This window comes from Balaenoptera musculus, chromosome 11 (genome assembly GCF_009873245.2).
Source record: "Balaenoptera musculus isolate JJ_BM4_2016_0621 chromosome 11, mBalMus1.pri.v3, whole genome shotgun sequence".
NCBI classification, from domain to species: Eukaryota; Metazoa; Chordata; class Mammalia; order Artiodactyla; family Balaenopteridae; genus Balaenoptera; species Balaenoptera musculus.
Window position 1 is genome coordinate 60,798,154 of NC_045795.1, and position 66,027 is coordinate 60,864,180.

The 66,027-nt window shown below is 45.5% G+C and overlaps 1 protein-coding gene across 3 annotated transcripts; it reads left to right on the top strand.

Annotated features, from left to right (window-relative positions):
• The first annotated feature begins 51,296 nt into the window (after nt 1-51,296).
• On the top strand, nt 51,297-60,443 carry XIRP1 (xin actin binding repeat containing 1). 3 transcript variants are annotated; one of them, XM_036869203.1, is made up of 3 exons: nt 51,305-51,445; nt 54,264-57,621; nt 58,049-60,443. In XM_036869203.1, exons 2-3 carry the CDS (start codon nt 54,268-54,270, stop codon nt 58,055-58,057), a joined length of 3,363 nt encoding a protein of 1,120 aa, XP_036725098.1. In that variant the 5' UTR covers nt 51,305-51,445; nt 54,264-54,267; the 3' UTR covers nt 58,058-60,443. The 3 variants fall into 3 exon arrangements, with proteins under 3 accessions (XP_036725096.1, XP_036725098.1, XP_036725097.1); XM_036869201.1 differs by having other exon boundaries at nt 51,297-51,445; nt 54,264-60,443; XM_036869202.1 differs by having other exon boundaries at nt 51,364-51,445; nt 54,267-60,443.
• Nucleotides 60,444-66,027: the final 5,584 nt, after the last annotated feature.

Below are 66,027 nucleotides of genomic sequence, written 5' to 3' on the forward strand. Positions count from 1 at the left end.
AACACCTGCCTCACAGCCTCCCCCTCTTTCCAAGTATTACAGGTGTGTAGCCACAGGGCCTGGCATCTCCGACTTCACAGAGCCTCCAAGGAGGCCAAAAGGATGCCAAGGCCATCTTGCTACTCTCTTGTCCATGAAGATCTACCCTCCGAGTCCAGGCTCACTGGGGAGGCATCTTCTGTCCTGAGAGTGTTGGTCTTTGGAAATTACTTAACCGCCTTGGGCCTTAGTTTATTCATCAGAAAAATGGGGTGGTGATACCTATATTCAGAGAAGAAAATGTGAGACCGCAGTAAAAGCAGCTACGACAGTGCTTAGCACAAGGCAGGGGCTCAACCCAGGCTCACGTTCCTTGTCCTCTGTCTGCTGCGCCAAAGTTTAAAGACCCCTCCTCCCAAGCCCTACTGGCCTTCATTTCAGTATCTAGAAGACTGCCCATGGGCCCCTCAGTTCTCGTCCCTCTTCATGAGTGGAATGGGATAAAGATGCATTAGCTTGAGACCTCATATGCACAGGCATCCTGAGTAACCTATGGCGATTCCCAAAGTGCCTGAGCTGCATATGCAGGTTTAGACCCACCATGGGACCTATGTGGGACCTGAAGTTTTAATATGCATTTTCATGAACCCAGTTTTGTTTATCAGAATATTAAGGGTGGAGTGCGTGAGGATGCAAGAGGTGTTATTCTGCTCTGTAGTTAACATGAGAGAGCCCTTGGAAATATATGACTTGTGTGTTTAGTGACATATGCTGGGTAATGTCAGCAGCTGCTATTCAGAGCGGGCAAAATATTAATAAAGTAGGAAAGGTTTACTGGGGTAAAATGAATGGAGCAAGAAAAATAGTGATTAACTGATTAAAAAATGGGCAAAAGACCTGAATAGACATTGTTCTAAACATACAAGTGGCCAACAAGTACATGAAAAGGTTCTCAACATCACTAATCATCAGGGAAATGCAAATCAAAACCACAACGAGATATCACTTCACACATGTTAGAATGGTTACTGTCAAGAGACAAGAAGTAAGTGCTAGCAAGGATGTGGAGAAAAGGGAACGCTTGTGCACTGTTGGTGGTAAAGTAAACTGATACAATCGGTACAGAAAATAGTATGGAGGTTCCTCAAAAAATTAAACATAGAACTACCCTATGATCAGCAATTCCACTTCTGGGTATATACGTAAAAGAAAAGAAATCAGTATCTTGAAGAAATATCTGGACCTCCATGTTCACTGCAGCCGTATCTACATTAGCCAAGATGGGGAAACAACCTAGTGACCATCAGTGGGTGAATGCATAAAGAAGATGTGGTATATGCATTCAATGGAACATTATTCAACCATAAAAAAGAAGAAAATCTGACATTTGCAACAATATGGATGAACCTTGAGGGCATTATGCTAAGTGAAATAAGTCAGACAGAGAAAGACAAATACTATATAATCTCATTCATATGTGGAATCTAAGAAAGCTGACCTCATAGGAACAGAGAGTGGAATGGTGGTTGCCAGGGCCTGTTGGGTGGGGGAAATGGGGAGATGTTGGTCAAAGTGCACAAGCTTCCGGTTATAAGATGAATAAGTTCTAAGGATCTAATGTACAGCACAGTGACTATAGTGAACAATACTGTATTTTATACTTGAAAGCTGCTGAGAGAATAGACCTTAAATGTTTTCACCACACACGCAAAAAGGTAATTATGTGAGGTGATGGATGTGTTAACTAACCTTATTGTGGTAATCATTTTGCAATACATACGGGTATCAAATCATCATGCTGTATACTGTAAACTTACATAATGTTATATGTAAATTACATCTCAATAAAGCTGGGGAAGAAAAGAAAAATAGTGACTAAGTTTCCTCTGACAAAATCTTGACATTTGGCTGAGTAGGAGGCACCTTGAAGTTGTAGAAGGAGCTATAGTTAGTGGTGTAGTGATATTTGTGAGCTATATTTAAACATATCTAAAGAAGAATGCACGTCTATATTTATGACTCATTTTTTGAGGATGGACCATTTGCATGAATTAAATTTATTTCTTAAATCAAAAATACAATTTGCTACCTTTTTCCCCCTAATCACAGGATGGTAAAGCAGGAAGGCATTAGGTATCTGGGAGCTGCCTCTGTGTAGAGGTTCCTGGACCCTGCGATGTGAAAGGCACAGAGAAGGAAAAGCAGGAGGCATCGGGCCCCAGCGCTTCCTGGGAATCTGCCAAACCCTCTGAGGAGCAAGAGCATTTCCCCAGATCCAGAAGCCAGCAAGGCTGCACCGTTTGGAGCCTCCGAGTGTACCCCTGACAGCTCTGCAGGAGATGTGATGCCTGGCAGGGGATGGATAATGTCTGCCATCAGAGAGCACAGTCTTGTCCCTGACACCTGTCAGCTGCCCCTGTGACTCCAGAAAGCCATAGGAAGATGTCATCCTCACCCAGGGGCACCGGGGGCCCCAGACAACTGAGGGTTGGTGTTCACTAGGTCTCGTATGTTCCTTAGGGTCTCTAGGCCACACTAGCCAAGTGACCGTGAGTTCATCTCTGAACTTGTCTCACATTCAGCTGCCCCATGAGTGAAATGGTAACAGAGCAGTTTGGCGGTTTAGCAGGTGGGTTCAAGTCTCAGCTCTGTCGCATACTGGCTGCAAAACTGGAAGTAATTCACTGTATCTCTCTGTACCTTGGTTTTCTCAGGTGTAATATAAACATAACACTAGTATTTAGCGTTAAGGTTTCTGCTAGTTCAGGGGGTCACAGAAGAGGATGCCAAGACAGGAAGGGAATCAGACACGAGAGTGATGTGTTAGGGAAAACACCTGTGAGGGAGGTGGGCGAGGCATGGGGAGCTGGGAGAGCCTTCAGACCACAATGCAGCTGTGTCCCCTGGGCTGGAGAGAGGGAAGGACTGTTTTGGCAAGGCCACTGGGGTGTCACAGAGCCAAAGTCACTGCCAGAGGAGTCTCACCTCCGCCAGGGGTGGACCCACCCAGGTGATGAGTGCCTGCCACACTCATCACCAGAGGGGGAACCGCCTCAGAGCACAGTGGTCAATTACTCCCGCACAGTCAGAGGTTTGAGGGCACCTTCTCATGCCACCACCGCTGTCATAAGAATTTAAGAATTTGCTTAATTCTGGTGGAAGTGTTTCAAATAGAGCTGGGTTGAGCCTCCACAAATGTCCCTAACTTCCCAACCTCTGGGACCACTTTCCTTCTCCCCTCTCTCCATCTTCAATGGACCTCCTGATTTTATTCTTTTTTTCCGTCTTCTTCCTTTTCCCTTTTCTCTTTCCACTTCTGCCCTCCAGCCACAATCCCCAGCCAGAAAGGCTGCAGAAGGACAGGGGGAGAGGAATGACAGGAAGGGTTTGGAGGGTCCTAATGTGAGGAGGGAAGCCTTGGACCATCTGCCCCCATGTCCCTTCCTCCCCAGGCTGGACCTTTGGCACAGTGTGGTCCATGAAGGAGGCTGCCCCCAGAACTTGTGGCCATGTCCTCACACACAGGACTTGTGCCTGGCTTACTTCCCACAGGGAGACTTTGCCAGTCAGCACCCGGCCTTCAACTGCCAGCCCATCAGCCAAGAAGGGTGGGAAGCTGGACACCCTCGGTACCCTCACTCCCCTCCCGGCATGATGGAGATCTATTTCAGTTCCCACTGCCTGTTAGTCACCAGTGTGGTGGAGTGACATTAATCTCCACTGTTAGGGGGAAGCTGAGGAAGCCAATACTTCTCCTTCGGGGTATGAGTTGCAAAACCCTTCCTCAATCCCCAGCATTATAAATCCTGTTTTTATTTTCATAGCTATGAGCAAAATCCAAATAGTGACCTTCTAAAACTAGACAAAAGAAGCCACAACGTACCCTGAAAAGAGTCCAAGGCCCTCGGAGGAGAGGCTAAGAGGGGCTATTCCAGCAGGGGTACCTCTATGCTTGATGGGTCAAGAGACGTGCCGTGAGGACAAGCTGACCTCCTCCTCCCTTGTGTTTCTGATTCAAGGACCCAGCTAAGGTGGAGCAGTCTGGGGAACATGCATACCCCAAAGACTGGCATCCTCCCAACTAGGGAAAATGCCAGCATCGTAGTACAAACTGACTCAAAGAAAGGAACTACCCCTGTGTGTTTGTCTGCTGCACAGAGGCACTGAGCTAGGTGACTGCAGCAAGGCTGTCCGCAGCCCTCCACGCCACTGGCCTGATCCGCACTCACCACAAGGCAGCCCCCAAAGTCTGAGAAATCATTCACAGTGTCCTTCCAAGTCAGAGTCACACCACTGTACCGGCTGTTACCTGCAAAAGGTGTTAGAGGGTTTGGGGTACAACTTCAGGCTGACAAAGTCAAGTACATGATCTTTCCCTGAGCTCACGTTCCTCCTTCCCTGAGCGTATCTGTGACTGGTTCCTGCCCCCAAGGAGCCTTTCTGGCTGAGCTGATATGAAATCCTGGTGCCTCTTCCGCTCTCATTGGAGGAGGGCGAGAGTGTGCAGTAGAGAGACAAGCAGGCCCCCAGGTTTTCACGAGGAAGAGGAAGTTCAGACACACAACCCCAGCTGGACAGCTGGCTCCCTGGAACTTGGTGGCTGACCCACCTGCCACCCAGAACTGACTGGGATGGAATTCTATCTCATTCCTTATACAGGAGCTTCCATTTTGTGGATTGAGGTTGGTTCCCTTGCAGACACCTTCCCTGGAACAGCCCAATCATAATGGTAACCCCGTGGTTAACCTACTGTTCGCTCTGCCTGCGGGCGTTAAAGGTCCACAGGCACGTGGACCAGTCCCTCCTCAAAACCAAACCACCAGCCAGTTGCCTTTTATCGTAACTCTTCTCCCTAAGGTCATGACTGAAAGACCATACTGTGTAGTAGTGACAAGGGGTAGCTCCAGAGGGTCACAGCCTGGTGCAAATCCCAACTCTTTTACCCACCAGCCGTGAGATTTGGGGAAGCTCTCAACACTTTTGGACTCAGTTTCTACCTCTATAAAGTGAGAGTGACAAGAATAGTTCACCTCATAATTAACTGAATTACATGAATTAATTGAATTAAAAGAATTAATATGAATTCATAGCTGTGAAGTTCTTAGACCTGGACCTGGCGCATAGCCAGGGCTCCATGAATATTCGTGGTGGTGGTGGTGGTCATTACTGGATATGTCTCACAAGCAGAAGTGGCCAGGCTGGGAAATGAATGCTGTACCAGGTTACTACCCAGTCACGCTCTTTCCAGGAAGCTGTTTCTAATTTGGGAACTTCCATTCTTTAAAGTAAAGAGAGGGTACCTCCTCTCTCATGTTATTAGCGTGTAACTGGATGTTTTAAAGTTATGGTAGCCTTCCCTTTCAGCCCACTGGTTAGTGTTGCCTGGGCCTTATCCAGGCTGAAAGCACTCAGCTGTCCCCTTGTCAGACAAGAATTATTGTTCTGACTACAGAAATAGGAAGAGAAATGTCAGAGGAACTCTGGGGAAATTCACTTCAAATTTTTTCATCTTCAGATTTTGAAAAAATCAAATGAACCATTTTAAGCAGCCTAAAAACTGACTGCTGAAATATTTAACTAGATTAAGAATTAAAATTAAGAAAGTTTCTTTCATTTCTTTCCCCAACTTTTTGTTTTTAAAAATTTCAAAGCTAAGGAGTTAAATGAGTACTACAATAAACATCATATAACCTTTATCTGGATTCACCAATTTTAACCATCTGCCACATTTGTTTGATCTGTATGGAGACAGAGAAGAGAGATTGAGAGAGGTGCCTTTGGGATGCCTAAGTGGTGCTGCCAATTGTCCATTTTTCTAAGTCATAGAGCCAATGTTTTCCTATCAATGTGTGTACTCTTTATATTTTAAGACCGTACTAAGCTTATTAACCATGAATTTGGCAAATACTTTTGTCCCATTTTCTGTTTTCGTTTTCCTTTTGTTTATCATGAATGTTGACATCCAAACTCTTAGTTTTCAGTTAGGTAAATCTATTAATTACTTCCTCTGTGAATTCTTTTATGTCAGAAAGTCAGGAAGGACTTTGATATACTCTAGGCTGTCCAGAGCTTGGATTGACCCCAGTGGGGAACACATCATATTCCACACCTCTGGCCCCAGAGATGGGTCCTGAGTGAGCACCTGTTCCAAGATGACCCAGTGAGAGTCAATTTCAGGATATGGTGGAACTGTTGGGAGGCAGGTGTTCCCTCTCTCTTTCTCTCTCTCTCCTCTCTCTCTCTCTGCTGGGGAGCCTCACTTGGAGGGATGGAAATGTGAACATGTTCATCACTGTCTTGCTACCATTAGGGAAAAATCTGCTAGACAATAAGGCCAACACAAAGAAAAGCAGAACCAAAAGACGATGAAACACAGACACTCCTGATGACATAGCTTAGGAACTTGGATCCCATCACACCCAAACTTTTGGCCTTTTCATCACATAAGCCAGTAAATTCCCTTTTATATTTACTTCAATTTGATTTGCATCTTCATCACTTGCAACCTAAAGAATTGGGTAATGAAGGACATGAGATGTAATCTCACCCTGAGAGTAGGACTTTCCCACCACCTCTGCCTCAAAGGCCTATGTCCAAGCTGCACACGCACATTCCCTAGAAGGTCTTTGCTTGCTTGGGACACTGTCATTGTCCAGCTCAGCTTGACTCCCTGATGGTCTCCAGATGACTGTTACTTGGAGGGGGACCAAAAAGGACATCATGACAGAGGATGACAGGACAGAAAGATCTGGAAGGGTAAAGAGGACCATTTCTCGTACCCACACCTTGCTCTTGTCTCAGCTATGACTCCATGCGGTGGCTCTGCATCCAGATATGTCTTCCTTCAAACATCTGTTCTTCCTATGACCTGGGTAGATTTCTTAATCTCTCGCTGTCCTTTCAGCGTTCTCAAAAGCAAATGCAAAATGGAGCCAACAATACCTACTTCTGAGAGAATGTTGTGAACATTAAATGAGATAAATTATGTTATGTGAAAGCATACTTTGGGGGACTTCTCTGGTGGTCCAGCAGTTAAGACTCCGCACTCCCAATGCCGGGGGCCCGGGTTTGATCCCTGGTTGGGGAACTAGATCCCATATGCCGCAACTAAGAACCTGCATGCTGCAACTAAAAAAGATTCTGCGTGCTGCACCTAAAGATCCCACATGCCACAACGAAGATCCTGTGTGCCGCAACTAAGACCCGGTACAGCTAAATAAATAAATAAATAAATATTTAAAAAAAAAAAAAAAAGCATGCTTTGGCTTTCATCTTAGAGTTATCCAGAGAGACAAAACCAAATAGGAGATATACATATATATCCTACTGGTTTTTTATATATATGAGAAAGAGATTTATTTTAAGGAATTGGTTCATATGATTGTAGGAACTGGCAAGTCTGAAATCTGCAGTGCAGTCTGGAGACAAAATTCCTTCTTCCTCGGGGGACATCAGTATTCTTACTTAAGGTCTTCAACTAATTGGATGAGGCCCACCCACATTATGGAGGGTAATCTGCTTTACTCAAAACCTACTGATTTAAATGTTTATAACATCTTAAAAAAATACCTTCACAGCAACATCTAAACTAGTGTTTGATCAAACAACTGGATACCATAGCCTAGCCAAGTTGACATATAAAAAATTAACCATCACAGGACCCAATGCAATGCTGACATTCTAATACAGGTTTGTTGATTTGAATTAAATTCAGTTTCTCCCAACAAACTCAGCAGCAGTCTTTGGGTTTGCTTTGAAGTTTAGCTTAATCATTATTTGGTAATTAATAACACAGCACTTTACAGTTGGTAGAGCCCTTTCTTATATGGGGTTCCTTTGCAGGAGACTGGGTGCCTGGGGTGTGGCAGGAAGGATGATTGGCCTCATTTTACAGACGAAAAACATGAGGTTTAGTGAGAGGCAAACCCATAAACAGCTCACTATAGTTTCCTGTGGCAAGTGCTCGGACAGGTGGGCACAGGGGAGGACAGAGTCCCCCTTGTTCTTAGTTTGGTTCCAGTAAAGAAGTTTGGATGTTTGGCGTCCATCCAACTCCCTTTATTACCTGTTTCTTGAACCATTTTAATAATTACCTTGCATCTAAAGATTACTTAATTAATTTTAGTTTTCCTGCTGGATAAGGAGTACCCTTTGTCCTTTACCCTGGGGGCCTTGACATGCCCCAGGTGGTCCCCAAAGCCCAGAAATTTAGACTCCTTCCTGCCCAGAGGCCCCTTATCTGACCTGTTAGCCACTAAAGCAGGGGTCACAGACCCAAATGCTGACAATGGCCAGGTAAGTACCTTATGGGAGTGAGGAAGCTGGGAGGGCAGAGGGGTCTTCAGCAAACTGGAGTAGGCATGTCCCATCATAAGATGGCAGCTGCAATGCACCTCCAGGGCACAGTGACTTTGGGGAGCTCAAGACTTTTAATATCTGGAAATTGGGTTTTTTTAAAAAAAGTGAAATATCCTGATTTGAACTGGCAGCCAGTTCAAATTGTTTTTTAAAAATACTGCAAGGGCCAAATAAAACACATCTTCAGATAATCATTCCTGCCCAGTTAGTTAAATGAGAATATAAAACATTCCTTCCCATGACTAGCTTGGCACGTATACCATCTGTCCACTCATAAATGAAGGAGGCAAGAATTACTACATTTGTCTATTTCTTAAGTGCAAGATAAGAGGAGGATCTTGCCTGGGAGATTCAGAAGCAAAGAAAATGGGGACCTGGCTCACCAACATTTCCACCAGCCTCTCCACGGCAGACACTGCTTAAGTGTTGTCTACTCCCCTGCATTGTCTATCAAGAACAACGTTAAATGTCGTTTCTCTAGTTTATCAGCCACTACTGATGCCTTTTCTCCTAGGTTGTGGAACCTCACCCAGGAAGGCACATCTGTAACCATCACTCTAGCAGGAGCTCAAGTCCTTCCAGCTAAGAGTCTCTGCATCTAGAAGCAAGCATGCTTTACCCGGTCAGCTGTACTAACCCAGGAGGGGAGGGGTGAGCACAACCCTGGAGTGTTCCCACCATGGGGTGTGTTCTTCTCACTTCTCAGCTGAAGACACCCACTTGCTGCTGGGGTCTCAGTGTGTACACAGCTCTGGGCAGGAAGTAGAGCCACTCCCTCCCTCAGCCCCTTTTCAGGGAAGTGCAAACCCAGACTCTTCAAGGTGGAGGACACTGCCCTGCAGTATCACTGAGTTCTCTCTCAGTACCTTCTAAGGTTAACAGTTTTCCCAACTTTTTTTTTTTTTTTTTTTTTTTGCTCATTTTTCTCCAGCACAAGTTCTGTGGTCCTCACACACCCATGAGTTACTTGCCTGACATGAGTTACATTCCTGCCTGGAGAGAGAAGAAAACTCTGAGAATGCAGGTGTCCACCTGCCACCCCTTAGCGCCCCTTCCTCTCAGGATGTGCTCTGCTCTTTCTCCAAATCCACGCCCAGAGTTCCCTGCCTCCTCAATCTGAGATTCCCCCCGGATGGGGAGGAATCAGCATGTATTTTATTTTATTTTATTTTTTTATTTTTAACATCTTTATTAGAGTATAATTACTTTACAATGGTGTGTCAGTTTCTGCTTTATAACAAAATGAATCAGTTATACATATACATATGTCCCCATATCTCTTCCCTCTTGCATCTCCCTCCCTTCCACCCTCCCTATCCAACCCCTCTAGGTGGTCACAAAGCACCGAGCTGATCTCCCTGTGCTATGCGGCTGCTTCCCACTAGCTATCTATTTTACGTTTGGTAGTGTATATATGTCCATGCCACTCTCTCACTTTGTCCCAGCTTACCCTTCCCCCTCCCCGTATCAAGTCCATTCTCTAGTAGGTCGGCATCTTTATTCCTGTCTTGCCCCTAGGTCCTTCTGACCATTTTCTTTCTTTTTTTTTTTAGATTCCATATATATGTGTTAGCATACAGTATTCGTTTTTCTCTTTCTGACTTACTTCACTCTGTATGACAGTCTCTAGGTCCATCCACCTCACTACAAATAACTCAGTTTTGTTCCTCTTTATGGCTGAGTAATATTCCATTGTATATATGTGCCACATCTTCTTTATCCATTCATCTGTCGATGGACACTTAGGTTGCTTCCATGTCCTGGTGATTGTAAATAGAGCTGCAATGAACATTTTGGTACATGACTCTTTGAATTATGGTTTTCTCAGGGTATATGCCCAATAGTGGGATTGCTGGGTCATATGGTAGTTCTATTTTTAGTTTTTAAGGAACCTCCATACTGTTCTCCATAGTGGCTGTATCAATTTACATTCCCACCAACAGTGCAGAGGGTTCCCTTTTCTCCACACCCTCTCCAGCATTTATTGTTTGTAGATTTTTGATGATGGCCATTCTGACCAGTGTGAGGTGATACCTCATTGTAGTTTTGATTTGAATTCTCTAATGATTAATGATGTTGAGCATTCTTTCATGTGTTTGTTGGCAATCTGTATATCTTCTTTGGAGAAATGTCTATTTAGGTGTTCTGCCCATTTTTGGATTGGGTTGTTTGTTTTTTTGATATTGAGCTGCATGCGTTGCTTGTATGTTTTGGAGATTAATCCTTTGTCAGTTGCTTCATTTGCAAATATTTTCTCCCATTCTGAGGGTTGTCTTTTCGTCTGTTTATGGTTTGCATTTGCTGTGCAAAGCTTTTAAGTTTCATTAGGTCCCATTTGTTTATTTTTGTTTTTATTTCCATTTCTCTAGGAGGTGGGTCAAAAAGGATCTTGCTGTGATTTATGTCATACAGTGTTCTGCCTATGTTTTCCTCTAAGAGTTTGATGGTGTCTAGCCTTACATTTAGGTCTTTAATCCATTTTGAGTTTATTTTTGTGTATGGTGTTAGGGAGTGTTCTAATTTCATTCTTTTATATGTAGCTGTCCAGTTTTCCCAGCACCACTTATTGAAGAGGCTGTCTTTTCTCCACTGTATATTCTTGCCTCCTTTATCAAAGATAAGGTGACCATATGTGTGTGGGTTTATCTCTGGGCTTTCTATCCTGTTCCATTGATCTATATTTTTGTTTTTGTGCCAGTTCCATACGGTCTTGATTACTGTAGCTTTGTAGTATAGTCTGAAGTCAGGGAGCCTGATTCCTCCAGCTCCATTTTTCTTTCTCAAGATTGCTTTGGCTATTCGGGGTCTTTTATGTTTCCATACAAACTGTGAAATTTTTTGTTCTAGTTCTGTGAAAAATGCCAGTGGTAGTTTGATAGGGATTGCATTGAATCTGTAGATTGCTTTGGGTAGTAGAGTCATTTTCACAATGTTGAGTCTTCCAAGGCATGTATTTTACAAAATCATTCCCATGGATCCCACACAGTTTGACTGAATCCTGCAGGCAGAGCTAGTGAAAGACCCTGCCTTCAATGAGTTCACCATCTACTGGGGGAAACTAACATGAAAAATGACCTTATCTCTAGATGCCCCTTGCCTCTCCCCTTGGTGGGGGTGGGTGAACCCAGAGTGGGGAAGGGGTTCCTGCCAGGCAACACCAAGGGATATTAACAGAAAGGATTTGTAAGATAAGCCAAAGTGGCTGCAGGAGACATAGCATAAAGTCTTTTAGCATAAACACATATATATGAAATCTAAGAAAAAATGGTTCTGAGACCTAAGGGGCAGGACAGGAATAAAGACGCATACGTAGAGAATGGACTTGAGGACACGGGGAGAGGGAAGGGTAAGCTGGGACGAAGTGAGAGAGTGGCATGGACATATATACACTACCAAATGTAAAATAGATAGCTATTGGGAGGCAGCTGCATGGCACAGGGAGATCAGCTCGGTGCTTTGTGACCACCTAGAGGGGTGGGATAGGGAGGGTGGGAGGGAGGGAGACATAAGAGGGAAGAGATATGGGGATATATGTATATGTATAGCTGATTCACTTTGTTATAAAGCAGAAACTAACACACCATTGTAAAGCAATTATACTCCAGTAAAGATGTTAAATAAAGAACAAAACCCTTAGAAAAATATTTAACAAAAGAAATACAAAACTTGTACCCTCAAAAACACAAAACATGTTGAAAGAAAGGGAAGATCTAAATAAATGGAAAGATATCCCATGTTCATAGATTGGAAGACAGTATCAAGATGGCCACTCCCCAAACTGATCTACAAATTCAATGCAATCCCTAGAAAAATCTGATCTGTCTTTCTTGCAGAAATTGACAAGTTTATGCTAAAATTCATATGAAAATACACAGGACCTAGAACAGTCAAAGCAATTTTGAAAAAGAATGAAGTTGGCAGACTCACGTTTCCCAATTTCAAAACCTGCTACGAAGTAATGGTATAAAGACAGACATATAGGTTAATGAAATAGACTTGAGAGTGTGAAATAAACTTTTACATTTATTATGGTCAACTGATTTCTGACAAGGAAGCCAAGACAACTCAATGGGAAAAGAATAGACTTTTCAATAAATGGTGCTGGAACAACTGGATATCCACATGCAGAAGAATGAAGTTGAACTACTTTCTTACACTGTACACAAAAATTAACTAAAAATGGATGATAACCCTACATATAGCAGTTGAAACTATGAAACACTTAGAAGAAAACATAGGAGTAAATCTTTGTGACCTTGGGTTAAACAAAAGCTTCTTAGATACAACATGAAAGGTACATGTGAAAGCACAAGTGAAGTGTACTTTTGTTTGTGATAAAGAACACTTGATATGAAACCTACTCTCTTAAACAAATTTTCAAGTGTACAATACAGTATTGTTTACTATGGGTATTATGTTGTACAGCAGACTTCCAGAACTTATTCATCGTATATAACTGTGTAATTGAACAACTCCCCATTTCCCCGTCCCTTCAACCCCTGGCAACCACCTTTCTATTCTCTGCTTCTATGAATTTGAATATTTTAGGTACCTTATATAAATGGAATTATGCAGTATTTATCTTTCTATGACTGGCATATTTCACCTAGCATAATGTCATCCAGGTTCTTCTGTGTTGTCACAAATGGCAAGATTTCCTTCCTTTTTAAGGCTGAATAATATTCCATTGTATGTATATACTATGTTTTCTTTATCAAGATCACATACTTTGAAAACATATTCCTCAGTATAATCATTCTTCCATGATATACTAGCTGTTTGACCTTGGGCAAGTGACTAACCTCTCTGAGGCTATCTCTCTGCATGTAAGATGGGAATAATGTACCTTGGACATAGTTCTTGCCCTAGTCCCTGACATGACGTATTGTACCTCCCACACCTCCCCAGCCGATAACAAGTATTCAATAGTTGTTACTTCTGATCCTCCTTTTTCCCTTTTTCATTCCCTCCTTACCTCTTCTGGTTCAATCTGGATGCAGACATAAAAAGATTCACACACACACACAAAAAGTCTTTTAGCATAAAGTCAAAAAACTATACTAGCCGAGGACATTATCAAGCATGTAGGAATCTTTTTCAAGAGTAGTAACAGAAGATCAAACCAAGTAGTGAGAGATGTCCAAATTTTAAACAAAAAAGGTAGAACTGCAGAAAAGGGAAGCCTTCCTCCCCTCTTCCCTCAATATGTAAAGCCTCTCCCTGCCTCCACTTTCCAATGGTCTAAGGAGGGGGAGGGGAGAAAGGAGACTAGTCAAAGTCTGTGCAATTTCCGAAGATGAAAAAGGAGTCTGAAGGCTTGCAATTTCTAGGAAAAGAGTCACGACCCAGGTAAAGAGGGAATCTGGGTACTTTGGGTAGCCCAGGCTTTGACCTTTCTAAGGTCGAAACAAGCCCTACCCTCCAACCCTCATACCCCGTGGTGTTGGTAGAGACCAATGGGAGCCTGGACTTTCACTCCCACCAGGAAGTAACAAGGCACCCCTCCCCCTCCCCACTGGGGTGGTATCTGTGGAGGCCTACCAGAGAGTCAGGACTTTTGCCACTGCTTAGTGATAACAAGGCTACCTGCTCTCTGTTGTGTCAGTGGAGGTCACATGAGGAGCAGTAATGAGGCCCTCCTACCTCTTCTACTCCTTCTGGACAAAGAGGTATCAGTGGAGGCTGGGTGGGAGCCAAAAACCTCACATACACCCATCAGTAACAAGGAGTTTCCCTCCTCAGGCGTCAACAAGTGGGGAACCTGAACGTCTACCTTCACCAGCAGTAAGGAGGCAACAGCACTCCTTCTCCTGCTTGAGTGGTGTCAAAGGAAGTCAGCCAAAAGAGAAGGTTTTAATAAGATCCAGAGTCTTATAGTACCAAAAACGTCCAGGTTTCAATTAAAAATCGTTCACCATATAAAGAACCAGGAAAATCTCAAACTGAATAAAAAGACTATCAATGGATGCCAACACCAAGATGTCAAAGATGTTAGAATTATCTGACAATGGTTTAAAGCAACCATCATAAAAATGCTGCAACAAGCAATTACAAACATGCTTGAAACAAATAGAAGGCCTCAGCAAGGAAATATAAAGTATCAGCAAATAAATTAAAATTATAAAGAAGAACCAAATGGAAATTTTAGAACTGAAAAATACAATAACCAAAACCAAAACCAAAACTCAGTAGATGAGCTAAACAGAAGAATGGAAGGGACAAAGGAAAGAATTAGTGAACGTGAACCTTAAACAACAGAGAGAAAATAAACTGAAAAAAAAAAAATAGAGTCCCAGGGACATTCAAGACTGTAATAGAGATCTAACACTCATGTCTTCTTCCCCAGAAGGAAAGAAGAAAGAGTGCAAGTCTGAAAAAGTACTTGAATGGCTGAAAGCTCCCCAAATTTGGCAAAAGATACAAACCTACAGATTCAGTAAGCTGAGGAAACCCCAAATGGGAGACACCAAAGAAAGTCACACCAACACATAATAGTCAAACTTCTGAAAACTAAAAGCAAAGAAAAAAAATCTCAAAAGCAGCAAAAAGAGAAATGACAACTTATAGATGAGAAAAACTTTTCAAATGACAGTGGATTTCTCATCAGATACTAAAGGCCAGAAGGAAAGTGCTGAAAGAAAAGAACTCGATCCAGAATCCTACAGCCACTTGAAATATCCTTCATAAATGAATAGGAGGGACTTCCCTGGTGGTCCAGTGGTAAAGAATCTGCCTTCCAATGCAGGGGACCTGGGTTCGATCCCTGGTCATGGAGCTAAGATCCCAGATGCCGCAGGGCAACTAAGCCCATGTGCCACAGCTATTGAGCTCTCGCGCCTCAACTAAAGAGGCTGTGAGCCACAAACTACAGAGCCCATGTGCTCCGGAACCCGCACGCCACAACTACAGAGCCCACCCGCCCTGGAGCCTGCACGCCACAACTAGAGAAGAGAAAACCGCACGCCACAGCTAGAGAGAAGCCCACACAAGACAACAAAGAGGCCATGGGCCACAACGAAAGATCCCGCATGCCTTAACGAAGATCCCACATGTTGCAACTAAGACCCAACACAGCCAAAAATAAATTTTAAAAAAATGAATAGGAAATCAAGACATTGTCAACTGAAGATAACCTAAGAGACCATGTTGCCTGCAGACCTACCCTAAAGAATGACTAAAGGAAGTTCTCTAAATGGAAAAGAAACAATAAAAGAAAAAACTTTGGAACTTCAAAATAGAAGAAAAAACATGGTAAGCAAAAATAGGGGTAAATATAATAATTTTCCTCATCCTCTTGAGTTTTCTTAATTATGTTTGATAACTGAAACAGAAATTATAACACTGTCTAATGTGGTTCTCAATGTATATAGAAGACATATTTAAGACAATTATATTGTAAATTGGGGAGGATAAAGGGATGTAAAGGGAAACAAAGTTTCTATACTTCACTCAAACTGTTAAATGTCAACATCAGTTGACTGTGATAAGTTAGATATATAAGGTTAACACCTAAAGAAACCACTAAAAAAGCTTTACCAGAAGATAAACTCAAAGACATTATAAATAAATCAAAATTGATTTCTAAAAAGTGTTCAAATAACCGATTTCCACAGGAAGATAGTAAACAGAAAACAGAAACCAAAAAAAAAAAAAAAAAAGGAGAGAGAGAGAAAAAGAAAACAAAAGATACAATAGCAGACCTAAGTCCCAATCTATCAATAATTACATTAAATGAAAATGGTCTAAAAACATTAACTAAAATATGAAGATTGGCAGAGGGGATTTTAAAACATGACTAAACTCTATGCCATCAACAAGAAATTCACTTCAAATATAACCTAAGTCTTACACCTTATGCAAAAATTAACTCAAAATGGATCATAAACTTAAATGTAAAACATGAAACCATAAAACTTTTAGGAAAAAAAGCCTAGGGAAGTATATTCAGGATCTAGTGTTAAGCAAGTTCTCAGATTTGACACCAAAATCCATAAAATCCATAAAATGAAAAATCAATCCTACACATTGGACATCATCAAAATTTAAAAGTTTGCTGTGTAAAAAGCTCTGTGAGGATAAGAAGACAAGCTACACAGTGGGAGAAAATATTTGCAAACAGCATATCCAACAAAGGACTAATATCAATAATATATTTTTTAAGCTCTAAAAACTTAACCGTAAAAAAGCAAATACTCCAATTAGAAAATGGGCAGAACACATGAAAAGACATTTCACCAAAGACATATAGAAGGCAAATAAGCACATGAAAATATGTTCTACATTGTCAGCCAGTAGAAAAATGAAAAAAAATTAAAATCACAATGAGATACTACTATGCATCTATCAGAATGGCTAAAATAAGAAACACTCCCAGATGCTGGCAAGGATGTGGAGAAACTGGACCACCCATAGATTTATGGTGGTACAGACATTCTGGAAAACAGTTTGTAATTTCTTCAAAAATAAATATGGGGGGCTTCCCTGGTGGCGCAGTGGTTGACAATCCGCCTGCTGATGTGGGGGACACGGGTTCAAGCCCTGGTCCAGGAAGATCCCATATGCCGCGGAGCAACTAGGCCCGTGTGCCACAACTGCTCAGCCTATGCTCTGGAGCCCGCGAGCCACAACTACTGAAACCCACACGCCTGGAGCCCGTGCTGCGCGGCGACAGAGACCACCGCAATGAGAGGCCTGCGCGCTGCGGTGAAGAGTGGCCCCTACTCGCTACAACTAGGGAAGGCGGCACGCAGCAATGAAGAACCAACGCAGCCAAAAATAAATAATAAAATAAATAAATAAATTTATTAAAAAAAAACAAAAAAACTAAATATGGGGACTTCCCTGGTGGCGCAGTGGTTAAGAATCCACCTGCCAATGCAGGGGACACAGGGTCGAGCCCTGGTCCGGGAAGATCCCACATGCCGCGGAGCAACCAAGCCTGTGCGCCACAACTACTGAGCCTGCACTCTAGAGCCCGCAAGCCGCAACTAGTGAGCCCATGTGCCACAACAACTGAAGGCCATGTGCCTAGAGCCCATGCTCCGCAACAAGAGAAGCCACTGCAATGAGAAGCCCGCACACCACAACCAAGAGTAGCCCCCACTCGCCACAACTAGAGAAAGCCCGTGCGCAGCAACGAAGACCCAACGCAGCCAAAAATAAATAAATAAAATAAATAAATTTATTAAAAAAAAAAAAACTAAATATGCAACTACCATATGGCTCAGTAATTGTACTCCTGGGAATTTATCCCAGAGAAATGAAAACTTATGTTACAAAATATCTGTATACGAATGTTCATTAGCAGCTGTATTTGTGATAGCCCCAAAACTGAAAACAATCCAGGTGTTTTTCAACAGATGAACGATTAAACCAACTGTGGCACCTCAATACCATGGAATACTACTCAGCAATAGAAACAAATGAACTACTGATACATGCAACAACCTGGATGAATCCCCAGAGAATTATGCTGAGAGGAAAAAAAAAAAAAAGAAAACCAACAAAACAATACCAAAAGTCCACATACTCTATGATTCCATCATTTAATACCATTTGGAAATGACAAAAATATAGAAATGAGAGGGGGATAAATTAGGAGTCTGGGATTAAAATATACACACTACTATATATAAAATAGATAACCAACAAAAACCTACTGTATAGCACAGGAAACTATACTCAATACCTTCTAATGGAAGAGAATGTAAAAAAAGAATACATACATTTATATATATGTGTATATATATGCATAACCAAATCACTTTGCTGTACACCTGAAACTAACACAACATTGTAAATCAACTATATTTCAATAAAATGTTTTAAAAAAAATTAGAAATGGGTAACAGATGAGTGGTTGCTGGGGTTAAGGAGAGTGTATGGCCCTTAAAAGGCAACATCAGGCATCCTTGTGGTGATGAAAATGTTTTGTATCCTGTCTCTGTCCATGTCACTCTCCTGGTTTGGACCATAGTTTGTAAAATGTTGCCATTTGGGGAAATCGGGTAAAGGGTACACAGGATCTCTCTGTATTATTTTTTACAACTGCACATGAATCTATTACCGCCAAATAAAAACTTCAATTAAAATATAATAAAAAAGAAAACTGACAGAAAAAAAATTGTGAAGCATTCATTTTAAAAACGTCTCTTGGGAATTCGCTGGTCATCCAGTGGTTAGGACTTGGCGCTTTCACTGCTGAGGGCCCGGGTTCAATCTCTGGTCAGGGAACTAAGATCCTGCAAGCCGTGCGGCATGGCCAAAAATAAATAAATTTTAAAAATTAAAAAAAAAAAAACCGCCTCTTGATACCACTTCCCCTTCTGTACCACAATCCCATTTCTCTAGTCTCCTTCACAGAAAAACTCTTTATAAAAAAATAGTTTTCTTCTCTGCTTACTGACTGCAATTTCTCTCTTTCCATTTTCTCTGAAATGCACTCCAATCAAATGTCTGCCCACATGGTTTCACCAAAATAGCTCTGGCCAAGGTCATTTACAACACTACTAACGCCTATGGTCAAGCCTCAGTTCTCATCTTAACGTATAAACAATATTTGATACAACTGATCAGCTTTCTGCTCCTGGACACACTCTTTAGCCTTGCTTCCAGAATTTCTCATTTTCTTGGTTTTTCTCTTATGTCACTGGATGCTCTTTCTCTGTTTCCTTTTCTGGCTCTTCGTCTCTCCAATTTCCTAATGTTTTAGCATCCCAGGGCTCCATCCTTGATCTTTCCATGGTCTGTCTATATTCACTCCCTAGGTACTCATCCAGCCTCATGGATGTAAATATCATCCATCTGCTGATGACTCTGAAATTTATATCCCCAGCCTGGACATCTCTCCAAAACTGCAGACTTGTATGTCCAATTGTTTCCCTAACATTTCCCTCCTCTCGTGTGTTAATAAATATCTCAAAGTATTGTGAATGAAACTAACTTCCTGACTTCCCCTCAAAACCTGCTCCTTCTCAGTAGTCCCCATCTTGGTTTATAGCATCTTGATCCTTCTAGTTGCCCAGTCCCCAAGCTTGGACCATCCTAGACTCCTCTCTTTCTCTTCTGAGTGAAATAGGAGTCCTTGGAGGTGCTCAGCAGAGGCAGGACATGATGTTATAGATATAGATAACTTTAATTAGATGTACTTTATACATCATACAATTCATTGTTTTATAGCATATTCAGAGAGTCATGCAACCATCACCGCAGGTAATTTTAGAACATGTTCATCACCTCAAAAAGAAACCCCTTCCCCTTTAGATAGCACTCCCCAGTCTTCTCATCAACGCCCACCCCAGGCCTAAGTAACCACTAATTCACCTTCTGTCTCATACAGAGACATATATAATTTGCCTACTCCGGAAATTTCATATAAATGAAATTATATCTGTATTATTTTGTGACTGTCTTCTTTCACTTAGCATAATGTTTTCAAGGTTTATCCATGTTGTAGCATGCAGTATCAGTACTTCATTCCTTTTTATGGCCAAATAATTTTCCATTGTATGGATTTACTACATTTTGTTTATCCATTCATCAGTTAATGGACTTTTGGGTTGTTTCCACTTTTTGACTGTTGTGAATAATGCTATGAACATTCATATATAAATTTTTATTTGGACACATATTTTCATTTCTCTTGGGTATATACCTAGGAATGGAATTGCTGGGTCAAATGGTAACTTTATATTTAACTTTTTATGGAACTGCCAGACTTTTCCAAAGTGGCTACACCATTTTACATACCCAACAGCAATGTATGAGGGTTCTTACTTCACATTCTTGCTAACACTTATTGTCTTATTTTTATTCTAGTCATGAGAGTGGGTGTGAAGTATTATCACACTGTGGTTTTGATATGCTTTTCCCTGATGACTAATGAGGTTGATCATCTTTTCATGCGCTTATGGCCATTTGTAAATCTCCTTTGGAGAAATATCTATTCAGAGCCTTTATCTATTTTTGTATTAGGTTATTTGTCTTTTTATTATTGAGTTGTAAGCATTCTTTATATAGGGTAGATTTGCAAATATTTTCTCCCATTCTGTGGATTGCCTTTTTACTTTTTTTTTTGCTGGTTTTTTTAACATCTTTATTGGAGTATAATTGCTTTACAATGTTGTGTTAGTTTCTGCTGTATAACAAAGTGAATCAGCTATACGTGTACATATATCCTCATATCCCCTCCCTCTTGCATCTCCCTCCCACCCTCCCTATCCCACCCCTCTAGGTGGTCACAAAGCACCGAGCTGATCTCCCTGTGCTATGCGGCTGCTTCCCACTAGCTATCTATTTTACATTTGGTAGTGTATATATGTCCATGCCACTCTCTCACTTCGTCCCAGCTTACCCTTCCCTCTCCCCGTGTCCTCAAGTCCATTCTCTATGTCTGCGTCTTTATTCCTGTCCTGCCCCTAGGTTCTTCAGAACGCTTTTTTTCTTTTTTAGATTCCATATATATGTGTTAGCATACGGTATTTGTTTTTCTCTTTCTGACTTACTTCACTCTGTATGACAGTCTCTAGGTCCATCCACCTCACTACAAATAACTCAATTTTGTTTCTTTCTATGGCTGAGTAATATTCCATTGTATATATGTGCCACATCTTCTTTATCCATTCATCTCTCGATGGACACTTAGGTTGCTTCCATGTCCTGGCGATTGTAAATAGTGTTGCAATGAACATTGTGGTACATGTCTCTTTTTGAATTATGGTTTTCTCAGGGTATATACCCAGTAGTGGGATTGCTAGGTCATATGGTAGTTCTATTTTTAGTTTTTTGAGGAACCTCCATACTGTTCTCCATAGTGGCTGTATCAATTTATATTCCCACCAACAGAGCAAGAGGGTTCCCTTTTCTCCACACCCTCTCCAGCATTTATTGTTTGTAGATTTTTTGATGATGGCCATTCTGACTGGTGTGAGATGATATCTCATTGTAGTTTTGATTTGCATTTCTCTAATGATTAGTGATGTTGAGCATCCTTTTATGTGTTTGTTGGGAATCTGTATTTGGAGAAATGTCTATTTAGGTCTTCTGCCCATTTTTGGATTGGGTTGTTTGTTTTTTTGATATTGAGCTGCATGAGCTGCTTGTATATTTTGGAGATTAATCCTTTGTCAGTTGCTTCATTTGCAAATATTTTCTCCCATTCTGTGGGTTGTTTTTTTGCTTTTTCGATAGTGTCTTTTGAAGCACAAAAGTTGTGTGTTTTTTATGCTAACACATATATATGTAATCTAAAAAAAACAATGGTTCTGAAGAACATAGGGGCAGGACAAGAATAAAGACGCAGATGATGAGAATGGACTTGAGGACACAGGGAGGGGGAAGGGTAAGCTGGGACGAAGTGAGAGAGTGGCATGGACATATATACACTACCAAATGTAAAATAGCTAGTGGGAAGCAGCCGCATAGCACAGGGAGATCAGCTCAGTGCTTTGTGACCACCTAGAGGGGTGAGATAGGGAGGGTGGGAGGGAGATGCAAGAGGGAGGAGATATGGGGATATATGTATATGTATAGCTGATTCACTTTGTTATATAGCAGAAATTAACACACCATTGTAAAGCAATTATACTCCAATAAAGATGTTAAAATAAATAAATAAATAAAATTAAAAGGCAAAGTTAACTTTAAAATATATCTTTATCATTCTTAATAAAGGGCTTTTACCCTTACAAGAAAAAAGTTGTGTTTTTTTTTTTTTTTTTTGATGAATTCCAATTGATCTTTTCTTTCATTGTTTGTGCTTTTGGTGTCATAACAAAGAATCCATTGCCTAATGCAAGGTCATGAAGATGTACACCTATGTTTTCTTTCAAGAGTTTACAATTTTGGCTTTTATATTTAGGTCTTTGATCTATTTTGATTTAATTTTTGTACATGGTGTGAGGTAGGAGATCCAGCTTCATCCTTTTATATGAGGCTATTTGGTTGTCTCAATATCATCTGTTGAAAAGACTATTCTTTCCTCATTGAATGGTCTTGGCACCCTCCTTGTCAAAAATCAATTAACTATAGAAACACAGATTTATTTATGAACTCTCAATTCTATTCTATTGATCTGTATGTATAACCTTACGTCAGTACCACATTGACTTGGTTATTGTTCCTCTGTAGTGAGTTTTGAAATAGAAAAGTGTGAGTCTTCCAACTTTCTCTTCGTTTTCAAGATTGTCTGGCTATTCTGGGTTTCTTGAGTTTCCATATGAATTTTAGGATCAGCTTTTCAATTTCTACAAAGAAGCCAGTTGGGATTCTAATAGGAACTGCAGTAAATCTATAGACCAATTTGGGGAGTATTGCTAGCTTAACAATATTCAGTCTTCTGATCTATGAACATGGGATGTTTTTCCATTTTTGTAGATCTTCTGTAATTTCTTTCAACAACATTTTGTAGATTTCAGGATATAAGTTTTGCACTTGCTTTGTTAAATCTATTCCTAAGAGTTTATTCGTGGTGATGCTATTATAAATGAAATCATTTTCTTAATTTCATTTTTGGATTGTTCGTTGCAAGTGTATAGAAATGCAATTGATTTTTATATATTGATTTCATATCCTGCAACCTCACTGAACTCATTAATTAGTTCTAATAGTTTTCTAAGGTTTCTTAGCATCTTCTATATACAAGATCATGGCATTCAGAAATAGAGATAGTTTTACTTCTTCATTTCCAATCTCAATGCCTTTTATTTCACTTTCTTGCCTGATTTACATTTTAACAAATCCTTCTGGCTGCCTTGCTGAGAATACACCATACCAGGATCAAGAGTGGAGCAAGAGTCCAGGTAAGAAAAGACTGTGCCTTGGACCAGGTGGGAGCAGAAGAAAAGTCACAAAGTACTCCAGGGTGTTTCTCTTTTGTTCTTCTCTCCTTTATTTCTTCTTTGTCTTACTGGCCATTTGGTGATTTTTTTGCCTCAACCAACTGCAAAGCCAGTACCAACTTTTAAAAAATCCTCGTGTGGTAAAAAAAAAAAAAAAAAAAAAATTCTACATGAAGGAAGCAGGCACCAGATGGGAGACTAAAGAAACACATATCCTACAGGTCCCATTTCTGCAAGAACAGACCGTACAAGACTGACTGGACTGAAGGCCTATTTTTATGAGAAGAGAAAAGAGAAGTATCTGTCACCAGGTCTCAGAAATGCTGCAATCCTCAGCAACCAGCTAAAGATAACCCAGGCAATGAAATCTGTGCCCAGACTTGGGGGCCCTCAGTGCTCTGGGTACACAGGATAATTCAGGCTTCTCCAGTGAGTGCGCATCCCACGCTATCAGATCCTTTGCCTTGGGGAAATTAGCTTAAACAGCCTTCCCCAGAAACTTACTTCTCTCTGTAGGTAGAAATACAGGAAAACTCCCCAGAAGTCCCCCTTACCCAGTCCCTCCAAGCGAGATACGATCTCTCCCTCCTGGTGAGCAGGACCCTAGTGTTCTATTGAATAACCTGAGCTGAGCCTTGGGTGAGATAAGGGAGGTACCTAGGGCACTCGTATGACTCTGGGAGTGAGGGCCTCCTTAAACTGTACATCCAAGGCCCTTCGCTTACCTCTCCCTAGTGCTAGCTCTGGTTCTAATCCCAGCTCTGCCACTGACAGGCCATGTAGACAAGGACAATCCCTTGTCTTCTCTGGGCCTCAGTTTATTCATCTGAGAAATCAAAGTGCTGGATTTAGATCAGTGTTTCCCCATAATGACCCCTGAACCCAAACTGATCCTTAATTTTCAGATTCACAAAACCTTTTCCAAAGTCCTCATTTCTTAAAATCTGTAAACCAATTTAAAAAACTGCCCTATGAGAACTTAATGTATGACTATAGAATGTAACAGATATGTTCTCCATGTGACCCAATTAGAGAAACTGCTTCATCTTTCCTCCAGCCCTGTAGGGGCCTCCCCAGGAACTATTGTAACTTTGTTCCCCACCCTAACCAAAGGTAATTGGACCAGAAGCAGACCCCAGACCCAAGATGAACCAATCTATAGTCTGGATGGAGACAAGCAGATTATCCCTCTCAAAACTTGGGCATCATAGAGACTCTATAGCTAATAATGGTGTGCAGCCCTGTGGTCAAGTCAGACAAACAGGCTGGTGGTCATGAGGCCCACATGCAAGAATAGGAAGCTGCTGAAAAGAAGAAGGCAGAGAGAAGCAGCAGAATGAATAAGTCCTGTGGCTCATGAGAGATGAGAAACTACTCGGCTTTTGAGAGATGGAGAGTGCCTTTGCTTCTTACTTTCCTGTATTGCTGCCAATGTGAAGCATGAACTATCCTTGCATTCTTGAGTGTGTCCTTACACAAACCACAGCCAAAGGAACTGTGAATATAGCAGAGGAAAGGACAGATTCTTCAACAAATATAATTAATTGCTATGCTTGGGAGAAAACAGATAGATTCTGCCTCATACTATAAAGAAAAATTTCCGGAAGGAATTTTTAAAATGATGTTTAAAAAGAGAACTTTAAAAAATGTATATTCCTTCCTTCCTAAATAAGTTAGTTTTCTCTTCCTTTCCCTTCCCTCTTCTTTCCTCCCCATCCCTTTCCTCTACTTCTCTTGGGGATGATAGTGGCCACAAAGGTAGCAGCAGAGGGGTCTGGGAGCCAAGGAGGTGACCAACGTGGTAGAGAAATTACTTACAGACAGAGAGATTGAGTACATAAATAACCATATTGAAGACAATGAAAGAAGGTTTTCTTGTTCACAGAGAAGGAAGTTACATACAAGGAAAGGGGAAAGGCTAAAAATAACCCTGACATATTGAAGGAATTGGAGGTACCAGTGCAAATTCATGGGCCTTTGAAACATAAATAGATAGATATAGAAATAGTTATAGTAGTATGTAGGGTACACACACACATGCACACGTTTACATGCATATATGTTCCACCTCTGTACATGAGAAGGACTACAATTGATGAACCCCAGAAGCAGTAAGCAACCAAATACCCAGATTTTAGTTTCCAAATATCATTCTCCACTCCAGAACTCCTTGGAGAAATAGCGAATTGCAAGGCTGAGGCAGGGAAATTACAAGATAAGCCTGGAACATTTTCTTGTGCCAGAAAGTAAAGAATTGCTCAAAAAATTATGGGGACATAGCTAAAGTTCAAAGGGGCCAATTTTGGTTTTTAAAAATTTTTTTTTGAAGTATGGTTGATTTACAATGATTCAGGTGAACAGCAAAGTGATTCAGTTATATATATATATATATATATATTCAGGTTCTTCTTCATTATAGATTTTTATAAGATATTGAATATAGTTCCCTGTGCTATACAGTAGGTTCTTGTTGCTTATCTATTTTATATATAGTAGTGTGTATCTATTAATCCCAAATTCCCAATTTATCCCTTCCTCCCCCACAGGAGCCAATTTTGATGAGGCTCTCCTGCTAGCCAAATCTGGAATTATTTGATATAAAAATAAATAATGATAATAATGGATTAAATCCATTGAATAAAATAGTATTCCATGGGCCTACACTGATATAAATAAATGATGGAAAAAAGACATCTCTTCCTTATAGTAGAATGCCAACTAATAAACGTAGCAGGAGTGATGGTAACAGAAAATGGCCATTTGGTAACCACTATAATGGTAGTTAATTTAGGCAAGAATCATCAATGTCTAATAAATCAAATGAATAGAGATTTAATGAAATGTAGGATATTGGCATAGTTTGAGAGTATCTTCCCATAAAATACTTATCAATTACAAAAAGGGAAATAATGACTTAACGTGGAGAAACCAGGCAGACACTGAACTGACCAAGTGATCGAGATTAACATTACCAGCAGTAGAACTGGTCAACGTCACGAGCCTCCTGATGCGATGCAGTGAGAAGACAGCATCACTTCTGTATATTCCTTCCAAGAATGCATGTCTGAGTCCCGTCCTGAGGAAACATTGATGAAACCAGGCTGAGCTTTAGCCTACAGAATGAAAATCCTGTACTCCTTCAAACTATTAAGGTTGTGAAGACAGGGAGAGACTAAGGATCTGTTCCAGATTGAAAGAGGCTGAAGAGATGTGATTATTAAGTGCAAAGTGTGATCCTGGACCAAACAGGAAAGAGACCTTGTTGGGATAATTGGTGAAATCTGAACAGAATCTTTGGATTGGATGTCAGTGTTATACCAATGCTGATTTCTGATTTCCTGATTTGGAGGGTTGTATGCCAGTTATGTCGAAGAGTGTCCTTGGTTTGGGAAGATACACAGTGAAGATTTTGGGAGTTTGGGGCATCATGTTGTAAATATATAATTTATATATTTTTTATATTTTGTATTTTAAACAATACATAAGCAAATTTTATGTATTTTACTTATTTATTGATTATCATTGGTATCCCCAGAGAGAGATTCTGCAATTTTATCTCTCAGTCCTACTATTGATTTTTTTTCAATTTAACTAATATTTATAATTTCCTAGAATTCTTTCTTGCAACTTTTTCCATAACCATCTGTTCTTGTTTTACCAACAAAATATGCTCTCAATCCTTCCTTCAGTGCTGGACATTGCCAGTTGAGCATTCCCTGGGTGCCTCAACATCAGCCTGCTCAAAATCAACTCTCTATCTTTGTCCACAAGCTTATGGACCCTGCAGTCTTGTAGGCCACTGAAAGCAATTGCTTTTCTGAGTGGTATGGGGAGCCACTGAAGGGTTCTGAGCAGAGAAGTGACATGATAAAATTTGCCTTTCAAAAGGATCACCCTAGATCCATTGAGAATAGACTGTAGGGAGGCCATGGAAGAAACAGCCCAGGTAGAAGTACAGTGAAAAACTACCCTGGTTTGCCCCAGGGTTGGGGGATTTCCTGAGACAGGACTTTCAGCGCAAAAACAGAAAACCGAAAACTGGAAAAGTACCAAGCAAACTGGATATTCTAGTTAGGAGATTATTCCAGAAGGTGCAGGTGTGAAATAATTTTAGCATGAGCCAGGAGGAGGTGATTATCAGATGTCATATTCTGGGTATGTAATGGGTATATAATATAGCAATAGAATGTATGAGATGTGTCACGTGAGGAAAAGAGGATTCTCATGTCCTTGGAGTACTAGCGGGGGGACCTGAATTATTATTTACTGGGGGAGGAGGGGGACTATCAGAGGAGACATTTAGAGGGGGGATGGGAATCAGGAGCTCAATTTTGGACTTGCTAAACATGAGGTGTCTATTTGACATCCAAAAGAAGATGTTAGATAGGCATTTTGTTTTCTAAGATTTTTTTTTTATGTGGACCATTTTTAAAGTCTTTATTGAATTTGTTACAATATTGCTTCTGTTTTATGTTTTCAATTTTTTGGCCCCGAGGCATGTGGGATCTTAGTTCCCCAACCAGGGATGGAACCTGCACCCCCTGCACTGGAAGGCGAAGTCGTAACTACTGGACTGCCAGGGAAGCCCCTAGATAAGCATTTAAATAGAAGATCAGAGGAGAGAAGTTAGGGATGTAGATATTGTATATTGTATGTAGATGGCCTCTAAAAAGATAAAAGAAGTTCATGAAGAGTGTAGATTAAAGAGAAGAGGTTCAAGGACTGAGTCCTGGAGACAAGATTTGTTTCGGTAGAATGATGGGGGCAAAATCTTGATAAAGAGAGAATGGGAGATGACAATTGTAGACAAGATTTTCAACAAGTTTACCTGCAAAGCGAGGAAGAAAGGCAGTAGCCAGAGGCAGAAGCAGAGGATTGTTTGTTGTTGTTGTTGTTGTTGTTTTGACAAATACTTTTCTTTTGGCCACGCCACACGCATGTGGGATCTTAGTTCCCCCATCAGGGATTGAACCTGCACCCCCCGCATTGGAAGCATGGTGTCTTAACCACTGGACCACCAGGGAAGTCCCTGTTTGTTGTTTTTTAAGATATGAAAAATAAGAGCGTGTTTGCATGCTGCTGGGAGTGATACAGTGCTGGGGGGGCTGATGCAGAAGAGAGGGGAGAGAGTGGTGAAGCTACTTCTTAAGGTGGAGAGAGGGGATGGGATCTAGGGTTTAGGGGAAGAAGCTGGGTTTAGCTAAGAGTAGGGACAATTACTCCATATATAATATGAAGGAAGATAGAGTACATGGGCAACGGATCAGGTAATTGAGTAGATCGAGTGGTGGGAACTTATGAGAATTCTCATCTAAATCTTCTAATACTCAGGGAAGTCAAGGTAATCAGCTGAGGGTGAGGTTGGGGGAGGCCACACTGGAGGTCCAAAAAGAGAGGTAAAGATATAAAATCATTATCTAGGGGAGGAAGGGCGTGAGTGGAAGAGAGAAAAGAAGGATGATTACTGACCAGCACTCACTTGGGGTTTCAATATTCACATGGATTTAGAGGAGGCAGTCAGCACTTTCAGTTCCCTGAATTATATCTGGTGTGTTTTTTTTTTTTTTCCTGTTTGTTCATCTTGGTCCTTCTTAATTTTGCTGTTGCTTTTGCAGGAACGTCTGGTGGCTAGTTGTTGCCCATTCATACTTGAAATGAGGGGCTGGGTTAATTAATATAGGTGACTGAAGACACACTCTTCCAACAGTAAGCACCCTGCAGCGCTGACTTGACTAAATGGAAAAAGGTCCAGAAGCAGACACTTCTCTTGGTCAAGTTTCAGAACCAGGAATGAAGAGGTTTTGGTATGAAAAAATAAATGGTAACAGCAGTCAAAGTTGTCACCTGCAAAAGAGAGAGTATCGGAAGGTCATCAGCAACCCCCGGGGCTAGAAGACAAAAACCAAGCCTTCAAAGTTCTAGAATTCCAGACCCTGCCAATTACCAATGCAAGAGGGTGGAATAAACACACCCTTCACTGTATCAATACTTATAATGTATTCCCACAAAATAAGGGAATAAATGGAGAAGGTTCTTGGACAGAGGTTTACCTTTTTTTTTTTTCCTTGGCCCTGCCATGAGGCTTGTGGGGTCTCAGTTCCCTGACCAGGAACTGAACCCAGGCCACAGCAGTGAAAGCCTGGAATCCTAACCACTAGGCCACCAGGGAACTCCCATAAGGCTTACTTTTAATTACTCCTAGTTGCACACCTTTCCTTAGGTTTGAATGTCTTTACTTTGTGCATTTATTAGTTTTATAACCCTTTTTGTATAAACAAGGGCTTACTGTTTACCTCTCAGATCATCAAACTTCTAAACACTACAGCTTCTCCCCTTTCTTTTCCCATATGGCTTGAAGTATTGGAAAAATAGGTATGCTTACTTCCTTATTCATTTTTCACACCAAACCTCTTCCTTTTTCATATTATCAGAAGTATTTAGATTTAACTATAAATAACCAGTTTCATTGTTCATCATTGCTCCATACATAAATGTCTCTTTATTACAGAAGCTTGCCTCATTTTAATTTATTTTTCTTTGGGCTGAATTATATGGTATAATTTCTAAAGTTACACATTTTCTTCATCCTATCTCTAAAACACTTAGCTGATTTCTATTATTAATTTAAAAGAGGGTGTATATCCTGGCTGTTTAGTGGAATTCATAGAAATGCACACCCCAGGAACTAAATGTAACTGGCAATATCGAATTCCATGAGCTACATTCCATGGGAGCACTAATCTTAACTATAACCATAAATGTCCTAGCATGGAATACTTAACACTGAAGGCTAAACCCTAATCGTATCCCAACTCTAATCCTAGACTAAATAAAACAAAGCACTACAACTCACCCTAATCCCAATACCCTGCCCTAACCTAAATCTCAACCTCAACCTTAATCCCAATGCTGTACTTTTATTTATTTATTTAAACATTTATATTAACATATTTCCATACATATTTCCATACAAATACAAATATAAGATTTTTAGAAATTTCATGTAATGTCTGAAACATTTATATTAACATATTTCCATACAAATAACCCAATGAAAGTTTAGTATTAGTTGTTTTGTTTGTTTTTTTATACTGCAGGTTCTTATTAGGCATCAATTTTATACACATCAGTGTATACATGTCAATCCCAACCGCCCAATTCAGCACACCACCATCCCCACCCCACCGCAGTTTTCCCCCCTTGGTGTCCATATGTCCATTCTCTACATCTGTGTCTCAACTTCTGCCCTGCAAACTGGCTCATCTGTACCATTTTTCTAGGTTCCACATACATGCATTAATATACGATATTTGTTTTTCTCTTTCTGACTTACTTCACTCTGTATGACAGTCTCTAGATCCATCCACGTCTCAACAAATGACTCAATTTCGTTCCTTTTTATGGCTGAGTAATATTCCATTGTATATATATACTACAACTTCTTTATCCATTCGTCTGTTGATGGGCATTTAGGTTGCTTCCATGACCTGGCTATTGTAAATAGTGCCACAATGAACATTCGGGTGCATGTGTCTTTTTGAATTACGGTTTTTCTCTGGGTATATGCCCAGTAGTGGGATTGCTGGGTCATATGGTAATTCTATTTTTAGTTTTTTAAGGAACCTCCATATTGTTCTCCATAGTGGCTGTATCAATTTACATTCCCACCAACAGTGCAAGAGGTTTCCCTTTTCTCCACACCCTCTCCAGCATTTGTTGTTTGTAGATTTTCTGATGATGCCCATTCTAACAGGAGTGAAGTGATACCTCATTGTAGTTTTGATTTGCATTTCTCTAATAATTAGTGATGTTGAGCATCTTTTCATGTGCTTCGTGGCCGTCTGTATGTTTTCTTTGGAGAAATGTCTATTTAGGTCTTCTGCCCATTTTTGGATTGGGGTGTTTGTTTCTTTAATATTGAGCTGAATGAGCTGTTTATATATTTTGGAGATTAATCCTTTGTCCGTTGATTCGTTTGCAAATATTTTCTCCCATTCTGAGGGTTGTCATTTCGTCTTGTTTATGGTTTCCTTTGTTGTGCAAAAGCTTTGAAGTTTCATTAGGTCCCATTTGCTTATTTTTGTTTTTATTTCCATTACTCTAGGAGGTGGATCAAAAAAGATCTTGCTGTGATTTATGTCAAAGAGTGTTCTTCCTATGTTTTCCTCTAAGAGTTTTATAGTGTCCAGTCTTATATTTAGGTCTCTAATCCATTTTGAGTTTATTTTTGTGTATGGTGTTAGGGAGTATTCTAATTTCATTCTTTTACATGTAGCTGTCCAGTTTTCCCAGCACCACTTATTGAAGAGACTGTCCTTTCTCCATTGTATATCTTTGCCTCCTTTGTCATAGATTAGTTGACCATAGGTGCGTGGGTTAATCTCTGGGCTTTCTATCTTGTTCCATTGATCTATGTTTCTGTTTTTGTGCCAGTACCATATTGTCTTGATTACTGTAGCTTTGTAGTATAGTCTGAAGTCAGGGAGTCTGATTCCTCCAGCTCCGTTTTTTGCCTCAAGACAGCTTTGGCTATTCGGGGTCTTTTGTGTCTCCATACAAATTTTAAGATGATTTGTTCTAGCTCTGTAAAAAATGCCATTGGTAATTTGATAGGGATTGCATTGAATCTGTAGATTGCTTTGGGTAGTATACTCATTTTCACAATGTTGATTCTTCCAATCCAAGAACATGGTATATCTCTCCATCTGTTGGTATCATCTTTAATTTCTTTCATCAGTGTCTTATAGTTTCTGCATACAGGTCTTTTGTCTCCCTAGGTAGGTTTATTCCTAGGTATTTTATTCTTTTTGTTGCAATGGTAAATGGGAGTGTTTCCATAATTTCTCTTTCAGATTTTTCATCATTAGTGTATAGGAATGCAAGAGATTTCTGTGCATTAATTTTGTATCCTGCAACTTTACCATATTCATTAATTAGCTCTAGCAGTTTTCTGGTGGCAGTTTTAGGATTCTCTATGTATAGTATCATGTCATCCGCAAACAGTGACAGTTTTACTTCTTCTTTTCCAATTTGTATTCCTTTTATTTCTTTTTCTTCTCTGATTGCCGTGGCTAGGACTTCCAGAACTATGTTGAATAACAGTGGTGAGAGTGGACATCCTTGTCTCGTTCCTGATCTTAGAGGAAATGCTTTCAGTTTTTCACCATTGAGAATGATGTTTGCTGTGGGTTTGTCATATATGGCCTTTATTATGTTGAGGTAGGTTCCCTCTATGCCCACTTTCTGGAGAGTTTTTATCAGAAATGGGTGTTGAATTTTGTCAAAAGCTTTTTCTGCATCTATTGAGATGATCATATGGTTTTTATTCTTCAATTTGTTAATATGGTGTATCACATTGATTGATTTGCGTATATTGAAGAATCCTTGCATCCCTGGGATAAATCCCACTTGATCGTGGTGTATGATCCTTTTAATGTGTTGTTGGATTCTGTATGCTAGTATTTTGTTGAGGATTTTTGCATCTATATTCATCAGTGATATTGGTCTGTAATTTTCTTTTTTTGTAGTGTCTTTGTCTGGTTTTGGTATCAGGGTGATGGTGGCCTCATAGAATGAGTTTGGGAGTGTTACTTCCTCTGCAATCTTTTGGAAGAGTTTGAGAAGGATGGGTGTTAGCTCTTCTCTAAATGTTTGATAGAATTCACCTGTGAAGCCATCTGGTCCTGGACTTTTGTTTGTTGGAAGATTTTCAATCAGAGTTTCAATTTCATTACTTGTGATTGGTCTGTTCATATTTTCTGTTTCTTCCTGATTCAGTCTGGGAAGGTTATACCTTTCTAAGAATTTGTCCATTTCTTCCAGGTTGTCCATTTTATTGGCATAAAGTTGCTTGTAGTAGTCTCTTAGGATGCTTTGTATTTCTGCGGTGTCTGTTGTAACTTCTCCTTTTTCATTTCTGATTTTATTGATTTGAGTCCTCTCCCTCTTTTTCTTGATGAGTCTGGCTAATGGCTTATCAATTTTGTTTATCTTCTCAAAGAACCAACTTTTAGTTTTATTGATCTTTGCTATTGTTTTCTTTGTTTCTATTTCATTTATTTCTGCTCTGATCTTTATGATTTCTTTCCTTCTGCTAACTTTGGGTTTTGTTTGTTCTTCTTTCTCTAGTTTCTTTAGGTGTAAGGTTAGATTGTTTACTTGAGATTTTTCTTGTTTCTTTAGGTAGGCTTGTATAGCTATAAACTTCCCTCTTAGAACTGCTTTTGCTGCATCCCATAGGTTTTGGGTCGTCGTGTTTTCAGTCATTTGTCTCTAGGTATTTTTTTATTTCCTCTTTGATCTCTTCAGTGATCTCTTGGTTATTTAGTAACGTATTGTTTAGCCTCCATGTGTTTGTCTTTTTTACGTTTTTTTCCCTGTAATTCATTTCTAATCTCATAGTGTTGTGGTCAGAAAAGATGCTTGATATGATTTCAATTTTCTTAAATTTACCAAGGCTTGATTTGTGACCCAAGATGTGATCTATCCTGGAGAATGTTCCGTGCGCACTTGAGAAGAACGTGTAATCTGCTGTTTTTGGATGGAATGTCCTATATATATCAATTAAATCTATCTGGTCTATTGTGTCATTTAAAGCTTCTGTTTCCTTATTTATTTTCATTTTGGATGATCTGTCCATTGGTGTAAGTGAGGTGTTAAAGTCCCCCACTATTATTGTGTTACTGTCGATTTCCTCTTTTATAGCTGTTAGCAGTTGCCTTATGTATTGAGGTGCTCCTATGTTGGGTGCATATATATTTATAATTGTTATATCTTCTTCTTGGATTGATCCCTGGATCATTACGTAGTGTCCTTCCTTGTCTCTTGTAACATTCTTTATTTTAAAGTCTATTTTATCTGATATGAGTATAGCTACTCCAGCTTTCTTTTGATTTCCATTTGCATGGAATATCTTTTTCCATCCCCTCACTTTCAGTCTGTATGTGTCCCTAGGTCTAAAGTGGGTCTCTTGTAGACAGCATATATATGGGTCTTGTTTTTGTATCCATTCAGCCAGTCTATGTCTTTTGGTTGGGGCATTTAATCCATTCACGTTTAAGGTAATTATCGATATGTATGTTCCTATGACCATTTCTTAATTGTTTTGGGTTTGTTTTTGTAGGTCCTTTTCTTCTCTTGTGTTTCCCACTTAGAGAAGTTCCTTTAGCAATTTGTTGTAGAGTTGGTTTGGTGGTGCTGAATTCTCTTAGCTTTTGCTTGTCTGTAAAGCTTTTGATTTCTCCATCAAATCTAAATGAGATCCTTGCCGTGTAGAGTAATCTTGGTTGTAGGTTCTTCCCTTTCATCACTTTAAGTATATCATGCCACTCCCTTCTGGCTTGCAGAGTTTCTGCTGAGAAATCAGCTGTTAACCTTATGGGAGTTCCCTTGTATGTTATTTGTCGTTTTTTCCCTTGCTGCTTTCAATAATTTTTCTTTGTCTTTAATTTTTGCCACTTTGATTACTATGTGTCTCGGCGTTGTTTCTCCTTGGGTTTTATTCTGTATGGGACTCTCTGCGCTTCCTGGACTTGGGTGGCTATTTCCTTTCCCATGTTAGGGAAGTTTTCGACTATAATCTCTTCAAATATTTTCTCTGCGTCCTTTCTCTCTCTCTTCTCCTTCTGGGACCCCTATAATGCGAATGTTGTGCGTTTAATGTTGTCCCAGAGGTCTCTTAGGCTGTCTTTCATTTCTTTTCATTCTTTTTTCTTTAGTCTGTTCTGCAGCAGTGAATTCCACCATTCTGTCTTCCAGGTCACTTATCGTTCTTCTGCCTCAGTTATTCTGCTATTGATTCCTTCTAGTGTAGTTTTCATTTCAGTTATTGTATTGGTGATCTCTGTTTGTTTGTTCTTTAATTCTTCTAGGTCTTTGTTAATCATTTCTTTGCATCTTCTCAATCTTTGCCTCCATTCTTATTCCGAGGTCCTGGATCATCTTCACTATCATTATTCTGAATTCTTTTTCTGGAAGGTTGCCTATCTCCACTTCATTTAGTTGTTTTTCTGGGGTTTTTTCTTGTTCCTTCATCTGGTACATAGCCCTCTGCCTTTTCATCTTCTCTATCTTTCTGTAACTGTGGTTTTTGGTCCACAGGCTGCAGGACTGTAGTTTTTCTTGCTTCTGCTGTCTGCCCTCTGGTGGTTGAGGCTATCTAAGAGGCTCGATGGGAGGCTCTGGTGGTGGGTAGAGCTGACTCCCAATGCTGTACTTTTAAAACAGGAGATTTTGGTACCTATGTAAAGTGGTTTATCAAAATAGTGAGTAGAGAAAGAATCTCATTCCACTCTCCCCGTTGCCCACCCTGTTCCAGTCCCTGGCCTCCCACTGTCCCCTCACTTCCTTCAGGTCTTTACTCAGATGTCACCGTCCACAAAGCGTTTAGGACCAACTGCACAGTTAGGGAGAACAGTCCCCAAAGAGACCACCCTCACTTCTGACAACAACTGCAAGTTCAGGGGTCTCCCCCTAACCATCGTCAGGTTTGATAATTTGCTAAAAGGACTAATGGAACTCAGTGAAAGCTGACATAGTCATGGTTAAGGTTTATTACAGGAAAGGGATACAAATGAAATCAGCCAAGGGGACGGCACAGGGCAGAGCCCATGAGGGGTCCAAACAGACGCTCCCCATTGTCTCTCTGTAGAGCCATGGATGATGCGTGACATCCTCCCAGCCACAAAATATGACAATACACAGAGCACTGTCAACCAGGGAAGGTCACCCAAGCCTTGGGTATCCAGGGTATTTAGTGGGTTTTCGTCACGTGCTGCTCATGTAACTGACCTGCAGTCGCCAGCCCCTCCCAGAGGGCGGCTAATAGCTTTAGTCTCCAGCTGACCTGGAGCTCAGAACTGACAAAGTGTGACCCAAAGTCCCCATCATAAATCACACTGTCAGACTGTCCAGTGGCCAAACCCCCCCCCCCCGCCCCCAGGCAAACAAAGACACTCCTACAGGGGCCTAGAGACACCAACCAGGAGACGAGGAAAAGGCCAGACTCTCCCTTTGTTAAGCATTTAACAAAGAGGTTAATTAAGTGGTTAATTAATTAATTAAGAGGTTAATTAAGAGGTTAATTCTTCACCACATACCTTCTCAGTGTGACCCTCCCAATTTAAACATGCAACTTCTGCCCCAAGAATCCACATCACCACTTATGACCATCAGGCATAAAATTCATTTTACTTGATTGGTTATCATCTCTCCTCTCCATTAGGAATGTAAGCTCCACGGGGGTGGGAATTTTGTCTGCTTTATTCACTGCGTGTTCACCGTATCACCTGCTTCTAGAACTGCACCATCCAATACTGAACCAACTAGCCACTTATGGTGAGTGAGCACCTGACTAGTAGCTAGCCCAAATTAAGTGTAAACTACACACTGAATTTTAAAGGCATCGTATAAAAAAAGGATGTAAAGAATTCCCCTGATGCTTTATTATATTGGTTATAAGTTGAAATATATTGGGGACATATTGGGTTACATAAAATATATTATTGAAATTTATTTCAGCTGTTTCTATTTTGTAAGCTTATTTAATATGGATACTAGAAAATTTTAAATTACATATGTGGCTCCAATCTGAATCTCACTTTATATACATATATAAGTAAGTAAAATTTACTATTTTTATATATATATACACATATGTATGTTTATACATCATCACAGAGCTAGAAGAGATGTCAGCAAAGGTTTTCTGTAGAGCATCAAAAAGTAAATATTTTAGGCTTTGTGGGCTATATGGTCTGTTCAGCTCTGCCATGATAGCACAAAGGTAGCCATAGACAATATTTAAACAAAATACATGTGACTGTGTTCCAATAAAACTGCATTTATAAAAACAAGCAGCTGCATAACTTGGCCTGTGGGCCACAGTTTATGCACCCCTGATCTAGAACATTGTTTAGTCCATAGTAAATATTCAATAGATATTTGTTGGGCGAATGAATAGAAAGAAGGCTAAAGTGACAGCACAGTGAGCCTGGGAGCATGGTTAATGCCGAAGGTAATCAGTGGTCAGAAAATGTAGACAACTCAGAAAAGCTACCCCAGCTCCAGAGCTCCTCATAGGATTGGCCGCCGTGATCCCTGTTGTGGCTGCAACCTTTGTTGCAACTGCACTGCAATTCAAGTGTCAGCTCCACTCCTCACAGGAGTACATCTCCTCCCGTCCCTCTCCCACCGGTACTGATCCCCTAAGCACTCCCCCAAAAACTTCTGGCATGCAAATCTGCTTCTTAGAGCCTGAGTCCTAGGGAACCTGACCTGCAACAGCTGATACCAGGAGCGGTCTGAGAAAGCAGACTCTGGACATGGGATTTTGGAGCTGATTATCTGTCAGCTGACTGGCAGCGAGAACCCCATTGCTGGTTGTAAGTTAAGTATGCATAGCCTCTGGCAAGCTGTGGCAGTGCAAATGTCAAAACTGTCAGTGGTGGTGAACTGGGATGATATGTGGAGGAAGAGGATGCGCTGATGGGTGCAATGTATCAGAACTTTAGAGGGTGCATATAGTTATTACAGGGGCAGTGGAAATGAATGCTGCTGCTGGAGCCATTGAAGCATCAGAGAAAGACAATGCCAAGGGTGAACGCCAGAGGTCAGCATATAGAAATCTCATATCCTGTATCCAGAGGGCAGAAAAGGCTGGAGGGCCAGTGTAGACAGGGAAAACAGTAAGCAGGACTTTGCTTCAACCTAGGCAAGGGATGGAGCTGGCTTGGCCCAGGATACCAGTGGCACGACTGGGAAGTGGTCAGATCTTGGCTGCATTTTGAAGATAAAAGCAACATAATTTGCTATGGTGTTTGCATTCATTTCCTATTGCTAGTGTAACAAATCACCACAAACGTAATGGCTTAAAACAACACAGATTTGTTCTCTCACAGTCCTGAAGGTTGGAAGTCTGAAAAGAGTCTTTGGGGGCTAAAATCAAGATGCTGTCAGGGCTGCTTCTTTCTGGAGGCACTGGGGTGGAGATTCTGTTCCCTTGCCTTTTCCATCTCCTAGAGGCTGCCTGGATTCCCTGGCTTGTGGCCCTTCCCTCCATCTTCAAAGCACATCACTCCAACTTCTGCTTCCATCCTCACATCTCCTTTCTCTGACTTTGACCCTCCTATCTTCCTTCTGATTATATTGTGACCACTTCAATAATCCAGGATAATCTCCCCATCTCAGAATCCTTACTGTAATCACATCGGCAAAGTCTCTTTTGCCGTGTAAGGTAACATGTTCACAAGTTCCAGGGATTAGGATGTGGATGTCTTCAGAGGGCCATTGTTAAGCCTACCAGAGGGTAGGATGCAGGGGTGCTAGAAAGAGAAGAGTCAAGAATGACCTTAACAGTCTCCCAAGGTGATAGAAATAAAAACAAAAATAAACAATCGGATCTAATCAAACTTACAAGTGTTTGCACGGCAAACGAAACCATAAAAAAAAAACAAAAAGACAACTTATGGAATGGGAGAAAATATTTGCAGATGATACGAAAGACAAGGGCTTAATCTCCAAAATATACAAATAGGTCATACAACTCAACAACAAAAAAACAAAAACCCCACTGAAAAATGGGCAGACCTAAATATGTCTTCCAAAGAAGACATACAGATGGCCAGTAGGCACATGAAAAGATGCTCAACGTCACTAATTATTAGAGAAATACAAATCAAGACTACAATGAGGTACCATCTCACACCAGTAAGAATGGCCATCATTAAATAGTCTACAAATAATAAATGCTGGAGAGGGTGTAGAGAAAAGGGAACCCTCCTACACTGTTGGTGGGAATGTAAGTTGGTGCAGCCACTATAGAAAACAGTGTAGAGGTTCCTCAGAAAACTAAAAATAGAATTACCATATGATCTAGCAGTCCCAGTCCTGGGCATATACCCAGGCAAAACTCTAATTCAAAAAGATACATGCACCCCTATGTTCATAGCAGCACTATTCACAATAGCCAAGTCATGGAAGCAACCTAAATGTCCATCAACAGATGAATGAATAAAGAAGATGTGGTACATGGACTTCCGTGGTGGCACAGTAGTTAAGAATCTGCCTGCCAATGCTGGGGACACAGGTTTGATCCCTGGTCCAGGAAGATCCCACATGCCACGGAGCAACTAAGCCCGTGCGCCACAACTACTGAACCTGTGCTCTAGAGCCTGCGAGCCACAACTACTGAGCCCACGTGCTGTAACTACTGAAGCCCGTGCACCTAGAGCCTGTGCTCTGCAACAAGAGAAGCCACCACAATGAGAAGCCCCCGCACTGCAAAGAAGAGTAGTCCCCACTCGCTGCAACTAGAGAAAGTCTGTGCACAGCAACAAAAACCCAATGCAACCAAAAAAAAAAAAAAAACAAGAAGAAGATGTGGTACCTATATACAATAGAATACTACTCAGCCATAAAAAAGAATGAAATAATGCCATTTGCAGCAACATGGATGCAACTAGAGATTACCATACTAAGTGAAGTAAGTCAGAAAGAGAAAGACAAATACCACATATCACTTATATGCAGAATCTAAAATATGGCACAAATGAACCTATCTACAAAACAGAAACAGACTCACAGACAGAGAACAGACTCGTGGTTGCCAAGGGGGAGGGAAGGACTGGGAGTGTGGGATTAGCAGATGTAAACTATTATATATAGGATGGATAAACAACAAGGTCCTACTGTATAGCACAGAGAACTATATTCAATATCCTGTGATAAACCATAATGGAAAAGAATATAAAAAAAGAATGTCTGTATGTGCATAACTGAGTCACTTTGCTGTACAGCAGAGATTGGCACAACATTGTAAATCAACTATACTTCAATAAAAGAAATAAAAATAAAAAATAAAAAAAGAATGACCTCAATGTTTGGAGGCTGGAGCATCTAGAAGGATGGGTGGCCATGACCTGAGATCAGGAAGATGCAGGCTCAGAGATTCAGGCAGTTCTTCTTTGGGAGCTAAGTCCTTCCACCTCTCCCCCCCAGAGGCTTCCCTGTGTTAAAAGATACTTTTCAGAAGGTAAAACCATGACTCTCATTACAGAAGTAAAAATGAACGCATGTTGAGGAATTTATTTTACTCATATGATCTGAGAAAACCAGGCAGATGTTATAACCGATTCCAAGGAAAGCTCAAAACAGCACAAATTTATATGGTAAAGGAATGTTGAGATGAATTGCAAATGCGGACAAAAATGAACAGGGCTAGAACCTGAAGACCCAGAAAGGTATGTTGCAGATGGTGCATAGTTATCTACTGAAACACGGAATTTTTTCTACACCTGATTCTCCTGTCAGAGTACTCAACATGTAAGTCTCAGGCAGGGGCAGGAGCAGAATGAACAGAATGAGAAGGTGGGTTTGACATCTGCTAGCAAGATCCAACAAAAGACAACAGGAAGAAAAACAAAAATGACACATGTCAACACAAACATTTTGCATTGGATTCATTATAATACTTTTTGACTGGTTAGTCTTTCTTTGTAGAGAAGTTGTTATAGACTAATGCTTGTGTCTCCCCAAATTCGTATGTTGAAGATCTAACCCCAATGTGATGGTATTTGGAGGTGATTCAGTTTAGATGAGGTCATGAGGATGGAACCCCATTGATAGGATTAGTGTCCCTATAAGAAGAGGTAGGGAGACCAGAGCTCTCCTTCTCTCTCTCCCCCACACTATGTGAGGACACAGGGAGAAGGTGGACATTTGCAACCTAGGAGGTGGCTTTCACCAAAGAACCAAATCAGCAGATGCCTTGATCTTGGACTTTCAGCCTCCAGAACCGTGAGAAATCAATTCCTGTGGTTTCAGCCACCTAGTCCATGGTATTCCATTATGGCAGCCCAGCTGACTAATACAGAAGATGTTGATTTTTTTTTTTGGTCCAGTCACTGTGTAATCAGCCACCCGGTAACATTTTCCATTCCACTCAAATGCAATTAGACCAGACTGAATGAAAACAAGTGTCATTCACCCACTTTCCTAGTCATTATTGCTTTGGAACCAAGAAAGTATTCCTTTTGTGCAGCTGCTCCTGAGCGCACATGAGCCCTTCTTCGCTGTCGGTGACTAAACTGGAGGTACAATTATTTCTATAAATAAGTAATAAATTTAGTGGTATCCTCTCTTATATGTTCTTTTTTTCCCCATCCCTTCTTCTAGTCCAATTAACATGCATGAGAGACAGGGAGGGAGAGAAGAAGTGAACACTTTGCTATACAGTGACATTGGCAGAGCAAGAGGACACACTCTGGGACCAGATAGAAAATCTTAGACAGTCACCCATACTCTTGTCAAAAGAAGAATGTGTTGGGAGGAAAAAATTTCCCTCTACCAGCTTAAGTTCAGTGGTTGGGGGCCTGTGAATTAAGTAACAACAGACAGATTAACAGGAGAGAAGACAAAGTTTATTTACCAGGGAGGCTTCAGATGAATTGGCTCCCTGGACATCCAAACATAAAGGTTTATAAACCCACTTAACGAGAAGAAAGGAGGGAGAAAGGGCTTCTGTGGAAGAATAAATGGAAGGTAGGACAGTTTCAGATAAAGTTTGTTTAAGCAATTACTCATCCCTGTGATGGTGGTTAGTCTCCTTTCTGGCTGTAAACCTGCCAGAGAGGATTTATACCAACTGTATTTTCCAGGAGGTCCTGCTTAAATCTACAAAAGAAGTTGAGATCAGGTTTTTTTCTGTGACTGCTGTTTGTTCAGATGTTTTTAGCTCAGCAACTGACAAAGGATTAATCTCCAAAACATACAAGCAGCTCATGCAGCTCAATATCAAAAAAACAAACAACCCAATCCAAAAATGGACAGAAGACCTAAATAGACATTTCTCCAAAGAAGATATACAGATTGCCAACAAACACATGAAAGGATGCTCAACATCACTAATCATTAGAGAAATGCAAATCAAAACTACAATGTGGTATCACCTCCCACCAGTCAGAATGGCCATCATCAAAAAATCTACAGACAATAAACGCTGGAGAGGGTGTGGAGAAAAGGGAACCCTCTTGCACTGTTGGTGGGAATGTAAATTGATACAGCCACTATGGAGAACAGTATGGAAGTTCCTCAAAAAACTAAAAATAGAACTACCATACGACCCAGCAATCCCACTATTGGGCATATACCCTGAGAAAACCATAAGTCAAAAAGAGACATGTACCACAATGTACATTGCAACACTATTTACAATTGCCAGGACGTAGAAGCAACCTAAGTGTCCATCGACAGAGGAGTGGATAAAGATGTGGCTCACATATACAATGGAATATTACTCAGCCATAAAAAGGAACAAAACTGAGTTATTTGTAGTGAGGTGGATGGAACTAGAGTCTGTCATACAGAGTGAAGTAAGTCAGAAAGAGAAAAACAAATACCGTATGCTAACACATATATATGGAAATTTTGAAAGAAAATGGTTATGAAGAACCTAGGGGCAGGATGGGAATAAAGACTCAGACCTAGTAGAGAATGGACTTCAGGACATGGGGAGGTGGAAGGGTAAGCTGGGACGAAGTGAGAGAGTGGCATGGATATATACAGACTACCAAATGTAAAATAGATAGCTAGTGGGAAGCAGCCGCATAGCACAGGGAGATCAGCTCGGTGCTTTGTGACCAACTAAAGGGGTGGGATAGGGAGGGTGGGAGGGAGGGAGACATAAGAGGGAAGAGATATGGGGATATATGTATATGTATAGCTGATTCACTTTGTTATAAAGCAGAAACTAACACACCATTGTAAAGCAATTATACCCCAATAAAAAAATTATAGATAATATAAATAAATATTAAAATATATAAATAAAATAAATAAATAATAAAAATAAAATAAAAGATTATTTTAAAAGAATCTTCATGCCGCTGAGGTGAATTTTGAATCCCTACAGGTGCAAAACCATGTGGGATCTTAGTTCCCCAACCAGGGTTTGAACCCATGCGCCCTGCAGTGGAAGTACGGAGTCCTAACCACTGGACCGCCAGGGAACTCCCAAGAGGGTTTCTTGAAGGAAAGGGCTGTTCTTCCTCCCGCCTCAAGTCTGATAGGGGGGCTTCAAGAGAGCATGGCTTGAATTCCCTGGAGCTGACTGGGGTGTAAGTGTGAAGCGGGCCACTAAGGTCTGCTGTGAGCCCCACTGGCAGGGCAGATAGAGAGAGGTCACAGAGTTGACCTGAGGTTGTGCCACCTTGATCAGGGGATGTGGTGCACCCTCAGGTGGTGTCTCCAATGCTGAGCAGCCCACAAGAGGAAGAGCCAGCATCTGGGCATCTGACTGCCCCCCAGAAGGCACCACCAACACTTTTTCTGTCCCTGAATCTCTCCTCCCTCTCCTCCCCTCACCCTAAATGAGGCTGGAGTGACATCGTGAACCAGTGAAGGGTAAAGAGGGCTGAGAATAGGGAGAGGGAATAGTGAGGAAGCCAGCCACACCTCCCTTCCTCACCGAGTTTCCAAGCTGAGCCAGGGCAGCCTGCTGGGACCCCACCAGCTCACCTCCCCTGCTGCCCAGTTTGCCCTTCAAGTGTTCTGACCCTTCCAGACTCTTAAGTTCAGAAGTAGGGCAGGAGAAGAGATAAAGGTGGAAGCTGGATTGTCTCTAATGACCCAACCTCAGAAGTCATAAAGTATCCTTTCTAGTCACCTGGATTCTAGGAGATGGCACAGAGACTGCTTTCTCTCAAACTGGAGGAATGTCACATTCACAGTATAAGGAATTCATATAGGACGGGAGATACTGGACTAGCCATCTTTGGAAAATACATCCAATCTGTCCCATGAATAAGCAAACACATCACAGAGTGGTGGACCCAGTAAATGAACTCAAGTTTTGTTAGTACCTTTTGTTCAAAGAGGAAGGAATATATGTCAACATTCTAGAAAGTTTCTCCTGCAACTTGGAGAAGATAAAAGCTTTGTTGATAAAGAGGGTTGATTGACAGTTATGAGGATAATTCACTTATCTGTGTAATCTGCCTCTTTAACAAAAATGCGGGCTCTGTGAGGAGAGCTAGATAGATAGGTAGATACACAGGTAGATAAATTCTCCAGTGCTTAACCCAGAGCCCAGTACATAGTAGCTGTGCAAAAAATTCTTGTAGAATAAATAAATGAAATGACGAAATGCAGTGCCTGGACTTCTGAGATGAAGTGTCACTTGATGAGGTGCTGCCACCTTCTGGTCACTGGGGACCTTGCCAGCCATTTCCAACGTTCCATTTCCCCATCTGCCTTTGGAAGGATGCACCCGTCTCTTGCCATCACCTTTCTAAGTTTACAGGGCGCTTTCCTGATGGCTGATTGGTTTGGGTTTTAACAACAACCCTGACTCCTATATTGATTCCCATTTGACCAGTAAGAACCGTGAAGACCAGAGGAGTTATTTACCAGAATTCTCTCTCCCTGATCTCTGCATGCTCACCCTGAGCCCCGCTCAACCCTCCACGGCCTGGTGTGGCTTCCTCCACTGCACTGTGGCTGTTCTGGCCAAAGTCTTCAAGGGCACCCTCATGGAATCCAGCAACCCCTTCCCCTCCATATCTCACTCTGCACAGCACTGTACACTGTCAATCTCTTCCCTCCTCTAAGTACGTCCTCCCCTCAGCATCTTCCATAACTAACTTCTCCCCAGATTTTCCCCTGCCTCCCTGGCTGCTGCTTCTCCTCTGCTACCTCTCTACAGTCCACCTTCCCCAGGGCTGTCCTGAGCCCGCTTCTCCTCACAGACTCCTGGGAGAGCACCTCCCTCAAAGCCTCGATTCCCGCCTGCACACAAGTGGGCCACCAGGTCTCTGTCACCAGCCCAGTCTTCTCTCCCAGCTCCAGATCCGTTCATCCAGCCCCTGAAGACGGGCTCTCCTAGGGAATGGCATCCCCACCCACTCACGTCCCCAAGACAGAAGGCTGGGGACCAGCCCTGAGTGCTCCTTCTCCTCACAGCAGAGTCCACTGAATAGTTGTCAGTCTGCTCCCTCAAACCATGCACCAGGCACTCAGGCATCTTTTAGCTCTTTTAGGTCTTGTCTAGTCTACCCCCTCGGCATCCCTCCAACCAGCCCCTCCTCCCCTCCTCTCTGCCACCACTAACATCTTCATCATTCAGAACGTGGGCCACTATGACAGGCCCTCATCACCAGCCTCCTGTGACCCAAATTGCCTCTGGTTAAAACCCTTCAGGATGAGGCCTAAACTCCTTGCCTGGCATCCACAGATTAGCCCTGCCTGCCACCCAAGACCAACCTCCATCCTCTGCCCATCCACCCTGCCCTCAAGTCACACCATGCACACCTCTGTGCCTCTGCCCATTCTCTTCCCTCTGCCTGGAATACCTTTCTTTCATCTGCCTATATCTAAAGCATCCCATACCCACTGTACAGACAGGGAAATTGAGGCTCAGAGCACTAACACAACTTGTCCAAGGTTGTAGAGCTGGGATGTGGTGGAGCTGAGGAACCAAAGGAGGACGGTCTGAAACCTGCTCCTTTCACTCCAAAGCATCCAGGCTCTGCTGCAAGCCTCAGTTTCCCCAAGTGTAAAATGCGAGGAAGGAAAGACTCTGGGCTCTTCCTGCTCTGACTTCTTCCCTAACCAGGATTTCTTGATTCGGGGATGCTCTGAAGCTCTCTGGTGGTGACCTGGGGGTACTAAGCACAGCTGCCTAGGATCCCCTAGCCAGCCACTCAGTAGAGAGTGCTTGGGCCAAGCTCTGAGCTGGCTGGGCGATGTTACAAGTGGACAGACATGGTCTCCTGCCCTCCCTCCCTCAACTGCTCCAGTTTCCATTCTCTATTAGTTTTCTGTAGCCGTGTAGCAAAATACCACAAACTTAGTGGCTTAAACAATACCCATTTGTTAGCCTAGTTTTGTAGGTCAGAAGTCTGGCACAGCAGGGCTGGCTTCTCTGCTCAGGGAATCCTAAGGCTGAAACTAGTCCTCATCTGGAAATCAAACTTCTGTTCCAAGCTCATTCAGGTTGGTGACAGAATTCAAATTAAAAAGTTCTGCTGTGTGAAAGACAATTTCAAGAGAATCAGAAGATGAGGCACAGACTGGGAGAATATATTTGCAAAAGGCATATCAGATAAAGGACTGTTATCCAAAATATACAAAGAACTCTTAAAACTCAACAATAAGAAAACAAACAACCCAATTTTAAAAATGAGTCAAAGACCTTGACAGACATCTCATCAAAGAAGATACACAGATGGCAAATAAGCATATGAAAAGATGCTCCACATCATATATCATCAGGAAAATGCAAATTAAAACAACGAGATATCCCTACATGCCTACAGAAATGGCCAAAGTCCAGAACACTGACAACACCAAATGTTGGCAAGGAGTGGAGCAACAGGAACTCTCATTCATTGCTGGTGGGAAGGTAAAACTGGTAGAGCCACTTTGGAAGACACTTTGGCTGTATCTTACAAAACTAAACATACTCTACCATTCCATCCACCAAGCATACTCCTTGGTATTTACCCAAAGGAGTTGAAAACAGACGTCTACACAAAAACCTACACACAGATGTTTATTGCAAATTTATTCATAATTGCCAAAACTTGGAAGCAACCAAGACATCCTTCAGTAGGTAAATCAATAAACTGTGGTACATCCAGACAATGGAATATTATTAAGCCCTGAAAAGTCATGAAAGAACCTTAAATGCATATTACTAAGTGAAAGAAGGCAATCCAAAAAGGCTATGTACTATACGATTCTAACTATATGACATTTTTTGAAAGACAAAACTACGGAAACAGTAAAAAGATCAGTGGTTGCCAGGGGTTAGAGGGGAGGGAGGGATGAATAGGCAGAGCACAGAGGACTTTTAGGGCAGTGAAACCACGCTGAATGATTCCATAATGATGGATACATGTCATTATACATTTGTCCAAATCCACGGAATGTACACCACCAAAAATGAACTCTAATGTAAACTATGCACTTTGAGTGACAATGATGTGTCAGTGTAGGTTCACTGATGGTAACAAATATACCATCTGGTGGGAATGATGATAGTGGAGGAGGCTGTGCACTGTGTGGGGGCAGGGGGATCTATGAGAACTCTGTACTTTGCGCTCAATTTTGCTGCAAACCTAAAAACTGCTCCAAAAAAACAAAGTCTATTTCAAAGGGAAAAAATATACACTGGATTTAGAAGGCTCAATTCAAAATAAAGAATGTAAAAATATCTCATTAATTTTTATTGATACATGTACATATAATATTTTGGAAATTTGAGTCAGATAAAATATAATATTAAAATTAATGTTACTTTTTTCTTTTTTCTTTTTACAATGTGGCTACTAGAAAATTTTAAATGCCTTATGTGGCTTGCATTGTTTTTCTACCGGGCAGCACTGGTCTAAATCTTCAAAGCAACCGCATGACATAGGCACATTATTATCTCACAGGTGGGAGAAGTTAACGTAACAGATGCTGCTAGTGCCCCCGGATCCCTCACATCTCCCAGGGGTCACTGGCAGCTTCAGTGGGCAGTCCCTGTACAGGCTCACAGAGTCCTAACCTCAAACACGCGCATCTCTCTGCCTGAGGGGCAGACCGGAAGTTCAGGGTAGCTAGTGCTTCTGGGACAGCCCTCAACCAGTGCGGTGAGGAAGGGTGCATAAATACCCCAGCTTCCTCACCCTGGGTGAGGCGTGTTCTACACCACCTCCCAGAGGGTCCCCAGTGGTATCCAGCCCCAGCTGTCCACAGAAGTAATCTGCTTTCCTTCCCCTCCTCACTTCTTTACTCCCTCACCACCTTCCTCCCCTCCCAGTGAAATCACTTGCACCCAAATGCTCCTCTCAGGCTCTGCTATTGGAAGATCCCAAACTAAGACACTAGAATACAGAGAGCTGGAAGACTCTCAGAGGTTGTATAAATAGGAAGAGACAGGCTGGTGATTTGATACCAGCAGTCTGACACCAGATCCCACACTCAGAAACCATACCTCGCTGCCCCTCATGCCACAGTCATGACATTCCTATAGGAGGAGGGTAGAGACTGTGCCCTCAAATCTGTCCAGCTTTGAGCTGACCCCCAAGCAGAGCAGGAAGTGCCTTCTCTAGGTTCAGATGATTTTGTCAAGAGGCTGAGCCGACCTGTCTCCCGCAGCCCTGGAAAGAACCCAGCCTGGCCTGCCCAGAGCTGTCCCTTGACACCGTGTCTGCTTCCCAGCTGGAGGGAAGCCAGGACTGCCAGCCAGTGCTTTGAAGGGCACTCATCTTTGGACCAAAAGGACACACTGGGATCTGGGACCTGGGAAATCTGGGGGTGGCAAGGATCCAGGGGAAGATATATGGAGCTTACTCATTAATTGAGCTTATATATACTGGGCACTGTTGCAAATGTGCTCTGTGTGTGTGTGTGTGTGTGTGTGTAATAAATGTGTATTCCTCACAGCAACCTTCTGAGGTATACACTATTATTATGCCCATTTTATAGGTGAGGAAACTGAGGAACAGAGAGGGTAAGTAACTTGCCAAGGTCACACAGCTAATAAGTGTCACAGATAGGACTCAAATATAGGCAGTCTGGCTCTTAACCATTCCTGCATTCTGACACTCCTGAAACTTCTGGTGAGTCTACTGCCAGCTGCTCACTTTGAGCTCTGCCTGAGTACCAGTTCTCCTGGGAGACAGGCATGAACTTCTGACTAATCCCCAACTTTAGCAGAGCCCCACTCACTTAGAGGGATGGACTGACAGAGGAATGTGCCCTCAAGACTGGAAAGCAGTAAGCTCCAGAAGGGGGGCTGTAATCACTGGAAAATGACACCCTTCCCTCCTACCCCCTCCCCCAGGGCCCCTCTGCCTTTTGACAGAGATCAATTAATAAGCACAGCCATTCAACCTCAGTGTAATTATTTATTCCCAGCCTCGTTCCCCAAATGGTTTCAGGGGGCTTAAAAAGATAAATTCACAGCATCTCCACCAAAGACATTCTGATAAATAATGCCTGGTTCATTGCCTTAATGGCCTTGTCACTGACACCCTGATGACGTGATACTGTTAGATCATTACACATAGGGTGACCAGCTCATCCTGGTTTTCTTCGAACTTTCCCAGTTTTCAAACTGAAAGTTCCTTGTTCTGGGAAACCCCTCAGACGGGCAACAGGGACAGTTGTTTACCCTCATCACACAGGAGAGAGCCCACAAAGTCTACTTGCTAGAAGACTAAAAATTTAGCTCTGAGCTTCCTCAGAGCCAAGGCAAAGAGGGAAACACCGGGACTTCCCTGGTGGCGCAGTGGTTAAGAACCCGCCTGCCAATGCAGGGGACATGGGTTCGAGCCCTGGTCCGGGAAGATCCCACATGCCGTGGAGCAACTAAGCCCATGTGCTACAACTACTGAGCCTGCGCTCTAGAGCCCACGTGCTACAACTACTGAAGCCCGTGTGCCTAGAGCCCGTGTTCTGCAACGAGAAGCCACTGCAATGAGAAGCCACGCACCACAACAGAGTAGCCCCCGCTCGACACAACTAGAGAAAGCCTGCGTGCAGCAACAAAGACCCAATGCAGCCAAAACTAAAAATAAATTTAAAAATACAGAAAACAAAAAAAAAATCAGGCGGTCATAAAAAGCCTCTTTCTTAATAGTGAGGCCTGAGAAATTTCTACCATGAGTTATCACACTTGTGGTGAGTACAAAAGTGGGTTCCTTCTAGGTGCTTTTCTTACATATGTAGTAACAGCAGGCCCTTCTATAGCACATGCCATGTGCTAAGCACTCTCACAAAACCTTCTCATACGTGAATTCATTCAAGTCTCAAAACCACTCTAGAAGGCAGGCACTGAGGCTCCTCTTTCCTTGCCCTGAGAGGACGCACGTCTCCCTGCTCTTCCCAGGGAGAGCCAGGAGTCCACGGAGCAGGCGGAGGGGCAGGGAAAGCAGCAAGAGGGAAGAGACCAGGGATGGGGGCTTCCAGATGCCCCTCTCCCCGCCCCCAGGCCAACACTGCCTGCCTGACATTGACTCAATGGAAACAGTGAGCAGTGCCTGGTGTCACTCCCTGGCACCAGAGGGCATGCCGGATGCCAGAAGGAAGATCCTGTTCTGCCAGGTAACAGGATGCACCTGCAGGGCCTGCAACACGGAGCCTGGGCAAAACGCCTCCTTTGCGTGTGGTCTGCGTGGTCCCCTGACGCCCCTTACCACACCGCCCTTCCCGGCCAAAATGCCAGGATCTCTCGAGCCTACTAAGCCCTTTGGACTCTGGGCAGAAAAGGAGGGGCAGGCGTGACCCACCCCCACCTCCCAATCCTTCTGTGACTGGGAAGCTGATGATGACTCCAGGGTCAGAAATAACCCCAGAGTCAGCTCCCCGTGTGCCGCCCCTCCCCTCCCCTCCCCTCCCCTCCCCTCCATTCCCAGAAAGCCTGGGCCCTGAGTCAGAGGCAAGAGCCTGAAAGTAAACAAGGACCCAGATAATCTGCTGTGAACACCACAGAACCATGCTGTGGAATTCCCTGATAAATCAGGGACCCAGTGAAGAACTGAGGCCTGGAAACACAGATGTCTTTCCCCCAGACCCAGCTGCGTGCGCTCAGGGCTGAATATACCTGTGCTGTGGAGGGATGGAAGAGAGAAGGGAAATCTTTAGTGCAGAGGGAGTCGGGGAGAAGGAGGGTTGGGCCTTACTCTCAGGGGTTTCCAGGCCAGGAACTGAGGAGGAGGGCCCCAGGCCTGCCCTCAGGGGGCCTCCAGTCTCCTGGCAAGATGGACACACAGCACACGTCAGGAATAATCAGAGGCTGGTCTGGAGTAGGGAGGTGGGAGCTGGGCCACTCAGGTGTCAGATGCCCCTCCTTACTCATGCCCTCAAAACAGTCTGGGATAGCCGCACCCCACACCATGGCTGAGTCACTGACCCCAATCCTCTGATCAGACCGGGATGAATGAAGCTCTCCCCTCCCCACTCCTCTTCCCCTCCCCAGCAGAAGGCACATGTAACTGATTCCCGGGACAGACCAGTTAACTTCCACAAGCCCTAAAAATAACGGAACCACTTCATACTCTGAACTGAGCTTCCCCCCACCCGCCCCCACCTTGGCCCACCCACTAACCAGCCAGATAAAGGCAGCTGCTGGGGCTGGCAGGGGACAGAGACCTGGAGCCAGGGCGGCGAGAAGGCATCTGACGGAGCCGGCAGAGCAAGACCAGCCCCAAACAACAAGAGGAACAACAGCCCCTTAGGCCGCACCTGCCACAGACCCCAAACCCCCATCAGCCAAGCAGGACCCTCGGGTGAGTAACCCGCCCCTTTGTCTCTCCATGGTGGGGCTGGCTCTCCAGGCTGGGACCCCCTCTGGACCCTCGCAGGGTAGCATGTATGAGGGGAAGCTCTGGGTGGCGGAAGGAGGGTGAGGGGTGCGCATCTGGAGGCAGGTGAGTGGAGGGGTCTGATAGAAAGATTCCAAGAAGAAGTTAAGAGAGTTATCGTGAGCCCCACGGGAGTTCCCAGAGTGGCTGCCACAGGCCTGAGGCCTGCAGAGGGGCAGGTTCCAGCCAGCCTGGCATAATCCAGAAAGGCTTGCAGGAGGAAATGGCCTGGGGTTGCAATTTTTAAAATACAGGTATGGAGTTCCTCAGGCTTCAGGGCTTCTTCCCAGGGAAGCCCCAGCTAGGCCCAGTGTCTGGAAGAAGGGACAGAGGAGGCGGGGGAGGACATGGAGGCTGGAGGTGGGTAAGTGGGCCCAACTCTGCACTGCCAGGACAAGCCCGGTGCCCAGCTGCTGCGGGTGAAAGTCTTGGCATATCTGGACCGGGAATGTCTCCCCCGGGCTGGCCTGAGCCCAGCTCCCCACATATCATGGCCTAGGGCCTGGGGTGGGATGCAGGCCATCGACTTGCCCAGTTGGAAAGCCCTTGGGGAAGATCTGGGGGGGGAGCACAAGGTGGGGCGACCAGCTCTGAGTCTGTCCAGATGTAGAGGTGCATCTGTGTGGAGGTGCTGGGCCAAGAAAGAGCAGACCTGGAAGCAAAAGTAGGGGTCTCCCTGAGAGGCCGGCCCAGCCCTGGGAGGCCGAGCTCAGGGACACCCATTGAGGCTCAGGCCCTGCACTAAGTCTGGTCCCAGTTCTGAACTCTGCCCTCACCCCGCCCGTCCCTGCCCTCAAGAAACACGGTGGGAAGGCCTTGCTACCACCTGGCGGAGCCTCCTGGGTCACCTCCTTCCCCTCTTGGGGCCTGTTTCCCCGTCTGAACAGTGAGGGGGTTGGGCTCAGTGACCTCTGCGGGTCCTCAGGTCTGCCATCTCTGGACTCTGTGATGCTGACAACTTGTGACCATAGTAGGGATTCTGGAGATTCCTGGGGGTGGGGATGGGGTGGAGCTGGTGGCCTGTACGTGCCATCTGCTCTGGCCACCCTGGTGACAGGACAGCGAGGAGGTGGGGACAGTTGAGGTCTGCCTGTGGCAGAGGGTCCTCATGAGAACTCAGAGACTAAAGGAAGCACCCGGAGCAGGTAATGAGACTCAGGCTGCCGGTTTTAGACGTCACACTCCTTGGGGCTCAGTTTCCCCCCTTCTGAGGTAGCCGTGAGAAGAAAGTCCTTCCCCCTGCCCCAGGTCGCTTCGGCCAGGACAGGGTTCTAGCACTGGTCATGCTGTAGGCCAGGGGCCTGACACCAGCTCAGGAGGCAGGATCAGGGAGCCCAGGGCAGAGAAGGAGGTGAGGTGGGCCCAGGCTCCCAGGGTCCCACTGGCTGAGCCTGACCTCTCCCCAGTGCAGGGCTGCTGTGCTGAGGCCAGGACCTCCGCTATATTTAGCACCGAGTGTGGAGCAGAGCAGTGGGTCAGGGGCAGCGAGAGGGGGAACGTGCTTCTCACACTTTTCCTACTGGCCTCTGGGGACTGTTAGTACACCTGTCACAAGACAGATAAGACACTGAGGACAGAGACCAGAGAAGGGCTTGAGCGGTGGGAGGCCATGGGGGGCAGGGATGGGAGGGGCCTTGGTGGAAGCTGATGGGCATGAAGAGGGAGAAAGAAGAGGAGCACAGGAGATTCCGGTTGCACACAACTGGGGATGAGGGTCCATGAGTGAGGGGCGGGGCTATCTCTGCAGGAAGGCCCTTGGTCGCACTGCCTCCCCTCCCTGTGGGTGTCACCCTCACACTCTCCTGGGGTGCCTTCCGGGGAACAGAGGGACACCACGGCCACTAAGAAAGCTTCACACTCCCTACCTATAGGGTCTAGGAACTCCGAGCCAGCACTGCCTGCCTCTCATTTGCCAAGATCTGACTCTGGGCCTCTTCTTTAAGTAAGAGTGGTTGGGCCAGAAGATCCTTGAGGTCGCCCTAGCTCAGATCTTCTGAGTCTTGGCACAGAAAACCCTAACTAGGATTCAGAATCAGGCTCTGCCTAACCATGAGATACCTGGTGAACCCTCACTCAGCCTCGCTGCTTCCACTGTAGCTCGGGCTGCTGGCCCCTGCTTTGCCTCCCTGGCCTGGGAAGGGCGAGTGGAGACCCAAGAGCTAAAGACTGGGCAGGCCACCACCACCCCGCCCCCCTCCCCCGTGAAAGTGACAAGCACGCCCTCTGGTGTTACGAAAGGAAACATAACTGATGACTATTTCTCTCCATGGAAAATAGTTACCAGTTTAGGGACCTGCCTCTCCCTGACTGGGACCCCTTAAATCAGAATTCCCCCAGGCCACTCACCTGGGAGTCTGCCAGGGAAAAACTGATTTTGGCAAAGGCAGGCAAGGATGGGCACGTCCAGTTTTCCCACTGGAGGTTTGGGCATCCCTTGGCTGAAGGACAGAGCTTCAAAGCCCGCAGTGCCCTGTTTGCTCCCTAGCAACCCAGGTGATTCTGGGGAAGCACCTTGATGGATGTCTCCATGTGCCTTAAACTCAAGACTTGTCATGTATCAACCACGCAGGTGGCAGGGTGAGACCCAGGTGAGGTCTGGAAAGGGAGGGGGTCAGTCTCTAAGCACATGCCACAGCAGGGCTACTCTGCCCCTGGGCCCTGCTCCCTGCCATTTCTCCCAGCAACCAGCCCCATCCCACCTAAAGCCCCCCGCCCCATCCTCATCTCTTCCCCCTCTCCTCAGAAGGATGGCCGATGCTCAGACGCAGGTGGCCCCCACCCCAAGCATCCCCGTGGCAGCTACAGAGGACCTGCCCCTCCCTCCACCACCTGCTCTGGAGGATCTGCCGCTGCCGCCACCCAAGGAGTCCTTCTCCAAGTTCCACCAGCAGCGGCAAGCCAGCGAGCTCCGCCGCCTCTACAAGCACATCCACCCCGAGCTCCGCAAGAATCTGGCTGAGGCTGTGGCTGAAGACTTGGCTGAGATCCTGGGTTCCGAAGAGCCCACTGAGGGTGACGTCCAGTGCATGCGCTGGATCTTTGAGAACTGGCGGCTGGACGCCATTGGGGACCATGAGAGGCCACCTGCCAAGGAGCCCGTGCCCGGCGGCAATGTCCAGGCCACGTCCCGCAAGTTTGAGGAAGGCTCCTTTGCCAACAGCACAGACCAGGAGCCAGCTGGACCTCGGCCATCTGGAGGGGACGTCCGTGCAGCCCGCTGGCTGTTTGAGACAAAGCCGCTGGATGAGCTGACGGGCCATGCTGAGGCACCGGAAGCTACAGTGAGGGAGCCTGCAGCCAGTGGAGATGTCCAGGGTACCAGGATGCTCTTTGAGACGCGGCCACTGGACTGCCTGGGCTCCCGCCCCTCCATCCAGGAGCAGAGCCCCTTGGAGCTGCGCTCAGAGATCCAGGAGCTGAAGGGCGATGTGAAGAAGACGGTGAAGCTGTTCCAAACAGAGCCGCTGTGTGCCATCCAGGACGCAGAGGGAGCCATCCACGAGGTCAAGGCCGCCTGCCGGGAGGAGATCCAAAGCAACGCGGTGAGGTCTGCCCGTTGGCTCTTCGAAACGCAGCCTCTGGACGCCATCAACCGGGACCCCAGCCAGGTGCGGGTGATCCGGGGGATCTCTCTGGAGGAGGTGGCCAGGCCCGACGTCAGCGCAACTCGCTGGATCTTTGAGACACAGCCCCTGGATGCCATCCGGGAGATCTCGGTGGACGAGAAGGACTTCCAGCCATCCCCAGATCTTATCCCTCCTGGTCCAGACGTTCAGCAGCAGCGGCATTTGTTTGAGACCCGAGCACTAGACACTCTAAAGGGGGAAGAGGAGGCTGGAGCAGAGGCGCCACCCAAAGAGGAAGTGGTCCCCGGTGATGTCCGCTCCACCCTGTGGCTATTTGAGATGCAGCCCTTGGATACACTCAGAGACAAGGTCCAAGTGGGTCACCTGCAGCGGGTGGGACCCCAGGAGGGTGAGAGGTTCATGTACGAGCGTCTATCCAGTGATGGTTCCTCAGCACTGTCCCTCTCTCAGAGTGCCCCCCAGAGGGATGGGGTGAAGGGAGACGTGAAGACCTTCAAGAACCTTTTTGAGACCCTACCCCTGGACAGCATCAGGCAGGGTGAAGCTTCGGCCCACGGGAGCATAAGCAGAGCAGAAGGAACTGATTCTGCTGGGCAGTCCCAGGACATAGGGTCCCCGGTGTATGCCATGCAGGATGGCAAAGGCCACCTCCATGCCCTGACCTCTGTCAGCAGAGAGCATGTAGTCGGAGGTGATGTACAGGGTTACAGGTGGATGTTTGAGACACAGCCCCTAGACCAACTAGGCCAAAACCCCAGTACCGTCGACGTGGTGCGGGGCATCACCCGGCAGGAAGTGGTGGCTGGAGACGTGGGCACTGCCCGGTGGCTCTTTGAGACCCAGCCCCTGGAGGTAATCCACCAACGGGAGCAGAAGGAACGACGGGAAGAAGAAGGAAAGCCTCAGGGAGGCCCTCAGCTTGAAGCATCCCCCAAGGGTGATGTGCAGACCATTCGCTGGTTGTTCGAGACATGCCCAATGAGTGAGTTGGGCGAGAAGCAGGGGTCAGAGATCACAGATTCCACACCCAAGGCCAAGGCACGGTCCTGCACCTGGATGTTCACGCCCCAACCCCCAGACAGACCAGAAAGCTCCAGGGAGCAGCACCTTGAGGTCAGCCAGGTCCAGGCTGGGGAAAGACAGACAGACAGACACGTCTTTGAGACTGAGCCTCTGCAGGTCTCAGGCCATCCCTGCAGAAGGGGGCCTGTGCGATACTGCAGCAGAGTGGACATCCCCTCAGGGCAGGTGTCTCGTCAGAAGGAGGTTTTCCAGGCCCTGGAGGCAGGCAAGAGGGAAAACCAGGGATCCAGGGTAATCCCTGAGCCCATCCCAACAGGCTCTGTGCACAAGTTCACCTGGCTCTTTGAGAATTGCCCCATGGGCTCCCTGGCAGCTGAGAGCATCCAAGGGGGCAACCACCAGGAAGAGCAGCCCGTGGGCCCCTCAGGCAATAGGGTGTGGGAGAGGCAACAGACTGCAGTTGAGGGGACCCTGCGGACTCTGCACGCCACGCCTGGCATCCTGCACCACGGAGGCATCGTCATGGAGGCCCGAGGGCCAGGGGAGCTCTGCCTCGCCAAGTACGTGCTCCCAGGCCCAGGGCAGGGCGGCCCCCACGTTCGGAAGGAGGAGCTGGTGTCTGGCGAGCTTCCCAGGATTGTCCGCCAAGTGCTGCACCGGCCAGACGTGGACCAGCAGGGGCTCCTGGTGCAGGAGGACCCAGTGGGCCAGCTTCGCCTCAAGCCACTGAAGCTGCCAGCACCAGGCAGCAGCTGGAAGGTCGAAGACATGGACCCTGAGTTCCAGCAGTTGCTGGCTTGTGGCCTCGGGACCTCGGTGGCGAGGACTGGGCTAGTGATGCAGGAGACAGAGCAGGGCCTAGTGGCACTGACCGCCTACTCTCTGCAGCCCCGGCTAACCAGCAGGGCCCCCGAGAGGAGCAGTGTGCAGATGCTGGCCAGCTGCATAGACAAAGGAGACCTGAGTGGCCTGCACAGTCTGCGGTGGGAGCCACCGGCTGACTCAAGTCCAGTGCCAGCCAGCGAGGGGGCCCAGAGGCTGCCCCTGACTGAGAGCATCATCCGTGTTCCCCCACTGGACCCCAGCATGGGGATGGGGCATCTGAGAGGGCCGGGGGCCACCCCCTGCCCCCCACAGGCCATTAGAAAGGCAGTCCCTCTGGCTAGGGAAGAAAAGCAGGAAAGCAGGTGCACTGGGCAGAAAGGGATGGAAGCTTTGGGAAAGTCAGATGGAGCCACGACTACGCCCCTGGGGCCCAAGTCCCCAAACCTCCAGGCTGCCATGCAGAGTCTGCGAATGGCAACAGCTGAAGCCCAAAGCCTGCACCAGCAAGTTCTGAGCAAGCACAAGCAGGGCCCCACCCCTGGAGCCGCCTCTATGCCCTCCCAGGATAGTCTTCTGCAAGTACCGGCCACAGCCACTGGGACTGCCCAGAGCAACACCAGGCCTCTGGCTGGAGGTGACCCCAGGATCCCAGCAGCCCCCAGAAAGGTCAGTGGGGAACAGAAAGCACTGCCTGGAGGGCTGCCTAGGGGGTGGGTGACTATTCAGGATGGCATTTACACTGCTCACCCCATCAGGACCTTTGACCTACCGGGGGGTGTCTGGCCTTCTGAGAGAGGAGCCTTGCCAAGGGGCAGGGAGACTGCGCTCCCGTCCCAGGCTCCCAGCCCACTCCTGGAAGGCCCAGGTCAGAGTCTCGGGCCTGGGCAAGAGGAGCCTGGGAGCCACACACAGAAGGCCTGGGGACCTCCAGAGAAGGTGATGGCAGGACTCGGCCCAGGGGTCCTCCAAGCTGCAAAGACCACCCTGAAGGCTGCCCCTTTAGCCCCCCACACTCTGGCCTCTGGGCCTCAGGCTGCAGGTGCCAGCCTGCACTCCCATAATGCCTCTGTTCCGCCTCCTCCTCCTCTCCCAGCTGCTGTGACGGGACCTGACTTCCCAGCCCAAGCCGGCCATGATGAGAATTCCATCCAGCAGGCCTCTGAGCCCACGCAGGACCCCCTTCTCCAGTCCCACAGCAGCCCTGCTGGCCAGAGAAGCCCTGGGAATTCACAGACAAAAACCCCGAAACTGGAGCCCACCACGCACCCAAGGAAGAAGCCCCAGCTGCCCCCCAAACCTGCACACCTAAGCCAGATCCCGCCCCCTCACTGGCTGCCCAAGCCCTCAGCCCTCTCTCCCAGCTCCTCTAAGGAAGTGGGGCAAGGAAAATACAGACAAGGTGAGACTGGTACAACTGACCATCACCCTCGGCCAACCAAGGTCCCCACCACTGCAGGCCAAGGCCGAGTATCGCGGGCTGGATGCTCCACTGGACAGAGCCAGCACAGCCCCCAGCATGACTCCAGCACCGTGGCCCCCAGGCCCACCAGAAGTCAGGCTGCGGGCAGCAACGACCAGAGCCCTGAGCCCCTCGAGCTCTCAGCTCTCAGCAGTGACCCCACCTCACCGCAGCAGGGCCCCAGCCCCTCAGGAGAGAAGTGCACAGACAGTTCCCAGCAAGGGGTCCCTGAGAGCCCCAAGATTCTGCAGGGAAGCCAGCAAGAGCTCCAGGGCCTCCTGAGCCAGGTGCAAGCACTGGAGAAGGAGGCCAAAAGCGCCGTGGACGTGCGGGCACTGAGGAGGCTCTTCGAGGCTGTGCCCCAGCTGAGAGGGGCCCCTCCAGCTCCCGCTGCCCCCCACAAGCCCAAGGCCTCAGTGGAGCAGGCCTTTGGGGAGCTGACAAGGGTCAGCACGGAGGTGGCCCGGCTGAAGGAACAGACCCTGGCCAGGCTGCTGGACATCGAGGAGGCCGTGCACAAGGCTCTCAGCTCCATGTCTAGCCTCCAGCCTGGGAATAACACCAGAGGCCGTGCCCAGGGACCTCTAAAGGACCACAGTGTCCACAACGTCAGTGTCACAGACAGCAGTAGAGTCAGGCCCAACTGCCCAGGCCAGGAGGTCAGGAGCCAAACTGCAGTCAAGAGCCAAACTGAGGTTACATGCCACACTGAGGTCCAGGGTCAGGCCAAGGTCAGAAATCACACTGAGGTCAGAAGTCAAGCAGCCCCAACCACCCCTTCTACTCGGAGGCTGGAGACCTTGAGAGAAGAGTCAAGCCTCCCTCGAGTGTTACCTCCCAGCAGAGATTCACCCTCCTCCCCAACCTTTACCTCCATCGAGTCGGCCACTAGGAAGCTTCTGGAGGCTCCCAGCCCCAGGTGCAGCCCCGAGGTCTCAGTGAAAAGCACACACCTCCCCCAGGATGTGGGCCAGGCTCAGCCCCACCAGAAAGATGTCTGGAACAAGGCCGGGAAGAAAGAAGCCACCCAGTGCTCCGGACAGCCCCAGCATGCCCCTGCCTCAGCCAGCCCCCTGCCCACCAGGCGGCAGAAAAGTGTTCTGGAGCTGCAGACTGGGCCCGGTGGCTCCCAGCACTATGGAGCCACAAGAACAGTGACCGAGCAATATGAGAGGGTGGACCAGTGCAGGACCTCAGTGCTCACCTCCCCCACCACGGTCACCGAGCCCGCAGAGCCGCCCAGGGGCCCAGGCCCCCACCTCGGGCTCCACGCCTCCCCCTTGCTGAGGCAGTTCCTGCACAGTCCAGCCGGGCTCAGCACAGGCCTGGCAGAAGCTGGGAAGGTGTGTGTGCCCTGCGGCCACTCCCAGCCAGATGCCCAGTGAGCCCCTCCACCTCCCACCACAGCCTCCCACCCACCCCCAGGGCCCTGGGATGGAGGTGGGTGCCTACCTCCTGCACAGATGAGGCAAGGACCAAAAAGAAAGGGCATCTTCTGAGACTTGTGGGCAGTTTCCCTTTTGTCAGTTCTTGCAAAAGGGGGGAAAGAAAAGTTGCGAAGAAGCCCCTCTGAGTAGCCGAAGCCCAGGAGCTGGATGGGGGCTCACAGCTGCTCGTGGAGGATGTAATCTGTACAGGCACACACACTCCTCTCACAGGCCTGGCCCGTGTGCCAACACGAGTGAGTATACATGCCACTGCCTGAGACAGAACCCCGTGAGTGACCTTCAGCCTTCATTTCTTTTAATACAAGTCAAATGTTCTCAGTCTTCTGCTCTTTAATTCCTGGGGAGGACAGGGCCAGCTGCATTGGTCTCTGTTTCAGATTGACTAGGGCCCCAGAGGGCCCCTTCATTACCATCTCCCTCATTCAGCGAGTCATCCTGGCAGCACAAAGGTCATACAGACAAGGTCGGCGATCACCAATGTCCCTAGAAGCCAAAGGTTCTCTCCACCCCCAATGCCCCTGACTCTGTACCCCAAATGGGAGGGATACAGTCTGAATAAACCCAAGTTTTATTCCCTCCTCTCCGTGTCTAACTGTGCATCTGTCCCAGAGTCTGAGTTCTCACTGTAGGGGAAAAACAGCCACACCTCCAGGTGCCCTGTGTTCCTGGCAACAGCAGTGTTGGAAAGCTCTGAAAAGCCACCCCTTCTTCTACCATCTTGGTTGGGAATCAGAAAGGCCCATCCCCCATTCTCCTTGCTCCCCATGCCCCAACACATACATACACTGCTGCCCCCTACCTTGGACACCACCCTGGAGTGGAATCTGAACAGAATCCTGCCCCAGAGTGGAAGAATGGCTCAGTCAGGCCCGGGAAGGAGGGAGGGCCACAGCCAGGAGAACTCCAGTGGCCAAGATGGCTGGGCCACCTTCCTCCTGGTCAGGCCAGGATGCAATGTGCAGAGCAGAGGTTCCTGGGAAGGGGAGGGCACAGATCCTGGCCTGGAAAGTCAGAATGATCTGGTGAAGGGCCCTTTTCCATACTTTCAAAAAGCACTGAGCGCCTGCTGCATGCCAGGCCTGTTCTAGGCAGCTGGGACACAGAGGTGAGGTCTAATGGGGTCATATACTCAGGGAACTGACTTTCTAGAATGAGGAGGCAGAGAGACTATGAATAAACAGAAACAATCAGTTCAGGAATAAGGGTGATGCACCTGACTAAGCCATTCTCCCACTCTGGGGTAGGAATCTTAAAACATGATGATGTGACAGTGATAGGTGATTGCCTTAGAGAGTGTGGCCAAGGCATACCCCTCCAAGGGGAAAAAACTTTTCAACTGAGATCTGAATAACAAAAAGCCAGTTATGGGACAATCAGGAGGAAGTGCCAGCTAGGCAGGGGGACGAGCACATGCAAAAACCCAGAGGTGGGAGTGAGTGTAGTTCCTGGATTGCCTAAACACACTTTCGTATAGGTGGACAACTATGATTGCCCACCCCTGCCTCCCCCGACCCACACACACATCCTGCCCCCGATAAGGTTAGGTGGAAACTTGTCCATACTTTGCTTTTGTTGAACAGGTAGGCTCCCATCATACCACCAGCCCAGGGATCAGCCCTCCACACCCCTCCCAGCCCCATCACTGCCTGCTCCACTGACAGGGGTTCCCCTGGGGCAGCAGAGCTCTGAGCTGGAAGCAGCCTGTCCCCTGGAAGACTGGTGTGTATAAGCAATTAAGATAGGAAATCTGCCTACCTGGGCCGGCTACACATCTCGCTATTACTCCCTCGCCACGGGTCCCCCTCCCCCGCCCTCTGTGGGCTCTCACTTGATTACAGGGCCCAGCAACTTATGGCATGACTGTTCTCAGTGTTCTCATTTGTAAAGTGGGCACGATTATAAGTGCCTACTATTGTGCAGATTAAGTGAATTAACATATGTAAAGTGCTTGGAACTATGCCCAGCGTCTGGAACTCAAGGCTGTTCACTTCTCCTACTGTAATTATTAGTTTTAATCTATCTCTTGTTCTCACCTCCAGGTGGAGTCCCTGTCTCGTTCATCTCAGTATCCTTACTGCTTATCCCAAGTGCCTAGAAGGCACTGCAGAAATGTCAAATAAATGAACCCCTGGGTGAATGAAATGATTGAGTGAATTCACTGATTCATCCAACTAACATTTATTGAGCACCTACTTCATGCCAGGTTCCATCCAGGGTGCTGAGAATAGAGATGAACATGGCAGAATTTATCCCTGACCTCATGGAACTTAGAGAGGGAAGACAATATATTATAAGCAGAGAAGGTAATTTTAGAAGGGAGCGATACTGTAAAGGAAATAAAAACAAGGTCAGCCCACGAGAGAAGTGGCAGTTACTTTAGCTTGCGTGGTTGGGGAAGGCATCTCTGAATGACAGAGGAGCCAGTCCTAATAGCTGGAGGTGGCGGCCTAGGGGGAAGAGTGGGGAAGAGGTTGGTGGATGGGTAGTGAGCGCACCGGAGGCAGCGCGCAAGGAGAGCAGCGGCCGCTCGGTAAGGCCTCGCCCAGTGCCCTCACAAGCTATCACACTTGCCGTCACACCTGCTGCAGAACCCCAGGCACCGCCTCTCCTCCTGCCGGGGGAGTGGGCGGCATTTCCACGCGGGCCGACTGGGGGCGGAGCATGCGGCGCCCAGACCCCGCCCCTAGCCTGGAGGGGGCGTGTTCCCACCCGCCGTCGCCAAGGTGACAATGACATCACCTCGGCCGCTGGGTTCGTAACTTTTCGGGCTGCGGTAGCCGTTGCTGGGAAACACCCGGCAGGCGCACAGCCAGGGGCAGGCTCCGCGCGGCAGACGCCGGACGCCAGTACACGCCGTCCTGGCCGGCCCCTGCTCGGAGCCTCCCTCCCGGATTCCAGAAGGATGCCAGTTCCGGTCCTCACCCCTGCCGCGGCCCCATCCAGGACCGTCCTGCCGGCCGGGCGCCTCCTCCCTTCTCATTACTCTTGTCACTGCCCCTGTTCCGAACTTATCCAACAGTCCCCATCTTCACCGCCGTCACCCTGTCCCAGGCCACCATCCATCCCCCCTTTCCTGGACCACTGTCATAGACTCCCAAGTGGTCTTCCCTTTGCCCTGTCTTTACAGTCTGTCATCCACCTGGCACCCAAAGCTCTTATCAAGAGTTTACCTTGGGGCTTCCCTGGTGGCACAGTGGTTAAGAATCTGCCTGCCAATGCAGGGGAACCGGGTTCGAGCCCTGGTGTGGGAAGATCCCACATGCCGCGGAGCAACTAAGCCCGTGAGCCACAACCACTGAGCCTGCGCGTCTGGAGCCTGTGCTCCGCAACGGGAGAGGCCGCGACAGTGAGAGGCCCGCGCACTGCGATGAAGAGTGGCCCCCGCTCTCCGCAACTGGAGAAAGCCCTCGCACAGAAACGAAGACCCAACACAGCCAAAAATAAATAAATAAAGTTTTTTTAAAAAAAGAGTTTACCAGACCAAGTCACTCCTTTATAATACCCTCCACAGGCTTTCAGCTCACTCAGCCTGAAATCTAACTCTTCTCAGGGGCCTGTAAGGCCAGAATGCCTTGCCTCTCAACCATCCTCTCCAGCTTCATTGCCCCACTCTCCTCCTCACCCACATCCCCCTAGTTACACTGGCATTCCTGATCTTCACAGAACACACCAAGCTGATTCCTGCCTCAGGGCCTTTGCACCTGCTGTAACCTATGCTAGGAAGTCTCTTCTGCAAGATCTTTTTTTTTTTTTTTTTTTTGCAAGATCTTTAGTGGCTGGGCTCTTTCTCACTCACATTCCAGTTCAAATGTCTCTCCAGAAAGACCTTTCCTGATCCATACCTCCTCTGCCTCCCCCACCTATCCCGACACCCACCCACACCCCATCTATAGCGGCCTTCCTCCAAGTTATCATGCTGTGCTATTTTTGTTTGTTTTCCTGAGAACCTATCAGAGCAGAAAATTATCTTGCTCACATATTTGCTTGTTTATTGTCAGTGTTCTGGATACTATTCCTGCATGGCAAACCACCCCAAATTTAGTGGTTTAAAAAACCATTTTATGATGCTCATGAATTCTGTGGGTCAGGAATTTGGACAGAACACAGTGGGCATGGCTTCCCTCTGTGCCATGATGTGTGGGGCCTCAGCTGGAAAGTCTCAAAGGGTGGGGGTAATATGACAGCTAGGGTCTGCAAGCATCTGAAAACTCACTCACTCACGCAAATGTCTGGCAGTTGATGCTGGCTACTGGCTGGGACCTCAGCTGGAATGTCAGCCAGAACACATATGTGTGGCCTCCCCGTGTTGCCTGGGCCTCCTCACATTATGGCAGTCTCAGGGTAGTTGGACTTCCTGCGTTGCATCTCGTTTCCAAAGGCGTGTGTCCCAACTAACAAGACAGAAGCTGCATTGCCTTTTATGATCTAGCCTCAGAAGTCACACACAATCACTTCTGCTGCATTATGTTGGTTACAAGTAAGTCACAAGTCTGTGTATATTGAATGGAAGGGGTATTAGACACTACCTTTTGATGAGGAAGAGGCAACGTTCTAGAAGAATATGTGGCCAACTTTGGAAAGTGCCATCTCCACAGGCAAATCTCCCTCCACTGGAGTATCATCTCCATGCCAAACACTTCTCATTTGTTTATTGTTGCATCTCCAGTGCCTAGAATGGTACAAAAGCACATAGTAGGCGCTCAATCCATGTTTTAGAGTGAATAAGTGAAGGTTTGTCTTTCAAGGAGTCATTTGAGCCCAGTTCTTCTCCCTGTAAGTATAGTTCCTGTCCCAGCCCTTGATTTTGGCCTGGTCTGCTCTGGAGGAAGCCCAGTGTTTGCGTTGGAAGGTGGGAATCACGTATAGTTTTTTGTTTGTTTTTTGTTTTCTGGCAGGGACTGCAGGGTGGGGGAGAAAGGGCAGTTATTGGGGATTGAGCAACATGTAACCAAATGAGATTCTGGAACAGTGTTCTACTGTAAGGGGTGTTGAAAACCCAGTCTGTTTCTTCTCATTCTGAACTCTGGAAATGTCCAGGTGAGGACTGTGGTTTTGTCTTCTGGGCCATGGGAAGCAGGAAAGCGGCCCAATGGGAATGGAGCTTTGGAGGGGTGCCTGGGGCAGCAGAGAGGGGGTTGGAATAGCTAGTAGGAGCCCCTGCAGAGATCTGGGCAAGAGGTGGCCCTGAAGCCGCCCACACACCTATTAAGGTATGCAAACTCTCCCTGCTTTGTGACTGGTGAAGGACCCTCCATTTGATCTTCCCAAAGTCCTGAAGCCAGTACAGTTTCTCCTCTTGTTTTCTCCTGTCCAGGAGGGATGAGCCAGAGAAGTCAACCCAGGCTTCTCCAGGCCCCATCTCCTCACATCAATCTGTGGCTTACCCTTCCCCCTCCCTTCCATCTCCACTGTGGCTCAGGAAGAGTTTGGATGTCATTACAGCAACAGCGTTCCCAATGCCCTTCCCACCTCCAGTGCCACCCCCAAACTGTCAATCCTCCAGTCCAGCCCTACAATGGCTCCTCACCACCTCCACCATAAAATCCACACTCCTCACGTCATTCAAGGCCCTTCTTGTGCAGCTGCCACCTGTGTTTATAGCCTCTCTCGCTCCATTCCCCCAAGAGAATCAGACCTTCCAGGTCCTTTAATATTCTATCCAGGCTTTGTCACACCACCCTGGCTTTGTCCAGGGTCAGCTTACCCACTGGGCACAGCAGGCATGGATGGAGCCTCAGGCCCACAATACTTGATGGGCCCATGAAAATATTCTTCTTTTAAAATCAACAGGAAAAAAAGAACTTTTGGGTAGAAGAAAATGGTTTAGTATATAACATTAGTATCTTCATCTTTAACCACCACAGTTGTAAAATATATTCTTAAATATTTTTTTTAAGGAGGAAAGAGCCCATGAAAGCCCAAGTGCCTAGGGCTTACGAAAGTCATAATGCAGCCCCCCTCATTTCCCCCTCCGGTTCATTTCTGTACAGCTTGGTGTTGGAAGACAGAGCTCTGAGGCAACCTCTTCAAGGAAGCAGAAGCCATGGAGTGTGTCCTTCTCTGACCTCTCAACTTTATGCAGTTTTGTAGCTTGGAAAACGCCGTTGTAAACTTTCGGTTTTGTACGTGTCCCCCCTCCCCCGCTACCGTTGGTACCTGCGAGTC

What these genes read in the sequence shown, in the direction of transcription:
- XIRP1 (XM_036869201.1), top strand. Translation starts at nt 54,268, where the DNA reads ATGGCCGATGCTCAGACGCAGGTGGCCCCCACCCCAAGCATCCCCGTG.